Source organism: Calonectris borealis, chromosome 2 (assembly GCF_964195595.1).
Source record: "Calonectris borealis chromosome 2, bCalBor7.hap1.2, whole genome shotgun sequence".
In the NCBI taxonomy this organism is placed as follows: domain Eukaryota; kingdom Metazoa; phylum Chordata; class Aves; order Procellariiformes; family Procellariidae; genus Calonectris; species Calonectris borealis.
In genome coordinates, this window is record NC_134313.1 from 60027040 (window position 1) to 60085448 (window position 58409).

At 41.5% G+C, this 58409-nt stretch overlaps 2 protein-coding genes across 11 annotated transcripts; one reads left to right on the plus strand and one right to left on the minus strand.

The window, feature by feature from the left end:
* Positions 1–5139: 5139 nt before the first annotated feature.
* On the minus strand, positions 5140–24320 carry FAM210A (family with sequence similarity 210 member A). 3 transcript variants are annotated; one of them, XM_075142155.1, is made up of 5 exons: positions 24176–24320; positions 12250–12370; positions 10553–11025; positions 8313–8424; positions 5140–7002 (listed from the first exon to the last, which is right to left on the minus strand). In XM_075142155.1, exons 3-5 carry the CDS (start codon positions 10999–11001, stop codon positions 6769–6771), a joined length of 795 nt encoding a protein of 264 aa, XP_074998256.1. In that variant the 5' UTR covers positions 11002–11025; positions 12250–12370; positions 24176–24320; the 3' UTR covers positions 5140–6768. The 3 variants fall into 3 exon arrangements, with proteins under 3 accessions (XP_074998256.1, XP_074998254.1, XP_074998255.1); XM_075142153.1 differs by having other exon boundaries at positions 24007–24216; XM_075142154.1 differs by having other exon boundaries at positions 12250–12367; positions 24007–24195.
* On the plus strand, positions 24321–48638 carry RNMT (RNA guanine-7 methyltransferase). Of its 8 annotated transcripts, none has more exons than XR_012672388.1 (12): positions 24322–24418; positions 25922–26198; positions 28461–28593; positions 30089–30211; positions 31485–31600; positions 33561–33742; positions 34353–34517; positions 35669–35786; positions 40568–40748; positions 42360–42461; positions 44892–44925; positions 46817–47062. XR_012672388.1 is itself a non-coding variant. In XM_075142143.1 (12 exons), the coding sequence occupies exons 2-12, from the start codon at positions 25938–25940 to the stop codon at positions 46852–46854; spliced, it is 1470 nt and encodes a 489-aa protein (XP_074998244.1). In that variant the 5' UTR covers positions 24322–24418; positions 25922–25937; the 3' UTR covers positions 46855–48638. The 8 variants fall into 8 exon arrangements, 6 of the variants coding, with proteins under 6 accessions (XP_074998243.1, XP_074998244.1, XP_074998245.1 ...); XM_075142143.1 differs by lacking the exon at positions 40568–40748 and adding an exon at positions 41295–41492 and having other exon boundaries at positions 46817–48638; XM_075142142.1 differs by lacking the exons at positions 40568–40748; positions 44892–44925 and adding an exon at positions 41295–41492 and having other exon boundaries at positions 24321–24418; positions 46817–48638.
* Positions 48639–58409: the final 9771 nt, after the last annotated feature.

Here is a 58409-nt window from a genome sequence, read left to right on the forward strand (position 1 = left end):
AAGCTGGCACCCTGAAGGGGACACAACCAGAAAATGTGTTTTGAGTTTGGCTCCAGCCCCATCTTGGGCCACTATTTTGGCTCTGGCCTGTTACCGGGTCACAGCTTTGGCTCCAGCCCTGTTTGGGAGACGAGTGGGGCTCCAGCCCCTAGCTGGGCTGCGCCTTCAGCTCTGGCACTAACTGCAACCGCGACTGGCTCTGGTCCCTGTTTAGGCCATTATTTTGACTGGCCCCATTTTCGGCCATTGCCTCAGCTCCAGCCATCGCTGAGGCCATGATTTCAGCTCCGGCCTCGTCTTGGGCTGAGGCTTTGGATCCAGCCTGATGCCAGGCCATGACTTTGGCTCCAGCCCTGTGTCAGGCTATAACTTGGGTTCTTGCCCCATTTTGGGCCATGATTTTGACTCTGGCCCCTGCTCAGGCCATAACTTCAGCTGCAGCCCAATGCTGGGCTGCAATTTTGGCTTGGCCCCATCTTGGTCTGCAACTTTTGCTCCAGCCCTAACTTGGGCTGATACTTGGGCTCTGGCCCGATGTTGGTCACAGCTTTGGCCCTGGCTGTGTATCGTGCTGTGAGTTCAGCTCTGGCCCTATCTTGGGCCACAACTTCAGCTCCAGGCTGATATCAGGCCCTGACTGCAGCTCTGGCTCCCGACTGGGCTGTGACTTCAGCTCTGGGCCCATCTCGGGCTGCGACTTCAGCTCTGACCTCTGTTCAGGCTGTGAGTGAAGATCTGGAGCCATTTTGGGCCACTACATGGCTCCAGCCCCATCTTTGGCAATGATTTCAGCTCCAGGCCCTATTTGAGCCACAACTTTGATCCCAGCCCCATCTCAGGTCACAACTTTGTCTCCAGCCTGATATTGGGCTGTGACTTCAGCTCCTGCCTCATCTTGAGCTGTGACTTAGGCTCTGGCCCCTGCTCAGGCCGTAACTTCAGCTGCAGCCCAATACTGGGCCACAATTTTGTCTCTGGCCCTGTCTTTGGCTACAACTTTGGCTTCAACCCCCACGTCAATTTGCAACTTCAGCTCCAGCCCAGTATCGGGCTGTGAATTAGGTTCTGGCCCCATCTTGGCCTGCAGTTTTGGCTCTGATCCCTGCTTCGATCGTGGCGTCTGCTCCAGCCCCATCTCAGACTGCAACTTTGGCTCTAGCCCCTGTTTCAGCTCTGGTTTCAGTTCCATCCTCTATCTGTCCCGCTGCTTTGGCTGCAGACCCATCTCAGGCTGTGATTTTGGCTCTAGCCCAATCTTGGGTTATGGTCTCTGCTCCAGCCCTTGCATGGGCTGCCACTTCAGCTCTTTTCCAATCTCAGGTCACAACTTCATTTGTGGCCCTTCTTGGGTCACAAATTTGCTTCCAGCCCATGCTCAGGGCATGACTTCAGCTCCAGCCCTGTATGGGGCTGTGACTTCAGCTTCTGCCCTACCTTGGGCTGCTACTTGCCTCCAACCCATGGCCCCATCTCTAGCCATGGCTTTGGCTCCAGCCCATCTTGGGTCATGACTTTGGCTCCAGTACTAACTCAGGTGGCAACTGCTGCTCTGGCTTGATATTGGGCTGTGATTTTTGCTCCAGCCTGTTTTGGCCGTGACTTTGACTCTGGCCCCATCTTCAGCTGCAGTCTTGGACATTGCTCGGGCTGTGATTTTGGCTCTGGCCCCCATCTCAAGCCACAACTTCAGCTCCAGCTGCATATTGGGTTGTGATGTCGGCGCTGGCCCCTGCTTGAGCAGTGACTTTGGCTCCAGTCTCATGTTGGTTTGCAACTTCAACTCTGGACCCATCTTGGGCCGTGATTTCAACTGCAGCCTCTGCTCACATCATGACTCCAGCCCCATCTTGGCGCCACAGTTTTGGCGCTGATCCCTGCTGTGATCACAAATGTACTATGGACCCATCTTGGTCTATGACTTCATCTCTGACTTCATCTCAGTCTGTGACTTTGGCTTTGGACCCGTATTGGGCTGTGACTTCAGCCTCTGCCCTATACTAGGCTGCTACTCGCCTCCAACCCAAATTCAGCTCTCGTCCATGCTCAGGTGGCTACTGCAGCTCTGGCCACTATTTGGGCTGCGACTTTGCCTGTGGTTCCTGTTCAGGCTATTACTTTGGCTCCAGCCCCATCTCAGGCTGCTACGTGGGCTCCAGACCTATCTCGAGTCACAACCTAATATTGGGCTGTGATTTTTGACTCCAGCCCCATCTTGGGCAGTGATTTCAGCTCTGGACTGAGCTTGGACTGCGCCTTGGCTCTGGCCCAATCGTGGGCCCTGCTTTTGGCTCCAGCCCTGCTTGGACTTCCACTTCAGTGCTGTTGCGATTTCAGGACCAGCCCATCTCAGATGATTGCCGCTTCGGCTCCATCCCCGTCGGGGGCTGCAACTTCAGCTCTAGTGCCATCTTGGGCTGCTACTTTGGCTGCAGTCAGGTATCGGACTGTTACTTTGGCTCCAGACTTCTGCTCAGGCGGCTGCTGCAGCTCTGGCCCCTAATCTGGGCAGCGACTTTGGCTCCAGCCCCATCTTGAGCCATGACTTTTGCTCTGGCCTGGTATTGGGTCGCCACTTAGGCTCCAGCCCAATATTGGGCTGTGACATAAACTCCGGCCACATCCATGTCTGCAATGTTGTCTCCAGCCTGATATCAGACTGTGACTTCAGCTCCAGCCTTTGCTTGGGCTCCCATGACTACCCTGGCTCCTGCTTGGCCCTTGACTTCTGCTCTGGTGCTATCTTGGGCTGTGACTTTGGGTCCTGCCCAATATCAGGTAGCAACTTTGGCTCTGGCCCATGCTTGGGCTGCAGCTTTGGCACTGGTGCCAAATCAAGCTTTGACTTTGTCAAGCTATTGGGATGAGACTTCAGCTCCTGCCCCATCTTGGGGAGCAATTTCAGCTCTGGTCCCACCTCAGGTTGCTGTTTGGGCTCCAGCCCCATCTTCAGCTGTGACTTTGGCTCTGAACAGTCCTTGGGCTGAAACTTCAGCTCCTGCCTCTGATTGGGTCATATGTTTGACTCCTGAAACTTCAGCTCCTGCCTCTGATTGGGTCATATGTTTGACTCCGGTCCTCATTTGGGCATTATTTTGCCTCCAGCCCCATCTCAGGCTCTTAATTTGGCTTCAGCCAGATTTTGCCTCCAGCTCTTTCTCAGGCTGCTACTTCAGCTTTGGTGTCACCTTGGGCCATGACTTAGGCTTGAACTCCTGCTTGAGCAGTCACTTGGCTTGAGCCCTTACACAGGCCGCATCTTCAGCCCCATCTTGGACCACTACTTCTGCTCTGGCTCCTTTTCAGGCTGCTACTTTGGCTCTGGCTCCATCCTGGGATGCAACTCTGGCTCTAGCCCCATTTCAGGCTGTAACTTTGGCTCCAGGTCCTGCTTGGGCGCTACTTCAGCTTCTGCTTGGGCTCCAACTTCGTTTCCAGCTTCTGCTCTGGCAGGCGCTCGGTGCCTTCATGTACGTACCTATACCAGAGGCAGACAATGTGATGCCCTGCAGTGGTGTTATGTGCGAGTCAGGCAGCAGGCAGAAGCGGGCAAGGCACCAAAGCAGCAATTTCTCTGCTGCCTGTGTGGTGGCAGATGCCTTAGTCCTGGTCTCACCAGATTTCTGAAGGTTTTGCAAAGAGGTGGAGGGACCCATGCCCTCGAGGGCCTAAAGGGCAGGGAAAGGGACAGCCCTTTCCCATGAGGATGCTGAGCTGCCACGGGAGGAAGGCAGCCCGTGCTAGCATTGACTGGGTGGTCCTGCAGGCAGCGGAAGGCACTCCTAGGCTTCTGCCTGGGCTTTTCACCTCACCAAGGACTCTTGGCACTCTGCTGGGGAGAGTTCAGGGAGCCCTGCTGGGCACTCCCTTCTCAGGTCACTTGTTGGCTGCCTCAATGCCAGCTCCATGTGCTGCGGCCAAACTGTTTGCCTTCCCAGGCCATGGCACCTGCTCCTCTGTCCCTCCTGTGCTGCCAAAGGCACCCACTGACGCTGCTCCCCCTTGAGGGATACCGCTGCCACGTGGGAGCGTGCCAACTGCGCTGGCTTGGGCACCAGTAAGAGGAGACCCTGGGTGCCCCTAGCCTGTGGGCACAGTCCCGGTGCACTGCCTCACTGAAGGGGGATGGACGCTGGCTTCCAGCCACACGGACCCACACCATGTCTTACTGTCAATAATGGGAACTGCACCCTGGTGTTGTGGCAAGAGCTATGGAAATTAAGTTGTAAGTAAGCGAGATACAAGGATGAAAGTCAACTTTATCCTATAGTTAAAATTGCAGTGTAGCTGGGTACTTGCTAGGCACCCTGTGGGTGGCCCAGGAGCTCCTCAGCTGGTCTCCAACACTAATGAGACAATGCATTCATTCCAGATGAGGCTGACTTGAGACAGGATCACCGGTACAACCAAGCATTTGACTAATTGTCAGAAAAACTCTCCAGGTCAGATTTTCAAAGTCTTGAAGATTCCCCCCCCTGCTTTGTGTAGATTGATCCACATAATTGTGTGCTTTGTTAATTGACATCCTGGGTGGAAGATGCGGCTGTCCCAGAAACTCCTCGAGGTTCTCCATGCTGCAAAATTGACCAAAGAGTACACTGATGAGACACTTGCCAATGCAGAAATAGTCAGATAGGACAGGCTGCTGCACATAGTTAAGACAGGCGATCTTTTGTGCTTAGCATTGGTAGAGATGGACCACGTAAGCGCTGGAGTGGTCACAGGCCAGCTGGACATAGGGAAGGCAAGAGGATGGGGGGTGCAGGTACCAAAAGGGTATGTCTGTGTAACGAACAAGTTCTAACATGCCTGGGGGGCCACACACCCATCCTAGGACACCAAGGTGCCCCTGGGCAATCCCTGCCACGTGTAAAGAAGAGGTGAATCCTGTGAGCTGCACCGAGAGGTTCCCACATCTGGTCCCAGACTGGGAGGATGACCATACAGTATTACTAGGGCAGACTTTGGGTTTTGCAGGGTGCTGCAGGCAACACTGCCCACAAAAATGGAGAACTGGAACAAATGCCAACATCAGAAGAATGTGTGCATGGAGACAGTAAGGAAAAGTACACTAAAACAGAAAGAAGGAAGAAAAGCATCTATTAACTCCAATCCTACAGTAGAGCTCATTTCAGCAGCGTAAAAATTCACAGAATTATTTTTAATAATATTTATCAGAAACATGGCACTTTACATCTTCAGGGCACTGAATATACAATGATTATTCCTCACAACATCCCTGTGAGGCAGGCATTAGATTGCAGTTACTATCTGACATGTGGACAGAGGCAGAGAAGTATGTAATCAATCCTGCTCAATTAAGTTAATGAAGTTCAACTCACTTAAACATGGAGGCCCTCAGTGACTTGACTGAAAATGTAAGAGTGGGGCAGAGCTGACACCTTATCAGCTATATTCTTTTACTCAAGTCAATTACAATGCTCAGGGTCCAACTCTGTGGCTTCCCCACAGTCCCCTGCAAAAAACCACCTTTGTTAAACAAGATATACATGCAGAGAGTTGCTACAAAGTGAGATCTGTAATAGAAATAGGAAAAAACTACTTCAATTTAGCCTGTACTTGAATAAAACCATGAGAGAAGTTTGCCTGCCCAGTCAAATAGAACAGTTTCAACTTTAGTCCTTTATGACATTTGAGACAGCATTTCAGCCTTCAGCTATAAGTATTTGCTCGACCTAAGAAAATCTAGGGGAAAAAAGTTTGGTATACTGTAATCACTGTCTCAGAAATTATGTTTATTTCAGTTAAATTGTTCTACTGAAGTCTGAGGGATTCCTGAATAGGAGGAGGAACTTTTGGGCTTAACTCTAACTTTGCATGTATTTAAAAAGCCCCTTAGTATACAAATTTCTCAAGTAAACTTCTCTTTCAGAATTTTTTTGTTCTGAAAATGAAAGAGAACAGTTCTGTAAACTTTAACATAATAAAAAAATCCTAGTTTTTAATATACAATTGTTGATTAATTTCATTTAATAACTTTCTTTCTACTGTAAATCAACTTTAGGAAACAAACTACTTGACAGTATGGCTACTGTGATTAACTCATCTTCCTATAGCTTTCAGTTGACATTTCTGAAAAGATACACTGTTCAAGAAAGATTCATAGTCTCAGCCTGTAAACTATCACAGCTCAGCTGAAGTCAACGTAGCCTTTATAATTCATTCAAACTGAGCAGCTAATTCATTGATTCCTTCATGTGCAGTATCAGCGATAATGGTCTGTCTCCAAGTTGAGAGACGATCATGATTAAAGAGGTCTGGGTCCACATACTCTGAAAACCAAAATATGTTGCCTTTCCCAGTAGAGAAATCTTCATTCTCATTCAATGGAAGATTCAGTCTAATGGAATAATGGCTGTGCACTATGATGGAAGAAGAATAAAGTCATGGCTTTTGGAAGAAACCATCTTCATTTGGGGGGGGGAGGGACGGGAGGAAGAGAAAAAAAAAGAGGGAAGAATAACTGTTAACACTATTACCACTGGACACATGAACTTCTAATCTGAGATCTGCTTTTCCTTCTGTAAATTGAAATTTTGTCACAACCTCTCCCCCAAGGAACTTTAACTTTGGTGAATATACAGAATTTTTAAAACCACAGAACAATTGTAGTCTCCAGACATGGGGTGGACAAAAAAAAAAGAAAGAAAAAAAAAGGGAGGAAAAAAGCTCAGAAGTGCACTTTTTATATCCTGCCTCACAAAGGGTTAAAGTGCTGAGTTTGATATATCCAAAAATTAAGTATCTCTCCTAGTCCTTTATTTTTTTAAATGAAACTTTATCTTTGGTTTCTTGTATCTTCTCCGTAATCTTATCCTTTGTTTCCTCCATCTTCTCTGTAATTTTATCCTTTGTTTCCTCCATCCTATCTTGTAGATATTCCTTTACTGGTGGTGGTGTGGACATGTAGCCACTCTTACGTAGATATTTAACAGTGATGGATGTTCCTCCCAAAGTCACAGTGTATCTGGCAGGAGTTGCAATCTTAAAGAAACCAAAGAACACATCATATCAATAAAACAGGACAATAATATCTAGTAAAAGGTATTTTTAATATTGAGAATTTATTTTGGCCGGTTTCAGATACTAAAAAGATCTATTTATAAGAAAATAAGCCAATTTACAACTCATCCCCCAGAAATGCATACCTTTTACTTAAAGTATCCTTTTGAGAAAACCAGCAAAGGCATTAGACTTCCATTTTAAAGAAAACTCCCTGTGCAGCTTGTGGGACGAGCATTAGGCATCTCAGAATGCAATTCAGAACAGACAGTTTGAACACTGAGCTATATAAGCAAAGAGGAAATACTGACAAGAAGATATGCTTTAAATTCGAAAATTCACAAGAGTATAGGCATCTTTCAGTCCAAAACTAGGACCCACACATAGAAAACTAGAGATAAAAGAGACCTTAAGAGGTTAGCTAATCCGAGACGCAACAAATCAGGTTTGTTATGCTAGATAGACTAACCTGTTCTTTCAGAACTTCAAAGATAAAGCCTGCACAATCTTCCCTTTGTAACCTATTCTAGTGCTTCCACATCTTGAAAGTTTCTTCCAACACTGCCAGATCTCCCAGCTATAATAAAATCTTTATATTTAACCACATTTATTTATTGGTCTCTTTTAGGCACAGGAATAATTGGCAGGAGTAGTACTTTCACGTTTTATTTAAAGGCGTTATTTTCCCAAACAACAGCTAAGAAGCACATCACATTTGGAAACAAAACAGGTAAGTGGCATTCGAAGCAAATACAGTACTTTGTTTTTGCATGATCTGACATGTTTCAAGTTTCCCAAATACGGATTGTGCACATATAAAGCAATAAAAAGAGACCCAAACCTGAATGTAAGTAATTGATTCAAATAGACAATGAAAGTACTTGACAATGATGGAGAACTAAGGTAGGAAGACAAACTAGCAAATCCTCTAGGATAAAAATAACTACTTTTATCTGGAAATCATGAGGTGTTTAGACTTCACCTCTTTATCCTTGTTAATTTTGTCAGGGATACAGAGGAATAACTTAATTGTAATTAAATCTCTAAGGGCAGACAATAGTTCTGCAGCAAACAAAGAAGTTATTTTAGAAATGCAGATAGACTCCTTAAAGGAACACAGAGCCCATATCAACTTGCATGTGACTATTTTTACTACAAAAACGAATGCTCAAGTATGTTTAACTATCGAAGAGAGAAAACAGCATTAATTCTTTCTGCTGTAAACAAATAAACCCCGTTTAGTTCAACCAGGCAAGATTTAGAGCTTATTTACAAACTATAATTATACTTACTTTATACAACGCATATGCGGTTAGTGCATTTCCACTCTGGGAATTTTTCAGGATGTTTACTATGCTGTCTGGTAAGCCAATCAACTCTAGGAATGGAACAACATTCACTCCTCTATAAAAGAGAAAAAAAATTGACAACCTGAATTGGAATTTGAAACTTGAACAGTGATTTGCCATTTCCATTCTTTTGACTCGATTATACAAACTTTGTAATTTGATAGCAAAGTATTTTTTCATTTAAGCAATATAGTTACAGCATTTATATTTCTGTACATCTAGGCAAATTAATGTTCTTTTCAGCATTCCACCAAGAGGTGACCCATTTATAGTAACCCTGTTGGGCTGTTACCAGCTACTAACTTACCTGTGTCCCAGTTTATTATGTTTGGATGTAAGTAGATACAATGGTGGTAAGATAGCTACTCAGGCTCCAGTTGTGCAGGTTCAACTTCATGTTCTGTGTTGCCTAAAATTACTATTTTTTCTTTTTAAAATTTCAGACTAATCTGCAGCATGCCCAGAAGCACAGAATCCAGACTTCAGTGTCCTCCTTTCACTTTTAAATATATCAAACAAATGGAATGTGGCAAAAGAAAAGGAAGCAACATGTTGTACAGACAAAACTTCAGGGGTTTTGTGCCCAGTTGTTCTACGTTCTCAATACAAGGTGGCAAGATGAGTGGAGGGAGCTCTTATCACAATTTCTTTCTATTCGAAAACCAGGGAAGCTAACATCAGCATCAAAGAAAAAAAGACAGCCTGTCTTTACATTACAGTAGAAAGCTGCATGTAGTTATAGAAGACCTGACTTTCCAATATTTAGAGATGATGTATTATTAGTATCATTATCCATTTCTACCTAGTATTTTAAGCATTCTTCTGTGCATGTGATCACTTTAGCATCAGGAACAATAACAGTAACTAGAACCTACAATCTGACGGCCTATCCCCAGAGTAGAAAATGGAGACCTAGTAAGATCTGAAAAAGAGTATTAACCGTATTATTTAATAAACCACCATTATTTAGTCTCGTGTCATGAGCAGTCATTCTTAAAGTTACTTTTCCACTTCAAGAGGCTGCTGCTCCTGTGGCATGACAAAGCAAAGCTTTGTTATAATTAGTTTCTAGTTAAATATTTCAATTGTTTTCATCTGTCAAATACCTATTTTAGCAGCTAACTTAAGTGTTTCAAGATAAGTAATCTTCACTCAATCTGAAATGTGAGCATAAACCTGAATTCATCCAAAGCAAAATATTTTTATAGCTCAAGACCTTTATTCCTCTGACATGAGCTAAATTTAGAATGACATTTGGATCTATAGCTCCTAGAAAGGGCAATTATGCCAGCTGGTTAGAGTAACTAAAACAAACACTTGTGCGGTACGGCATTCTGATGTCAAAGCCCCATCCTCGCCGCCATGAACTGTCGTTTCATGCTTTCTATTATTAAATATACAACACTAGCAATCCAGAGATAAACATTTACTCATCTTTCTCAAACCATTTGCAGATAGATAAAACCTCTTTCAACTGAACTAGCAGCTCATAGCTGATATAATAGTTTTTTTCTAATAAATGCCATTTTCCAGTATCTGGCCCGCACTATAGCTGAAAGAAATTAAGATTAGAATACATAATTTATCTTTTTTTTAGCCACACAAATATTTAATTTCCAATTCAAACGTCAGTAGCAATTTTTTCAGTGGAAGGCAGGAAAGAGAGGAAACTAAAAAAGGAAAAGATACATATAGCTTGTGAGGAGCTCAGAGTGAGGTGAACGACATGAAAGTCCAATGATGAGGGAGGACTGGGGATGAAGGGGGGAGGTAGTGGTGAAATACTCCTCAAGTCCAATGGCAAAAAAAAGAACAGGTCTATAAAGATTTCACCTAGCAATTCGTCATCAGGATTCCAAATCCCTATCTTTACCTTGTGAGAGGTTACTAATAATTGCAATGCTGTTTACATCCATGCATATTTTGTGGAGATGAGCATTCCTTAAAATGTTAGCAATGTATCTGGTATAGAGCAGTAACTGCATAATAATAGTACGTACACGACACTCTCATGAGTCCTATATACTTCTGATATTTAATCTTGTGCTTCAGTTAAAAATGTAGCCTCATTTCCCTATTACATATACAGGCACTTTTTAACATAATTTATATGTCCTTTCACCTGTGAAAGTCAGTCTCAATTCAACAGCAGTATTGGGCACTGCAACACAATATCAACTTACTTCATGGCTGCATAGTAAAAAGATCCAAACCATACAGTGGAAGTCAGAAGATGCACTGGAATCATGACTTTTCCATACTGTTTAAAAGTTTTTTTGAATCTTTGAACAAGACTAATTGATTTGTCTTGTAATGGATCAGGATCTGAAGAATCTGATTCTACAGGGCTCTGCTTGGGCGTATCGGTGGCCGAAGTCAAAGGATTTCTGTCTTCTGGTACTTTGTGAGGAGCATCGGCTGGCTGTGATGAAAAAGCACTTTTCTTTGAGGCAAACTGTGCTGCACCTGCATGAAGACATCGTTTAGGAGGGTCCAGTGCCAGAATCACTTTGCATCCAACATTAGACAACACTGGTTGTCCTTTTAAGCACTGAAAGATACCAGTGCGAGGAAAAACCAAACATGTCCCACGCATCAGCTGAGATATAGTATGTAATAGACTCCGTTGCATTTTGTCGAAGCGTGGCTGAGGTTTCTATAGAGGAAACGAGAAGAAAAGAGTAAACAAATTGCATTTCAATAATCTGATTTCTAATTGCTCCAATGCCACTTGAAATTCTCAAATTTTAAATTGCTTTCTATTCTTCTACTTTAAAAGGTTTTCCTTATCCTGCTTTGCAGGAATTGTTACCTTCTACAATTAAGCAAATAATTTTAGATATCAGTTCTTCAGCATTCTGAACTAAAAATGGCCCCGTCACTTAACACACTCTGCTCCTCACAGCTAAAATGTTCATTCTAATCTCTAAAACCATTTTTAGATGTTTAGTGCTAACTACTGCTTTTATCTGCATAAGCTTGAAGCTTCACTTCTAGTAGCAACTGATAGTTTGAGTGATACTTCCAGCCTACATAAATGTAGTATGAACTCACTGAAGTGCAATTAAAATTAATTTTTGGTGTCTACATAGTCTTAGTTTTGGTATAATTTTTCATGTTCTATACTATTTTGAACTAAGAATAAAAGTTCATACAGTAAAAAAAATCAGTTATAATTATTAATAATCAATAATCTTAATAGTAACAAACCTAACCACAGCAGCCTGCCAGTATACCTCTGTTAGGAAGGGGGACGGTACTGTTGAATGTCATGTATTAACAGGAGCAAAACTGAACTGCAATTTCAGAAATATTACAATGCAAAAAATATTTTAAAACTGTGGATAACCCAGTTAACCTTATGATTTTGAATACTTAACAGTTACTCCTGAAAGTTCAAAAGAACCATTGAGAGATTCTCCACAAAAGAAGAGAGGAATTTTGTTTGGCATGTATAGACATCAAGAAGTCATTCTTTTTCCCCTCAAAAATGCATGCTTTGAACTAGTGAATGAAACACTAACTCTCTCCCTTCCTTTACACAATGACTGTAAGTTACAGAACTAATTTTCCTTCCCTCCAAAAAAGTGCCACTAATTGAGTTTATGTAACAAATGCCAGTTAAGTCAGTTATATTACAACTTTCTAATCTTTCTGATGCTTTTACATTTTTCATTATCATAACAATTCTTGATCCAAACTAAAAATCTTTCAAGTTTAATCGAAACTCCACTGTCGTCTTCATGTCAGCTTCCCCTTCACCTATAGCCTTAGATATATTTCAGTCAGGTGTTTCGATAGTGAATTTGTCTAGGCTGCTGAAAATGATCAATACCTCATAACATAAGCAGAAGTTTTAAAAAACTGAAGCCATACATACCCTTTATTACTTTCCAGATATACAACAGAAGTATGATAAGGTTTGTATCTTCAAAAAGTTGTAACTCTTCCACTAGTTCCCCACCTTTCAAATATATGTCTTGAACATATTGATGACTCTGCTAAAATAGGAAAAAAGGTGCATTTAGAGAAATAGCAACAACAGCAAACTAATATTATGAAGATTTTTGGTCAGCCTGAAACCTTGGTTACTGAAGAAGTTATTGGTATAAACTCCCCTTTGGATACTGACATGCTAATGGGAGATTTTTTCCTGGGTAACTTAGAAGTTCCTCAACTGTGAACTACTGTCTCCTTCCAATAGAGAAAAGTTTAATAATCCAAATGCATCTGTTGGAACATTCCTGCCTATATGTTTTCTAGATATTTTTATGTTATTGTTGTGCTTGAATTAATTGCAATTACTAGAATTACAATGTTGGATATGGGGAAAAGATTGGAGGAATGGTTTCAAACTCCCTGGAAGCTTCTACCTTGCCTGTGAAGCACAGACAGCCACTTTTGTTGAACTCATACTAACAGGAGGTATTGCATCAATATGGGAAAAGGGAACTCTTGTCTCTATGTAAGCAAGCAGTTACTCACTCCTGTTGAGTTATGAACTCAGTGGGAGCCAAGAAGTACTGCTGCTTATAGAGCAGTAAATCAGCTACAGGTACTGCCTCTCAATGAGTCAGCCTTCTGTAAGAATTCACTGGAAATAGCAACTGCTTGTGGTATCTCTGGTTTTACGAGAAGCAGAGATTCTTGCTGACTTTGTAGATCCAAATGCAATTGCTTCCAAAGAATTAGTGAAAACACTCAGCAAAACTCAAGAGTTAAGATGTCACTCTGTCATATGCCCACTACCTTACTGATTTATAAAAATTATAACCACAAACTGGAAGAAGACAACTACATTGCTTGACTATTGCCACTTACACTCCTTTCCTGAGGGGTAACACTCTCCACAGAGGACTGTTTTCCCCTCTCACTAATAGTACACAACAACATCTGCCCTAAGGAGATTTTCAGATTTTCACAATATCACACCCAGTGGACTCAGCAAAGCATATCTATCCACCTATGGGAATCTGGGAGCTCTTGAGTCAGACTTCTGCCATTCATCTATTTTCAGTGGATGGTACCCTACTGAAAAATACCTGCTCCAAACAAGCTTTGAAAATTGCCACCATGCAGCATGGGGGAAACCATGGTCAGCACTCTGATTTTGGTTTATTAACATTATTAACAGGACTCTGCATTCCAACAGCCTTGGAAGAAGATCATTCTTCTGTACAGAAGCAAGAAGAAACTGAACAAGTATTTCTGAATTTTCCCATTATATATAGTGTATACATAGCAGCATTTCTCAGAACACCGCTTCTAGGTCTTACTGTCCAGCACCTACTAACGGCACAAAAGTAACACCGTACCACACCTCTGATTCATTGCAATGGCTGCAGAACATTGGGATATGAAATAGCTTTCAGAGAGTAAGAATTCTCCTGAAGAAGCAATGGGTCACTACTATGTGTTCAGTACTCGTCAGTCAGTAGCTAACATAGTTGTGATTGGCAAATGAGTTTCAAGGCCTCTGCTCACAGAGTTAAGTGCACCGTATAAGACTTAAAAATAGAATGTCACTGATGGCTTTAAAGAGGGGGAACTACCAGGGCCACTGACACAGCTGGACATGCCATTTTTTTGTTCCTATATCCTCAGATGGACTTAGAACTCATTAACTAAAAGGTTTTTCTCCATGATGCAAGACCTGGCTGGTCAAAGGGAAGGTTCTCTAACTGTCTAGGGCAGATGCTGAAAAGGTCCTGAACCTTGTAAGCACAGATGGTAGTATGGTTCTAGCTAATATTCTGTGAAACAGCTTACTTTTGCTTCTCCACTTTAAAAAAGCTTTTTGCTAGATACTTGATATATAAGAAAAGGCTTAGATATGATAGTGCTTATATTTGAGAATAGAAGAAAACAGGTTTTTCAAAACAAGGTTGGAATTTTCCTAACAATCCTACTGTGTTTTATAGGTACGTGCTTTATTTTACTTATCTAAATGAACAAAGAAGAGACCTTTGAAATGTCAGTAAGTTGAGGATGATGCTACTATCCAGCAGCACTACAAGACTAAAGCAGGGAAGTATTATATTTATAATGGTTACAGCAGGATGTAGGAAAGACAAATAACAGATTAATAGAGCATACGCTTTATAATTGATTTTAAAGAAATAAATATTGTTAGGGGGTGATGAGTGCAGCTGCTCAATTGTAATATTTTAATTACTTGGCTCAACATTGCAAACAAATCTTAAACAGGACAGACAACTCAAAGTGCACAATAAATGTGGTTGGAGTTCCAAAGAAATACGAAACTGTAGTTGTTTCATCCTTCTAAAACATGAGATGAATAGAGAGAAATCTGCCCTTTAAGATGCGATTAGTGAAAGGAAGTTCCTAGTACCTTGTGCACTCAACACACAGCAGGAGAAAGCGTGTCAGCCTACAGATTTGAGGCACAACTTTATTCTCTAAGTATAATATTTCCTTAAAGAAATTACAGGAGCTATAAAAGTTATACAATTGCCCCTGTAACTTTAGGTTGTTAAAACCCTTCAGATTCTAAGGAAGTCAGGACAGTAACCTAAACGTTATCCACAATTACACCTAATGACTTTTCAAAAGTTTTTTCTTCATTTTAGTGTATTTCATTTTTTTCATGCTGTTGCTCGACGATGCAAAGGCACAGAAAAGGACAGAAGCTAGAAGCTTCAAATACCAAGGTGGAAAAGCAGCTGGTCTGTGGCATGAGAATTTTTTTGGGGGGCAGAAGGTATTTAAAAGATCTTAGATTTCTACATTAGCTGTCTCTTAAAAACGCCAGAAGAAAAAAAAAAAAACCCACACCCCAACAACATGGAGATGTCTAAGGACAAATACAGCTGTTCTCTGCTGTAAGAAACTCATCTGGTCAGTGGCTAAATGCTAGTAGGACAAACTACAAAATGAAATACAAACGCTTCTGGGATAAGGTCTCCTCTTCAGTGCTGTCATATTCTGGCTAACTATTTAGTAGTATCTCCAGCTGGCTGTAAACTGAGCTGAAGAGATCAGTTCAAGACAAACTCCTGGTTGGGATTCTTGGACATCCATTTAGTTCCTGAAGGCACGTTTGTCTCATGGCAAGCTATTAACAAGCTCTCTGACATAAAGGGAGAGTTCTAGTGGCCTCTTGAGTAAAAGTATAGATCAGCTTCTCATTGGAGTGCCAGAGGTTTTGTTTAGGAAACTTTGGTACTTCCATTACAATTTACATCAGCTTTGGCATAAAACCGATGTACTGCAGGAGTATCCTGTCTCTTGCATTTGCTCTGCTAAATCTTTGCCTTCCAGTGATTATTTTGTTCCCAAGGACAACAAAAGTTCAGGATCTTTTAATGTCACAGATTTGGTCTGCATGACTACCACAAATTCACAGGTTTGGATGCGTACTAACATTTTAAGCCAAAAAGAAACAAGGCATCATTGGAAAAAAAAGAGACGTAACAAGCAAGGCTGACATAGGTACAGCAAAGGCTGCTGTGGATATCTGCTGTTGGAAAGAGAAATCATGCCAGAGGTGCTGTCAGATGAAACCTTCATCAGGATAATTTGTATGAAAGCAGTTACCCTGTTACAATTAACATTTTTTGAGCTACCAGAGAAATTAAAATACGAGAATGGGGGTGGATGTAAGATGGCAAAAACTTTAGTTTAAGTTCTTTTGTAAAAGAGGTCAGAAAGCATCTGAGGGATTTGAGGGTATAGTATGTTAGAGTACACTAGATTATCTTCTCAGTTCTACCAGAAACACCCTGGACACAATATGTAAATACGGATGAATTTAAAGCATTTTTACTTGTTCTTTTGCTGTTTAGAAAAAGAACATTAATTATACCACAGGGGAGTTCCCAATGAAAATCCGTGAGTTTTTTCCACTCCCAAGGCACCTTTCTATGAAACCAGAGAATTAATTTACATTCTTGTCATTTTTAGTGTAAAATCAAGCAACTTTGAGGGTTGTGTGTTGTATGTACAGAAGAATTTTGAAAGGACACAAACCAAGTTTTCAGAAATCCTTTCCAGCTACCTTTCAGATTGCATAAAAAGCAAATGTACAGATATCTCATCCAAACAGCTCAGTTTAATACCCCCCCCCGTATTACTTACATTTTTACTAAATATAATAAAAAAAATTGTTTTCAGATTTAAGTTGTTCTTTTCAAGAACTTAGTGACAGTATATTTAAAAAAAACCCCATCTTGCCTAGCTAATAAACCAAAATAAGAAAAACACAACTGAACAGAAAACATATATGGGTTGCCTAAAAAGCTGGGAACACATTTTAAAATCATTGTAATAATAGTGCAATGCATGCAAAGCAGCATTGTTTTTTCTAAACTCAATGTAAAATATAACTATAAGCCTCTTGGTAACTGCAATGGTTCAGCATAGCATGCAGTCACTATCCATGGACAGGAAAATGGCAGTGTATAGGGACTTTTTTTCCTTTGTATTAGTACTTTAAGAGTGTATGAATGAGTATTTAGAATTTGTATTTCAACCTTTACTACTTTTGCAGTGTCCCTGATACAATCTGTTATTCATTCTAAACTAAGAAACTTGGTTATAATTTGAAGTTTGGGCATCACTAGCTGTCTAATCCTGTCTACTATTCAGAGATGTCTAAAAAAAAATAACACCACATTTCAGGTTAAAGGGAGTAATGCAAAATAAGTCATGGTGAAATTTATTAAAATCTTGGTAAAAAACCATCACGTTAAAACAAAGGAAAGAGTCAACTCTTGTAGACAAATTATGCTAAAACATTAGCCCCATCCCACCTCCATCATGTCTAATCTCCAATATCTTCACTTAGTAAACGCTATGCTATAATTTTTAAATTGATCATATTGCTACGGTTCAATACTGATATAAGTGGAGACAAGCCAACAACTTTTTTACCCTTATTTTATCTAAACTACTCTTGTTCTTACTAAAACAAACTTAGTGAAGTCAGGAAAGTAGAATGAACCCTCGTAGGGTCCTTATACACAGAGCAATCTTCACTACTACAATCTTCTGATACTTAAGTATTAGAAAGCACAACAAAAAGAAGCTTTAGGAAAAAGAAAAGTTCCTGTAGACATTTATACATTGGATTCAGAAGGCGAATAAAGCAGGAGAACCTAATGCAATGCCTGTGTGTGAGTTATAGATCTGGAATGCTTAACAGTTGATCTGCATCCAGTCAATATGACGGTGGTATCCCCATTTTCCTCTATATTGGAAGGCATTAGATTTTAAGCTTGCACGCAGCTAAGCATTATATAAAAGTGCAAATGTCCTCTCCCTAATTCCTCTAAAAGAAAGTATCACAGTCATCGGTAGTGCTTTCTGCTCTTCAGAACTATGTTTTTAATAACTGGGGCTATTCCACCTTTTAACTCCGTTTTCCTGCTTTGCAGTGCTGAACAGCTATGCTGGGTTCTTTCATTCAGAAGTTTCATTCTGCCCTCTACTGAATTTTTACATAATTACACCTCTTATACTAATACTACAAAAGGTCTCTTCTCTCCATGATTCCTTCCAACAAGTGTAAATTCGCTGGATCATGTTCTATGTTGGTTCCAGAGCCCCCCAAAATAACAGGCACATATCAAGGGGAGGGGAAAAAACCTGCCTTTTAAAGTGCTATCTGATTTGACTTTTTGTCCATTTGTCACTCTATAGACACGTCTGCAATAAGCAAGTTAGAAAAGTTATGCTTTTAGAGGTTAATTAAGCTTAAAAATAGGCATATACATCTATGCAAAAAAGGTTAAAAAAGCCCTTTGTTAGTTCAAAGCTGGCGTTGTACTAGTCCGCTTATTATTTTGCCCTTCTGCACATTACCTTTCACGTTAAGCTAATGATCAAAAATAAGACCTAATTCTGTCTCCTTTCTATTCCACTCTTATGTAATAACTTTCCCAAGCAACCCCTAAGAGCCTTTTTCGTCCTTGTATCTCCCAACGTATCATTAGCTCACTCCCCTCAAACACTTGGGTTTTTCTGTCAGAGGGCCATTAACACGGAGGTGTGGGGGCGTGTGTGTGGTGGTACATTTTGCAAAGCATTGGGAAGTTTCTACTAGCTAACTAAAAGGGTCTGCAAAAGGTAATTCACATAAGCAAGCCCCATGCCAGCAGTTTCCTGCATATGAACTCCCTCAGAAAAAAACCCACAACTGAACTGGTGAGGGGTTAGATGCTAAAACACAAACAAATAAATAAATACACAGATCAGTTTTCTACACTTCACTGAAACATTGTTTGAGAATCTCTTAGGATCTCCCCTCTTGATAGTTCATTGAACTTTTAATTGGCAGATTCCTCGCCTCTTTCAACTTTCACTGAGCATCTCAAGAGTTCTGACTCTACATTTTAACACACACTGGAAGACATTAGAAACATTACTATTAGTTCTATGTTCAGGGTTCAGCTATTTTTTTTATGAAGTTATGCTACCTCTCTTTAGAGTCCAGAGCTACTGTGCATATCTCTTTCCTCTAACAGAGCCATCAATAACAGTCAAAAGGTTGCAGACAAAACTGAACTCCAGCTTGCTCAAGACTTCCTGCTATTCATAATTTGGATTCTAGTAGCCATGATCATTTAATAATCATCTTTCTCGTCACTCAGGATTTCGCTGACATATAAAATTCAGATTATAATATGTAATGTAAACAGCCCTTGGAGTTATAATCAAATATTTATTCCTGAAATGTCTCATGAAACAACTGGAGACACAACGCCGATACTGTGACTTCCACTAAAACATACGGTGCTAACGCAAATAAAGTTCAGCCTTTTTGACCAGGTCATAGAGTAAGAACTTAGGTATTCAAATACTTTCTCTTGACTAATTATAAAAGGCATTTATTAGGAATACGCTTAAACTTAGATCTTAGCATCAACTTTGTACAGCCTTCTGCCTCATCTTGCATTGTGACTCCCAAAACTGTCTTTTCTAGCCTTGAAAAATGCCATTTTTGCCACCTTGGATCTTTGCAGGTCTTGTCTAATTCTTCTGTGTCCCTTCCCTCCATAACCCAATCGTAATCAACAGTATTAGCTCTAATAAAATTGTTACATAATATAATTTGCATTTAAAATATTACAAAACACTTAAAATAACAACCCCCACCAAGTAACAAGTCTTTTACCCATCAAATTTACCCAAAGTGCTTCCAAGACTTTCAAAAAACGTGCTCAAGGGAAAACTCGGAAGCCTTACAATTAGAAACAAAGTAGGAATAAATGTAAACCAGCCCCAAACCACAGAAACCCCCCAGCTTCAATAAGAACAGAATTCACAGTGGAAGCATTAGGTTCAAGATTTTCTTCTTTTATTCTCTCACCACATTTATGTCACATTTTCCAACACTGAAAAGCTGTCATTTTTCCCAGTGAGAAATACAGAACGTTCATCTTTCAGCTGAATTACTGTTGGCAGACATTCACTTCCAGTATAAATCTTTTCTAAATATTCAAAGTAAGTGTTGAATTCTCTGTTGTGAATTCAAACTTGTCCATATGGGGAAATATGTGTAGTATCAATCAGAGTATCTTGAAAAATTATGTGTGAAGAGGCTGATCATAACATTTACAGAACACACACATGCTCAAAACCACACTCTTTATCTAATTTTTAGTAAATGCTATTCCCCCAATCTCTACAAATGAATGTGAACTGTTCTTATGAAAGAAGTATTATTTTTATTAAAGTCTTGACACCTGAGTGGATAAACTTTCAGTTTAATGCCTTACACAGCATCTTTTGCATAGAAGACATGATTGCTCATGTTCCCAGCTACACAAACAACAAAATGACACCATCTACAAGTGGCCAAAAGAGCAGCACTCACAGAGCTGTGTCTTTACACCAGAAGGAACTCTGATGGGACTTCAGTAATAGGACCCTAATAACGTTCCTGCTCACAGTCTGAAGTAGCAGATTTATTACATTTCAGTATTCAGATTGAGAAAGGAATCCTGTGACTGCGACGCTGCAACCTTTGAAAGCACACTGCATTCTACGAGATGTGATCAACAAAGCCCAAGGCTTGTGTTTCAGCACAGAAACATCCCTCCGACAGAAAGTACTATCATATGGCCTGAGACAGCAGGAAGCAAAAGATGCTATTTAATTTTAACATCAGCAAAATCAGCTTTTAAATCCACAAAATATTAAGTGCAAATAGTTAACTGACTGGCACACGTTGGGGCTAAGCACTACCATTACAGTTAAAAGACAAGCGCTTTCACGTTCTACTCAACTCTTCTGTCAGCCACTTTTGGAAGAGACTTGCAGAACTGCTGTAAAGCCACTCATATATTTTTATTTAGAATCAACAAAATCCATCCATCTGAAAAAACTACTGCTGTGTTTTATAATTTGTTCATGAGCAACTGACTGTATTAACCTCTATTCCCTTCCCTCATCCCACTCTGCAAGGACAGTCTACTCAAGTTCTGGAGAGCTACAGGGGATCATCTGCTACAACGCCCTACAAAGCCACAGTGGCAGCCATGCAACTTCTTGTTTTGTTTATATAAGAACTGTTACACATGGTCAAGGTCAGTTTTTGGACAAGATCAAATAGCAGCAGATCCATGGAATTAAAATTTACAGCCCAGCTAAGCGGTACTTTCATTTTCTGATGTGCACAGCCTAAGACCTAGTTTTACCATTCAGATGTCTTTGTTTAGAAGGAGCAGTATCATGTCTGGAAACATAACAAAAAAATTTCATTTTTTTGTTGAATCATACAATGGGTAGCTAGTTTGAAGATGATGCGGGGCGAACTGAGTGAAGGAAGGCACTGGGGTAGAAAGGATTGGAGCTGTTCAGAAGAAACATTGAGTTCATGAGAACACAGATCATTACCATTTGTGCTGCAGAAAAGTCTAGACACCAACCAGGGTAAAGCCCTACTGTATAATCCCAGTGTGTTAAAGGAGAAATGACTTCTATCCTTAACTGCCTGCTTACGAATACAGACAAAAGGTGGGAGGACTGATATAATTAGACACACCAGTCTGGCCTAATAACACCTGGTTAAACCATAATTTTCCTGACAGTTTGAAGCAATACATTCTTGACTTAATATGAACAAAGTATGCTGGACTTAACACACCTGTACTGGTATCTTCACAATCAACTGAATTTAGGAAATTAGGAATCAACTGAAATTATCATCTATTGATGATAAGGATTTTTTAACTGAATAATAACTTTCTACTCTTACTGTAATTTTATTATAAGGACATGGACATGAAAAATAATCTGTGGTTTTTAGAGGAGGCATCATGATCCAAGACTTACAAATTAAGAAAAAATGCTCTAACTTGAGCAGTATCTTTTTTTTGTTGTTGTTGTTACCATACTGCAGAATCCATTCGTCTCAAGTCAAAGAATCTACTAGAGGTACTTTATAGTCATTACGAATCTCTGACCCTGAGGTTGACCCTTGATCTAAAGTGATGGAACTAGGTAGTTACCTATCAGAATATCAAGATAAAAACCTTATCATCTGTTGTGATGATATTTTACTGTCCAGGAAGACTTCAATCATGTTTTGGGCCCAGGCTTCTGTTCTTCTAGCGGTTTTTATTCTATTCTTAACATTGAAGTATTGCTGATTGATGTTTAAATTGCTTCAGCATCTGATTTTCAAAGTAAGTTCAGCTTCAACTATCTGGGTTCACAGTGTATCAACACCAACAAGAACTATGTTGGATCTGCTTCCCAATCTGCAAAACTAACTGATTGCAAGGAATGTTATGGATTCAACTAGCAGTTTTACATTTTAAAAATCAGTACTCTTTCTGCTTTTGTCATTGAATTTGTTGTGGCCTTATCTTCAAGACTAGTCAGAACTCCCTACAGATCCAGAAATGTGTCAAGATGCAAACTGAGGGCTGTTATCTGGGATAAGGGGACATCAAGAACTCCCTGTCTTGCAAGTCAGACTTCAGTTTCTTAGTGATGCCTATAAGCATTCACACAGAGCTAGGTCAGTTTATCTGGAGAAAAGATCATCTACAGGAGGAGAATTACACAGATCCTGTTAAAAACCAAAACCAGATTAAGCCTTTTCTTATCAGCTGCTATAGTCTGTGAAGTAGATCTGTAGACAGTCATGCTAGACAATCTTTAACTTGTTACATTCCTTACATACTCTTTAACAGTCTAAATTTGCCTACTCAGTTTTTGCCACACGCAAGCCACCCGGTATCTACCTACCCAAATCATCAAATTATTTTTTTTTCCTCCCTGATGGAGGTGCTTCTCAAGCAGTGAGTGCAATTCAGTAATGCTGCCACAGAGGCCAGTCATACCCCTTTTACCTCAAACAGCCCTTGAGCAGAAAAGGAGATAAGACCTGCTGTCAGCTCCATAGGAGGAGATGGATGGTGGGAACACATTATCCTCTGTGAATGCATTTCCCACACAGAAGCAGCTGCAAGTCATATAAGCTAGCGGCACAGGCGACAAGATACATTCCAAATGAGGAGCCTGTTCCCTATCTCTCCCTAAAGTAGCAAAACTTTGGCAAATCATATTACTGTTTATACTTGTAACAGCAATGACATCTTGGGGTTTAGGTAAATTGAGGAACACTTTCAGTTGAAGCCTGCTTAAGAATTAGCTTTGGTAAGGAATTCTAGGACGCTTCATGTACTACTGTCCAAATTAATGTTTTCTCTTTTGGGCGAGCTTGTAGAAGGCATTTCAGAAATGGACATAAATGAGGCTAAACATGTAGTTTGTAATATCTGACATAAATCCATGTTTGACTTAACAGCCCTAATAAAAATTCTTACGACTTCTCAATCTGACTCCCTGGATAACTCCCATAGTTAATTACCAGAAGCAGATTGCTAATGAGGACCATAACTCTACACAACTTTGCCAAAAGGGTTGTGTCTCGTTCAGCCAGCCACTGCCTCCTATGGATTCAGAGACCTCCAAAGCCAATCCATACAAAATGTAAGAGCAAAAAGTACCGAAAGCTCAAGATGAGGAAGAAAACATAATTTTACCAGTGAACAGGCAAGAGGAGCAAAAATCAGATTTCTCAGTTTTGAGATTCTTCTACCGGGGGGAGCCAGCCCTTTGCACGTATTTGTCACGTGCCACAAGCGAGTCACCAGAAACCGCTCAAAGCATTTATCAGACAAGAAAATATTTGTACAGCCACTTTAAGTAGTGTAAAAAGCCAAGACACGCGCAGAATCAGTCGTCTCGGGAGAGAAACACCTTAAGGAGCGTAACCTAACGACGGCCCTTTACCGGTACAACCGCCAGAGACTCGCGGCCGACATTTCTCACGCCAGACAAAACGGCCCCGGCGTTTGCAGAAGAGAGCGCAGCCAGGGGGAAGGCACGGAGCTCCGAGCAGGCATTCGGCCCCGGCGCCTCTGAGCGGACCGTCCCGCCCAGCCACCGGCGGCCGCACGTCAGTCAGCCCGATCCCCCGGGGCTGCGACAGCCGGGGATGGGGGCACCCCTGCGCCGCGGGGGAACCTGCCCGCCGCCCGCAGGTCCCGCCGCTCCCCGCCCGCCGCCACCGCCCGCCCAGGGGGGCTCCGGGAGGCGCCCACACCCTCCTTCTCCCGCTCCCGGGCGGCACCCCCTCCCCCGGGCCCCACCAAGCGGGTACCTTGTGGCCAAGCCACCGCTCCTCCTCATGGGCCCCTCCGAGCCATGGGGACGCACTGGGCGGCGGTTGACCGACGGCCGCTGCCGCGCGCGCCGCTCCCGTCACCTCCCCCTCCCCGCCCCGCGCGCGCGGCAGGGCAACGTGCAGCAACGCCCGTCCCCACCATCACCTTGAAGCCCAGCGGGGCCCGACTGCGCAGGCGCGCGCTCCGCCCCGCCCCGCCGCCTTCTGGGGCTCGTAGTCCTCTCCTTCAGGGGGCCGAGCCCGGCCGCGGAGCCACGTCACGCCTTACGCGTGCGCAGCGCCGCGTTTCCCCCCCGCCCCCTCCTCACCCGGACGTGACGCCGCCTCTCTTGCCGCCGCGCGGCGGGGGCGTCACTTCCGCAAACAGGATGGCGGAGCGCTGGGCTGGGTGAGCGCCGCGCGCCCTCCCGGGCGGCCCGGCGGCGGGGACGTGAGGCGCGCGGCCGGGCGGGCGACGCGGGGCGCGCGAGGAGGCGGCGCGGCGCGGGGCGAGGCGAGACGAGGTGGGCGGCGCGGGGCGCGGACCCCAGGCCGGCCCTCGGCCTCGCCGGCAGCCGAGGTGGGCGGCGCGCGCGGGAGGCTGCGCTGCGCCACGCCACCGGCCGTCGCCAATCGGGTGGCGGCGCGGCGGCGCGCGCTTTGTGCGTTGTTGCGGTGGGCCGGGCCTCGACGGGCTCCGGCGTCCCTCGGAAAGCGGCGGGGCGGCGGCCCGCCCGCGGGAGCGCCCCGCCGGAGGGTCCGTGCCTGCCTGCCGGCGTCGGGACGCGCTCCCTCTCCTCCTTCTTCCCCCCCTCCCTCTGCGCAGCCCCCCGTGACGCAGTTAACAGTCGTCAGGGCGCAGGCCGGTAGCGGGGGGGCGCTGCAGCGTCGGTCGCTTCTTTGCGCTTCCAGGGCGGCGAGCGCGGTCCCGTCCCGCCCGCCGTTCCCCGGGCGGTTGGAGCTCTCCGGCTTTTCTTCCGAAGGAGCTGCCCCCCGGGCACCTGGTTGCCGTCGGTGGTTCTGAAACTCTGATCGTTCCTGGATTTAGGCCTCAGAAGCATCAAGTCGTACTTGGAGGCCATCTGTTTTGAGGAAAGCTGAGGGGTCTCTGTGTAGTAATGAACGTGTTTTGACCCTCCTTAGGAGACAGTGGAATGTGCCTGTTTTTTGTTAGACTGATATAGGCCACTGTTTTAGAAAAGGAGTTGCCCAATTATCCTCTCCTATGGTTTATTGAAAAGTAGGTGCCCTGCTTCCCTGGGATGTGCTGGAGACTAAATGAGCTTTGTAGCAGTGATCCCGCAGTCCTACCGACTGCATAGATATTTATGAAGTGGAGATAGAGAAATGCAGTTACAGCTGAAGAATCCTAGTATTAGTGAAGCTTGAGGCATGGTGGATATTCTTGGTAAACTTGAAAATCCACAACTGCTATGAAAATTTGCTCTTTAAATCACCTTGATTTTTTGTTTGAGGGCATCCATTTGAAAGCATATCAGATTAAATAATGAATTTATAATTTGAGGGACTCAGACAGCTTGTGTTTCTAAACATAAAGTGATTTGTAGGTTACTTTGTATGGGGAGGGGAAAAGGGAGGTTACAGGCTCAAAAACAGTAACACTTTGCAGTTAAATCAATAAGGATAGCTAAGAAAGACTCAAACACGAAGAGTAAAGATTTATCTTAATTTGATCTTATTATAATGAGAGTACTTAGAAATTCCACATACTTTATTGTGTTGTCTTTATTAAATAACTAGTCAAATTTGAAGTCTATATGTTGTCTAGTGCAAAGGCGTGTTATTTTTTTATAATGCCGGTATTATGATTGAAAGTCATGACCTTAACTATGAGTAAGTGAAACTCAACACTGGAAATAGTTGGTGTTTTTTTTTCTTTTTCCCTTTATAGATTTCCATTCTGATCAATGGACAAGGGGACTAACCTGTCAAAAATGGCTGATATAACCAAGATAGAAGAACAGGAAGTGGAGAAGAGTTTGGATGAAGAAGTGGAGAAAACACCTCGTACTTTAGAGGCAGATTCAGGTATTGGTTGGGAAGGTGATAGTTCAACTTCAGGTACAGTGCACGCCACTGAAAATGAAAAAGAAGTTGATAGTGTTAATCAGGACGGCAGAGCAAAAAGGAAGAATTTAGATCCTGAAGATGAACCTCCTAAGAAAGTAGTGAGTATCATTTATTTTGAGCTATGTTCAAATCCTTGTTTCAAAGCCTTAGCTCAAGAGAAGATTGAAAATATTTATGCTAAACATATGTGAACCAGCATGAAACACGAAATGTCAAAGTTTGTGGGTAGCTTCCTAGCAAAATAACAGGTGCAGAAGTTATCTGGGATTTAACGGAAGAGAAAGAGGGCTAGTAATCAGAATGTTAGGAAAACTGATCTCAGCACATGCTTAGTCTAATTCTAAGATTATCATTCCATTGTCTATGTGGTAGCAATCTGGTAGTGTAGTGTAGGGTTTACTGGCATTAGTCCAAGTCCCATATCTTGAATTGATATGTTTTGTATATTGTTATCCTGTGCGTTAGTGTAGTTATCTGTGCATGGCAGGTTCTTCCATAGGATAGTTTTGTCCTTTAATTTCCTCAATAATCATTCCTCAATCATTTAGAAAACTCTACAAACTGCATCCTCTGTGATGTAATTTCAGTATGATTTGTTAGCAATGTGAAGTACTGAAAGGTTTACAGTGGCTTTTTTTTTTTTTTTAAGACTGCAAGAGTAGCAGAAAATATTTGTCCTTTTAACTGGGAGGGTGAAAAGGGTAATGTTTTATATGATGCTGTCCTTTGTTATATATGAGCTTGTAGAAACTGATACTGTAATATCCAGTCTAATTTTGACCTTTTGGGATATTTGAGTATATTTTGAAAACATCTTTGACCTAATCTTTTGTTTCTCTGTTCAGAATTTTTCCAGGATGTTAATTTATGGCTAAGCAATCTAGTAAAATAAAGGGTGCCCTTTGTTGTGGTAGAAACGTTAGTAACCCTTTCGTCTTTTTAAAAAGGTAGTTCTGGGAAAAGGTTTAGGTGGACAAGAAATATGTTGGTTTTGCATAGCTTAAGGGTGTAGAGAGGTGATTGCATTGGACGCAGCTGCCAGCATCTAGATGTTATTGCTGCTGGCTGTTTGCAACTGTGCTTGCAGCAGCTGGGATGCGTTAATGGATTGTATGAATACGTCCCCCACACTTGTCAAAGTCAGCTATTCTAGCTTATGTCACCTTCAGTGGCCATTCAGGGAGCTATCTGTGCTTACCCTACAAAAGACTAGAAATGGACAAAATATTTGTTAGTATCAGTCAGCTGAGTGTGGTAATAAACAGATGATGGGGTCATAGAGATTCCAGACAAGTATGTCTGTGTTCATTCTGAAGGTTACTGAAATTATATGAAACAGAAGAATTCATGTAGTATATTAAAGTCAGTCAAGCCTTCTTTTCCCTTGAGGAACTGCTATTTGAATAATAAGATATTGGGATGTTGATTTTTGTGGCCAACTGTTGGGAATGCTTTTAATTGCTCTGTGAATTCATACTGGCTGGGGCTTTGTGGCACGTTTGTGGGTTTTAAGTGAGAATCCTTCATTCTCGTTTATACTGTTATTTCAAACACTTTTGTGCCTCACAGAATTTATGTTGGTTTTCCATGTTCTGTTACTTTGTATTTTATTTATAATTTATTTTAATTTCATGTATATAATTGAAGATTATTTTCAAGGTGAAGAAATGGTAGGAGCATAATATTTGGATGTAGACTGCTTCTCTGTCTCACATGAGACAGAAATCTCTTGGAATATTTACAGTTAAGGCTAAACCAGAGACAGCTAACTGTTAAGCATTAAATGGGATATGTTGTCAAGTCGTTACTCTCATTCCATTACCATGGTCTGTTTAAAGCTCTGGCAGTGGGATCATCCACTCAGGGCTTTATGCGACATGAGCTAGTTGGCATTTTGGTTAAATTGGCAGTTTATACACTTCTGTTAGATGTAAACACTGAATTTCTGAAACAGGATTTTTGAAGAAGCTTAAAGTTCCTCGAGAAAGAACATCCTCTTCTTCAATCCCAGGCTTAAGGGGAGTGAAACTGATTCTTTGGGGGTGGTGAGAGTATTAGAGAACTGAAAGATAAGTGTTTCTGTGAAGGGAAGATGCTGGGCATCACCCATCAGAAATTACTTGGACCAACTGAAAAGGGGATTAAATTTTTAAGGGAGTTGTCTCTGTGATAATTAAAGTACTGACGTCAGTACCAGGACAGATACGGGAAATGTTTTTATATATATAATAATGGTGCTCTTCATAGTATTACTTGTTTACTTTCTTAAATACTCAAAGTGAACACAGGTCTTTTGATTAAATGAAAAAGTAATAAAAAGAATTCATTGCTTGAGTCTATTCCTTCCCTCGTTTCTACAGCATGAGATAGGCCATGGGCAAGCTGTAGCTGCGCATTATAATGAACTTCAAGAAGTTGGATTGGAAAAACGTAGCCAGTCTCGCATATTCTACCTCCGAAACTTTAATAATTGGACAAAGAGTGTCCTCATTGGTAAGCTTCCTTAATTGATTGCATAGACTTTAATAAAATGTAACTATTTTTTTGTACCAAAATATAACTTTTTTCTGCTTTCTGATGTTGGCACTTTGTCTCTTAATACATAGTAAGATTTTCAAGTGCAATAAAATATCTATATTTATTTTTATTTTGAATCTTTGTGATAGTGTTTTATATTGTTGGAGTGCCAAATATATGCTAAAGTTTTAAAGATTAACTGATCTGAAAAATAGAAAAAGTTCATACTGGAAACTGTTCTTCTTCGTGACATTTTCAAAGAGAAAGGTACAGCTGTAAATCATAAAGAACCTATCTGTTTTTGTTAGATTGGGCTGTTCTTGTTATTTAAATCTATCTCAAATAATTTCATAGCCATTTTCCCAAAGCAGTCTGTCCTTAGGTCTAGATTTAGCAGTTCTATAGGAAACTTGAACATGTAAATATTTTCTGTATTACCCATAGTCAACGGTTTAAAAAGGTGAAAAACTAGAGGATGTAGTTCTTTAAGAATCAGCAGCTTTTTATAAAAGGCAAAGTCTGCTATCCCACAAATTAATTCCAAAGCGAAGAAACAAAACCATCAGATATCTCCAAACAAAGAAAAGAATTACCGTCAGAGCACCACAGATTCATGAAGAGGGATCCATGCCAGGTGATGTTGGCACCATTTGTCTTAGCATGCTGCTTTTTGTTGTGTTGTATCAGAGCAATTAGAAACTATATTTCAGTTTATATAGAGACTTTCCTGGAGCCTGTGTTGAAGCCTTTCAGTCAAGATGAATTTCAGTAGTGTGGTGTTACAGTGATTGTATCCAAACATATTTCATGTCTCTTACTGTGAAGAAAAGTTGCTAGCATGCTGATGTGTTTTGCATAATATGCCGGCTTCAGTCAGAGCAGAGGTAATCTAGACAGAGTGGAGATAGAAGAGAAAATGAAATTGGTATATGTAGGGTAAGAAGACAGCAAACAAGTAGCTAGTGTTATTGCAAGGCCTGGGAGAGCGAGTGGAGAACATTAGGCATTTTTGTAATGTGACCGCAAGGAAAAGTTGTGGCTGATGCATTTAATTGGCTTTTACTCTTCTGCAAAAGGCTTTCCCATACTTTCAAATAACATCTGCCTTCATTATAATGGCAATGAAAGGGAACCCTGTTTCCCCACGCACGCACGGGGTAGTTGTTTAGCGATGTGCAGTTTTGCCTTTGTCTGCCAGGGGAACAGTCAGAGCTCCAGTCACATTGCATGCAAAGCACATTAAGCACAGAAAATATTCATTATCTTCTCCATAGTTTTAAAAGTTTGTGGTTGCTTTCATCATTAGTGGTTTCTAGAAAAAAAGATTTAAGTCTGTAATGTTAAGAAGACTTACAGGCAAAGTTTTAAATGTTTTAAAATTCTCAAACCCTTTTGGTCCTTTAGGGGTCTCTGTACAATACAAGTGAATTAGAGACACCTGTATATGCATTCTTCCTTTTTATTTTTCTAGGTGAATTTATAGATCGGGTACGACGGAAGAAGAATGATATAACTGTTTTGGATCTAGGATGTGGCAAAGGTGGAGACTTACTGAAATGGAAAAAAGGCAGAATTAAAAAACTTGTCTGTACTGGTAAGAAGACACAATAACTTTCCAGGGAAAGTACACCAGTGTTTTATGGAGAAAAACAAGCCCATCTCCAGTCTTTTATTATTTCCTTTTTTAGTAAGCCCAAGAATGCAATGATAAACCTTCTGTCTTTTGTCTTTTAACCTGAAGACGTCAGCTTGATTGCCACTGTAAATATAAGAACCTTTGATTTTCTGTGTAATGAGTTTTCAGTTAAACTCATAAATAAAAACTACTATCAGTAAAGAAACGCACAGTTATCACAGATTGTCTTAGGCGAAGTGTAACACTGGGGGAAAGATTGACATTTTGTATTTTATGTCTTTTTCCTCAATCTAATCTTTTGTAGTGTTTTTAACTGTTCTGAAAATATGCACATTAAGAGTTACATTTAAAAAACTAAAACAAACCCCACAGGGGTTTGACAGAAAATAGTCTGATTAAATCATTTTTCATTTAAATAGTTTGCTTAGATGTTGGGAAGGAGATACCTTCTTCCCTTCTCCCAAAAAGCATGCCAAGAATAATCAGAGGAAGCATTACTTAACTTCAAATTTATCAGATACTAAAATTTCATAAAATTCCTTTAGTGGGAATTATTCTAGGTATTTTACATTTTACAGTTCTTTCTTGCCTTTCTTTTTCAGTTGGCAGTCTTCAAATACAGTTAATGAATTTGCTTACAAAGTTCTTATGTAAATTTATTGCATGTTGTTAGTTTCAGTGTAATTCAGTGAAACTATGTCTGAGAGAGGAACCGTCTTAAAAACAAAAAAATTCCCATGATGCAATATATCAGCATATATCATAAATAATTGCATTTTAACATCTTATATATTTGTAAGAAGATGAAGAGCTTTCAGTACTCTTGGAGAAGCTCTGGTAGCTGAACTGTTTTAGCTAATGCATACCAGACACTTAATGCTACCAGCATTTAGTATCAATCACCTAGTATCCATCACTTGAAATTTTGGAGGCTTGCTTTGCACTTTTGAGGATGGGAGCTTTCTAAAATTTTCAGATTACAGCTTTTGTCTGACGTAAAGGCTGAAAATGACAAAGAGTTATAATCCCAAACACCTCCTGCAAATTAAGTTCCTTCTCTACAAATTGGAAATAAAAACATTTGTTCCCATCAAAGTAACTGAAGATCAACTTTTATCCCTGCTGTAATGGATCTGCGGTGTTCCAGTAATCATTCCAGTTTTCTTGTCTGGGGAGCAGTTTACACACTCTTTTTTTTTTTTTAAATTTCTCTCTCTCTCTCTCTCTCTAGATATTGCTGACATTTCTGTGCAACAGTGCAAGCAGCGATATGAAGACATGAAAGCCCGATGTCGTTATAATGAACATATTTTTGATGCAGAATTTATACAAGCAGATAGTACCAAGGTACAGTTCCTTTGCTTTATAATATTTTGGAGATTTAATGTTCTTGTGTTAAGCAAGTATAGAAAGTGATGCTAGTGCTGTAATATTTAGGGCATGTATTTTTTTAAAATCAGATTGTTGTACTATCAGGAGAATCAACCATACTGGTTACTGAGACGTAGTTAAATGCATTTTGTTACTGTTTTACATGGTAACATTCTTGAAGCCTGAATGTCTTTTTCAGGTGATAAATCTGGTGCTTTCAGTTTCTTTCACTTGACAAGGGGAAGGGAATGATGACTGACTTCTGCAGTTCTGGGAGCCAGCATGGGATGTTGGAAACTATCTTGGTGAATGTGTTTTTTATGCTGGAATGAATAAGGGACGTTTTTTGATTTGACTTGTACATTTTGCTTCTCCCAGTACTTTTTTTTCTAGCAGCATTTTAATTAATATAATAGATATCTTCAAAACTTGTGTGATAGAGCAGATTTCTTAGGCTGTCTGGAAGCGATACTGAATACATCGCTGAGACTTAGGAGACAGTCTTGTAACCATCGCTGCTTTTGCTTCCTAGAAATGCAGGCTGAGAGTGCCCTGCTGATGCAGGCTGAGGGTCAGAGACTACCTGGTTCCAACATATCTGTGGAAAGCATGAAACTGTTCTTCCCAGCCTTGCAGGAAGGGTTATTGGCTTGAGTTCTTGGTTGTCTCTCCTTCATTCAAGGAATGGTTGCAGGTTCCAGGTCATCTGTCTCGGCTTAAAATTAGTCAGAAAAGAGAGGAGAGGGCCTTGGCCAGGAGAGGAAGGGATATTTTCACGTTGCTATTACAGCTCAGTCTTATATGCACGTGTATTTTCTGTTGCACGCTCTGTTCTGTCTGTCCATGGACACAAAAGTTCATCTCCTTGACTTTGTATCTCTGTCATCTATGTTGCATATAATGCAAAATCTCCTTCTCACAGCTTGTCCAATTCTACCTACCTTTGTTTCTCAGTTTCCTGTATTTATCCCTCTCAAAATGCAGAGAGAGAGTAAATGAACAGATAAAATTGCTATGGGTATATGAAGTATCCATTTTTGTCTTGCCACATACAGAACGTTGACAGTATGTGGCATGAACTGATAGAGACTGAGAGTGAGTGGGTAGATGGGAAGTCTGGGATAGGAGAGAAACTCGGGTAGAACTGTTAAGTATGAAATATGTTAAGTACAGAATGCATATCATGGGCCTTGGGGAGAACCTGTATGCACCTGTGTTATTTATGGTGGCTTCCTAGTATTGTATGAAAGAAGCTTGATCAAGAAGAGTTAGAGAACTGTTGAGTACAGGGTCAAACTGTGGCTAACTTTAACCTGACAAATTTCAAGGGCTCCAGGTTCTTCAGAGATACTGGTTACTTGGTCTGGGGTGGGGAGGAGTACGTTGGTACACATGTATGTGTGTGTGTGAGAATACAGACAAATAAATTTGGTGGGCAGGCAATTTGCTGTATTTAAAACAACCCCTCCTCCTCTCAATTATATGTTTAATGGATCAGTTCTCATTACAGAGACTTAGTAAACTGAAAATTCATTTTATTATAATAATTGTTTCCAGCTAATCGGTGGCCGGTTATAAACCCTTAGCAGTAAAATATCTCTGGAAACTATTAGGTAACTAACCTTGGGTTTTGGCCTTTAAGGTGTAGTGGTGTAACTTGACAACATGAAAAGAATTTGAGGACATGATAACTTTGAAATGTGTATGTGTATTCTTGTTGTTCCTAAATGTTATGTATGGTTTTCTGCGTAGCAGAGGACTTTATCTTACTCTTACCTTTTTCATCTTGTTCTTGTTGAACTTGTGAAGGAGTGGGGGCTGAAGGGAAAAACTTCAAAGAATTATGGAAGTAGCGTATTTCGTTGGAAGATATAAGTGAGTCATGCTTGTTTCTGTAGCTTTTGTTACAATTTTTTTTCTCCTTAATTTATTTCAGGATCTCTTGTCTTCCAAATACAATGATCCAGATATGCGCTTTGACATTTGCAGCTGTCAATTTGTTTACCATTACTCATTTGAGACATACGAGCAGGCTGACATGATGCTTAAAAATGCTTGTGGGAACCTCTCTCCTGGAGGGTATTTCATTGGCACAACTCCAAATAGCTTTGAACTTGTGTAAGTACTTTTATATTCTATTAGTCTTTCAAAAGTCTGTGAAGCATTGTTAAGTGATAGTCGTTCTTACCGAGCTCTGATATGTTTGTGCAAACAAAAGCAAGTTTTTTGCAACAGTTTTGGATTCTAGTCAGGAAAACCTAACTCATGAACTTGACTCAAACAGGTAAACCTGTACTAATCCTTGTCTCTTGCACCCATGGCTCTTCTGGTATAGAGTATATAGATCTTCATAAATAAACCCTCTGTAGCGACTTGAATAGTGGCAAGGTAGCCACAGCCTGGGGAATAACTGTCAAGGTTATGCAGTGGTTGTTCCGAGAAGCCTGACTTGTCCATGGAGACCGTCTCTGGACTAAAGGTTAATATTTTAGGTCCATTTAGTCCTCGGTATGTTATATAGGAGTGATGAATTGTTAAAACCAGGTATGCTGCTTCTCTTCATTTCACTGTTTCATTGCCTTATTAGATAAGGGAGGCGGGAAACTACAGAGATCAGAGATCACTGGATGTACTGGGAAAAACACTTTCAGGCCTCTTAAGCATAGTTTTTTCTGCCGGTTAAATTAATAACTGGTCAATTAATGTTTGTTTATATCTCATTTTATAGAAAGCGACTTGAAGCTTCAGAAACAAATTCATTTGGGAATGAGGTGTACAGTGTAAAATTTGAAAAGAAGGGAGAATATCCCTTGTTTGGCTGCAAGTATGATTTCCACTTGGAAGAAGTGGTTGATGTCCCTGAGTTCTTGGTTTACTTTCCATTACTGGAAGAGTAAGTTAAGTTTTGAATTCATTACACAATGAAAGCTGTGAAACATAATAAGCATTTGTTTAGTTGTGTGTCATTGCATAATACTTGCAGAAAATTATATTTTGGCTTTCTTATTATATTTTTCAGTTCTTCATTTTTGTTCTTGTTCCAAATTAAGGAGGTTTCTGCATTTCCATCCACAACTGTAATCTGTCCATTGCACTCAGTTGAAGGTGCTCTGGTCAGAAGCTATGAAGACTTAAACTAGGTCTCACACAAGAATGTCTGTATCTGATATGTTGGATCTGTCAGCAAACCTTCAGTGCTGTCAACTTTTTCTTCTTTAATCTTAACTTTTTGGGGGGATTCATTCTACCTTTCTTTAGTTCTTCAGCAAGCCTTCTTGTATATCCTCTTCATCATGGTGCCTCTTTCTTGTCTTCTCCAACTTTCTTTGGATGTTCGTAGCATTTTTCCTATGACTTATTTTTTCTTCCTCTAAATCTTCTTCATCTTCTTCATCTGTGAGCATACATTTTGCTGTTACCTCTATGTGAATTCAGATTTGCCTTTCCCAACCTGTCTCCTGAGGTACAGACAAATGTTTCCATGCTGGGGTTTTTCCTGCCATTCAGGCTCAGTATAGTTGTTAAACAATATTAAGCTTTCCCTTCAAACCTGTATATTTTCACAGACTTCATTTGTAATTCTCTGTGAAAAATACCAGCATCTGTCACTGACACCTGTAACTTCAGTGTTGTATGACCACAATGTCTACATATAATTGAGATATGTAAGGCACTAAATCTAGTAGAAAGAGGTTCTCTAAATATATCCATAATACCTGATGTGGCAGGGTGATGATACTGCAGGGAAAGTAGCGTAGTCTATCTGCAAGTTCAAATGGACCTTACTTCTGTGTGTTGAGAGAAGAGACGTTTTTCTATTAAAATGTTTGTAAATGACTTCTGTGTACATTTTTATTGTCTTAATTTAAAAAGTACAGTTTGTGGCGGTAAGACTCCTAAATGTCTTTACTAAAAAACCAAATTCTAGAAAGGGTGTAATCCTAGTGAATACCATAAGATGTCACTGTGGCTTAAAATTGTAACTTTGAAAATAAAACGACAGTAATTTTGTGGTTTCCCTAATTAAGCTTATTATTTTGACAGAATGGCGAAGAAGCATGGTATGAAATTAGTCTACAAAATGACATTTCGGGAATTCTATGAAGAAAAAATCAAGAACGAGGAGCATAAAATGCTGTTAAGAAGAATGCAGGCCTTGGAGGTAAATATGGAATTAACTTGTTTCATTTAAATAGCATTTTACATCTTGTTAATTAATTATTTGTGCAATAATTGAAATTCCTGTTGTGAACATTGAGCAATTAATTAACGGCTACCAATAGAAGAACTAAACTCCTGTGGCTGAAGGTGTTACTATGGTAGGTTGACCTTGACTGGCTGCCAGACATCCACCAACCTGCTCTCTTGTTCCCTCTTCCCAACAGGATCAGGGGAGAAAATAAGAAAAAAAACTTGTGGTCAAGATAAAGACAGGGAGATTGCTTAGCAATTACTGTCATGGGCAAAACAAACTAAACTTGGAGAAGATTAATTTAATTTATTACCAAAAAAAAGGGTAGGATGGAGAGAAACAAAAACAAACCTAAAAACACCTTCGCCCCACCCACTGCTTGTTCCCAGGCTCAACTTCACTCCTGACCTGTCTACCTCCTCTCCCCGCCCAGCAGCGCAGGGGGATGGGAGTTGCGGTCAGTCCGTAACACTTTGTCTCTGCCACTCCTTCCTCCTCACACTTTTCCCCTGCTTCAGCATGGGTCCCTCCCATGGGATACAGTCCTTCACAAAGTGCTCTAGCGTGCATTCTCTCCATGGGGTACAGTCCTTCAGGTACAGACTGCTCCAGCATGGGTTGGTTCCTCAGAGGGTTGCAGCTCCTGCCAGAAAACCTGTTCCTGCTTGGGCTCCTCTCCATGGGCCACAGCTCCTGCCAGGAGCTTGCTCCTGTGTGGGCTCTCCACAGGCTGCAGCTTCCTTCAGGGCATGTCTACCTGCTACAGCGTGGGGTCCTCCAGGGGCTGCAGAGGGACAACCTGCATCACCATAGTCTTCTCCAGGGGCTGCAGGGGGGTCTCTTCTCCAGTGCCTGGAGCACTTCATCCCCCTCCTTCTTCTCTGGTCTTGGTGTCTGCAGGGTGGTTTCACATTTTTCCTCACTCCTCTCTCATAGCTGTTGCACAGTTTTCTTTCGCTTTCTTAAATATGCTTTCCCAGAGGCGCCCCACTCGTGGCTGAGGGGCTCAGCTGTGCCCTGCGGTGGCTCCCTTGGAGCTGGTGGAACCGTCTGTGTCTGGGACAGCCCTGGCCTCTCCTCACAGAGGCCACCTCTGCAGCCCACCACTGCCATCACCTGGGCACCAGCACCCAATAAAGTGATTCAGTTTTGTAGATAAAATTTCAATTTTGAGACAAGTTTTCGTTTTTATTAAGTAGTAAACAGAAGCACAAGAATCATGCTGGTGTCAGATAGCGGTAACGGTAATCCATTTCTTCCTCGGCAGAGGGAGACTGGAAGCTGGATCTTTGTGCAAGGAATATCGATTGAAAAGACAGAAAGTAATCTTTGTAGGAATAGAAGGACAGGCTGTGTTTATCGAAGAAAATGGTACTTAACTGTAACTGAGCTTATGTTTTTGCCCAATGTTTTTGCTTTTTTATCCTTAAGCTCTTATCCTGGATGACTTTAGCAGCTTCAGAGAAGCCATCTCTGAGGCTTTGGTTTTATTCACAGTTCTCTGTGCTTCCCTCCTCCCTCAAACAGTAGAATTTTTCAGCATAAAACTATCAAGTCAAGTATCTGGTGACTTATTAAACTGAGTCACATGGGCTGCAAGTGGTCTTGACTGTCCTTGTTGACTCTGAAAGGGACGGTGCTTTGCATGGGCTCATATTGCCAGTAGCATGGTGACACAGCCTTTGACATATCAGCTTCGTTCTCAGTCGTTGAGGTGAGCAGCTCTGGTGCCGGCAGGATCCGCAGCAGCGTACCCTAGCGCGGTGCACAGGGGGGGTCTCCTGAACCAGGGGAACCTCAGGGGGAGCCGAGAGACCTGCCAGGAGCCCGCAGCTTGCACGACAGTGGCTGACGAGACCTGGGTGGGTCTAGGGGTGGCCAAGGCCCACCCCCCCATATAAAAGAAGCCCTTAGGGAGCACTAGCGACCAGGAGTGCCACGAACAGGGTGTGCAAACAGGGTGTGGCACGTCCGCAAGGGCATGGCACGGCATTTTGCGCGGCAGTATGCGCAGCAGGGTGTGCAGGAAGGGTGCTGAAGCTCTGCCAGCTCAACCAGTGAGCAATGGTATCCATCCGGCAGAAAGCCACGGTCTCTCTAAGCTCTGCACCCACCATGACTGACGCAGCTTCCCAGGCAGAGCTCTGCTGGGAGCACGCTGCCGCCCAGGTGCCAGGCTGCGGGCTGTGCCCTGCTCTTACACCAGTGTCGGACGGCAGCAGTGAGCACATCTGTGGGAGCTGCGCCCAGGTAGAGGAACTCCTCCGCTTAGTGACAGAGCTCCGGGAGGAGATGACTAGGTTGAGAAACATCATGGAATGCGAGAGAAAGAGAGACTACAGGAATTGCACCCTACCTTCCCTGGGACAGGCCTGTCAGGCAGACAGGACGCATGATACAGAGGATTCCCTATCCTCTCTCCACCTGGCTGAACACAGTGACTTAAAGGATAGGGGGCAATGGTGACAAGATCCTGCCCAGTGCAGCAGGCACGTTTTCTCTGTGAGTACCCCACCTTCCCAGGTGCCCTTGCATAATAGGTGCAAGGCTCTGCAAGTGGAACCAGATGATAACGAGGACGATGGTTCATCTAGCTTGGAGGTGTCGCTGAGGTTAAGTCGGCCTACACCCTGCGTCAAAACCGTTTCCATAAAGAAAAGAAGACGGGTCATTGTCGCAGGAGACTCCCTTGTGAAGGGAACAGAAGGCCCGATACACAGATCAGACTTCTTAGGGAAGTCTGCTGCCTCCCTGGGGCCCAGGTTAAAGATGTGAAGAGAAAGTTTCCTACCCTGGTACAGCCCTTGGATTGTTATCTATTATTGATTTTTCAGGTAGGCAGCAATGAAGTTGCAACAAGAAGTCTGAGGGCAATCAAGAGAGACTTCAGGGCCTTGGGACGACTTGGTAGAGGGCACAAGTAGTGTTCTCTATCCTTCCAGTTGCAGGGAATGATGAAGGAAGAAACAGGAAGAGCCAGCAGATCAATACCTGACTCTGAGCCTGGTGTCACCAGCAGAATTTTAGGTTTTTTGATCATGACACCAGGCCTGCTGGTGACAGATGGGGTACACCTGTCTCAAAGGGGGGAAAGGATCTTTGCAGAGGAGTTAGCAGGGCTAAGCTTTAAACTAGATTTGAAGGGAGAAGGAGATAAAACCAGGCTCGCTAGAGATAAACCTGGCGGCAGCATGCCAATGTTTGAGGGATGGTGTGCTAGCGAGGTCCTTTGGTCTGCTGCCTCGGTGGAGGTAGGGGATGAAGATCCATGTGGCAACAAAGACGCAGGGTTATTGATGTGTTAGAAACCATGGAAGAACCTGAGAATGGTCACGTAGGAATTAGGGCTTCTCCCCCAAGAACGGTGGTGGGATCAACAGCCCAACTGAAGTGCATCTACACCAATGCACGCAGCATGGGCAACAAACAGGAGGAGCTGGAAGCCATTGTGCAGCAGGAAAACTATGATATAGTTGCCATCACAGAAACATGGTAGGATGACTCGCACAACTGGAGTGCTGCAATGGATGCCTATAAACTCTTCAGAAGGGATAGGCAAAGAAGGAGAAGCGGTGGGGTAGCCCTGTATGTTAGGGAGTGTTTTGATTGTCTAGAGCTTGATGATGGTTACGATACGGTTGAGTGTTTATGGGTAAGAATCAGGGGAAAGGCCAACAAGGCAGATGTCATGGTGAGAGTCTGTTATAGACCACCCAACCAGATGAAGAGGCAGACGAAATATTCTATAAGCAGCTGGGAGAAGTCTCACAATCGCTAGCCCTTGTTCTCATGGGGGACTTCAATTTAACAGATGTCTGCTGGAAGTACAATACAGCGGAGAGGAAAGAGTCTAGGAGGTTCCTGCAGTGGGTGGAAGAGAACTTCCTGACACACCTGGTGAGTGAGCCAACTAGGGAAGGCGCCCCACTGGACCTGTTCTTTGTCAACAGAGAAGGACTTGTGGGTGATGTGATGGTTGGAGACTGTCTTGGGCATAGCGATCACGAAATGATAGTTTTTGATTTTTGGAGAAGTAAGGAGCGGGGTCAGCAGAACTGCTACCTTGGACTTCCGGAGGGCAGACTGTGTAGGAGCCTGGTTGACAGAGTCCCTTGGGAGCCAGTCCTGAAGGACAAAGGAGTCTAGGAAGGCTGGACATTCTTCAAGAAGGAAATCTTAAAGGCACAGGAGCTGGCCGTCCCCATGTGCCAAAAGACAAGCCAGCAGGGACCATCTTGGCTGAACAGAGAGCTTTGGCTGGAACTCAGGGAAAAAAGAGAGTTTATGACCTTTGGAAGAAAGGGCAGGCAACTCAGGAGGACTACAAGGATGTTGTGAGGTTGGGAGAATATTAGAAGGGCCAAAGCCCAACTAGAACTTAACCTGGCTACTGCCGTAAAAGGCAATAAAAAATGTTTCTTTAAATACATTAGCAACAAAAGGAGGGCTAAGGAGAATCTCCATCCTTTATTGGATGCGGGGGGAAACATAGTGGCAAAGGCTGAGGTACTTAATGCCTTCTTTGCCTCAGTCTTTCTAGTAAGACCAGTTGTTCTTGGGATACCCAGCCCCCTGAACTGGAAGACAGGGATGAGGAGCAGAATGAAGCCCCCATAATCCAAGGGGAAATGGTTAGTGACCTGCTACCCCACTTAGACACACACAAGTCTATGTGGCCGGATGGGATCCACCCAAGGGTCCTGAGGGAGCTGGCAGAAGTGCTCACCAAGCCACTTTCAATCCTTTATCAGCAGTCCTGGCTAACCGGGGAGGTCCCAGTTGACTGGAGGTTAGCAAATGTGACGCCCATCTACAAGAAGGGCCGTAAGGAGGATGCAGGGAACTACAGGCCGGTCAGTCTGACCTTGGTGCCGGGGAAGGTTATGGAGCAGATCGTCTTGAGTACCACACGTGGCACGTACAGGACAACAGGTAATCAGGCCCAGTCAGCATGCGTTTATGAAAGGCAGGTTCTGCTTGACCTGGCCGGTCACAAGTGGTGTTCCTCAGGGCTCAGTTTTGGGGCCAGTTCTTTTTAATATCTTTATTAATGGTCTAGACAAGGGGATTGAGTGCACTCTCACTCAGATTGCAAGTGACATCAATTTGGGCGGGAGTGTTGATCTGCTCGAGGGTAGGAAGACTCTACAGAGGGATCTGGACAGGCTGGATCGATGGGCTGAGGCCAACTGTATGAGGTTCCACAAGGCCAAGTGCTGGATCCTGCACTTGGGTCACAACAACCCCATGCAACGCTACAGGCTTGGGGAAGAGTGGCTGGAAAGCTGCCCAGTGGAAAAGGACCTGGGGGTGCTGGTCAACAGCCAGCTGAATATGAGCCGGCAGTGTGCTGAGGTGGCCAAGAAGGCCAATAGCCTCCTGGCCTGTATCAGAAATAGTGCGGCCAGCAGGACTGGGGAAGCGATCGTCCCCCTGTACTCGGCACTGATGATGCCGTATGTCAAATACTGTGTTCAGTTTTGGGCCCCTCACTACAAGAAAGACATTGAGTTGCTGGAACATGTCCAAAGAAGGGCAACGAAGCTGGTGAAGGATCTAGAGCGCAAGTCCTGTGAGGAGCGGCTGAGGGAACTGGGACTGTTTAGTCTGGAGAAGAGGAGGCTGAGGGGAGACCTCATCGCGCTCTACAACTACCTGAAAGGAGGTTGTAGCGAGGTGGGTGTCGGTCTCTTTTCCCAAGCAACAAGTGATAGGACAAGAGGAAATGGCCTCAACTCATGCCAAGGGAGGTTTAGATTGGACATTAGGAAAAATTTCTTCACCGAAAGGTTTGTCAAGCATTGGAACAGGCTGGCCAGGGAAGCAGTTGAGTCACCATCCCTGGAGGTATTTAAAAGATGTGCAGATGTGGCACTTAGGGACATGGTTTAGTGGTGGACTTGGCAGTGCTAGGTTAACGGTTGGACTTGATAATCTTAGAGGTCTTTTCCAACCTAAATGATTCTATGATTCTGTAATTCCAGAAGTGAGAGTTGTCTTAAATTAGTGGCCACTTACAACTGAGGACTGCATTGTTAAGTACAGACCATTATGCAGGAACTGGGATCCTTAATAAGTGTATATTAGTTTCGAAGAATCAGTTGTATAGTTCTGTTACAGCTCCTGTGTGTTATTAAAGCATTTTAAGCATTCTGCTTGAAATCTTACAGTTGCTCATTTTTTAGTACTCTGCTTAAGAGATGCTAGTTTGTTCAATTGCTGTTCTAAAAGAGGGTATATCTCAGTAATACTCATAATGAGCTGTACACAGGCAATAATTTTTAAAGTTATTCTGTTTCCCCTGTTTTGGACACATAAGGATATAAGTTATTTTATAAATCCTGGCTGTCAGATTTTCTGGGAAGTAGGGAATATCAGTCCTGATCTTATAGGTGCTATAAAGGAGAGATCTAAATTTAAGAACCTTTTAATAATTACTGACATTTGTTCTGGACTATGTTGTGACAAAACTTTGACTGATGTGAGTAATGTATCTCACTATGCAATTAATATTTTTTCTTTTTTTTTTCCTATGTTGTCCAGCCGTATTCTACATTTGGTGATTCCAGGCTTGTTTCTGATAAACCTGATGATTATGAGCATGCGAAAGAGTTCATCAAAGATGGCAAGGCAAAGTTACCATTGGTAAGTTATTTATTACTTCACTAGAGCAAATGGTGTCTAAAATTGAGGTCCTGATCTTTCAGACACGTGGTGCCTTCTTCATTTCAACGGCAATGAAATTGGTATGAATGTCTCTGTGCATGTGAAAAATCGTAGAGCTGCAGGGCTGAGGAGTTCATCTAATCTATAGCCCATACTCAAAGAATCAAATTCACTTAGTTTGGTAGCTATTAAGAAATTTGTAACATGCAAAAGGGAAAGGATATTTTGCCATCTTCCTTGGCAGCTCTTCTAACATAACTCTTCTTAATTTGAAGAATTTTCTTGTGTTTCTGGATCTTCTCATTACCAATTTAAAACTTTAGTTTTTTTTCTTTTAATCCTCTGACAGGAGAGTTGAAAACTTTCTTCGTAATACTGTATGTATTTGAAATCTTAAACATTGTCTTTCTATTGTCTTCTTTGAAGAAGATCCAGCTCACTTCTCAGCCGATTTTATTAAAGTTCTGTGAATGTTTTTTTAAAATCTGCTGTGCTTTCATTTTTTTTTTAAGAGACCTCCTAGAATTAGACTATTCCTGCATGCATAAAACTAAATCCATATATTTCCGCCCTTGATTTTATTAAATATGATATTCTGTTCACATTCTGGAATGAAAAGAAACTTTCTTTGTGATGATCGTAATCTTACCTTGTACAAAACTTAGTCTGCTATCCTGTCATATATTTTTCTGCATTTCTTCTGTTTTGGCAGCTTGGTTTATGACTTCAGAAATAAAAGAATACTGAACCATATTTAATGGAGGTCATATTAGATTTTAGATCAGTGGTCCAATTAAATACGTTTTTTCTGCTTCTAGTCCTGTCTTCTAATGCACATGCTACCTTTCTGAGCTTGCTGTCTTTCTCGTGTTTTTATAAAGGGTTTTTCTTTCTTCCATTGTCCTAGCAGTACATGACCATGTTGGAGTTGTCTGCAGCTGGTCCCCTCCCAGCCTTTCATTCTTCTGTATTGGTCTCAGAGTTGGGTGCATGATGGACAGGAGCCCGCACAGCTGTTGTTACTGGGAAGCAAGCAGGAGGACAGGCAATGTCTGCTGTCATTTTTCCCCAGGAACTGCTGCCATTTGGCTATTCCCTCTCCATCCGTAGCCAGGCTAGCTCTTCAGGGTAGTATATAGCTTTGTGTTTGCTTCTGTCTGTGCATTTGGGGAGTCAGGCTGAATGGAAACCTTGCAAAGGCTTGGTTTAACCTAACTATTCATGCTGAATGGTTCCTGATAAGCATTGTTGGCTCTTTCAGTCTGAACTTTAGGTCTTTTTTTATGTGTTGACAAGAGAGAACCAAAATTGGAGACTAGTTTGAGTAAAGATTGTAGTTTTACTAAAATCATATGCAGTTACTGATAGATGGCATCCTATTTCATTGTCACAGATATAGCATGAGGTCAGCTTGAAGTTTTTCTGCTTGGATTTTTCTTTTTTAGTCATTAGTTTATCTACCGTTCGTGTTCTGAATTCTTGAAGATGTATTCCTTTTATGGTATATATAAAAATCCTACATCAAGAGGGAAAAGAAACTGCTCTCTGTATTTGAAATCTAAAAAAAAGAAAAATGGTTCTTTTAAGAAATAAGCTTAAGAACATCAGAATGGTCAAGTCAGACCAAAGACCTCTTTTGCCAGGTGCTGTGTCACCTGGCAAAGAAGAAATCTGCTTGAACAAGCCTTTTTTCACTAGCGTTTTAAAAGACGAATCATTTCGTCAGGATTGGTCAGTGGGTAGCATATAGGCTAAATCATGCCCCCAGAGAGGACTCACTGGAAGGGAATGGAGTGGGCAGAGCAGAAAACCAGCTTGTTGTTACCTCATGCTTCTTAATTGGTAGGGTAAATGGCAGCAGCTTTTTAGTTGTGCACTCGCCCTGCTTTCATCTGAAAGGAGTAGGTTTCCTAGGCTGCAAGGCAGGCTGTTTTTTCACAATGTGTGAGCTGAGTTGGGAGTTAGTCTCTTGCAAATAGAGTTTTTGTGGGCTGCAGGGAGGTGGAGGCAGACAGTATTCCCGGGGAAGGTGGGAGCACCTCTTCTTGACTTCTGCACAAGTGTTGGGCATCTCGGGCTGGAGAGCAGCTTGAGCTGGGTCAAGTGTGACTGATGTGTGGTAATAGACCGAGCGTGCTCTGCATTGCAGAGACATCCAGCCCATCCAGAACCCTGTGTAGTTCAGGTGTGTTCTGTTATCTGAGGTGTTCCAATTCCCTACTGTCCTAGTTATTGGAGTTGTAAGTATCTGTGGTCTACAGTAATGCTCTTCTAGTCCCTAAAAAGCCAGCCAGTGTGGTGGTTAGAAGTTGGTCTGTGAAAGATTGATTATCCTGAGTTAAATTGGTGTTTTATTGTTTCCTCATTGTTTGTTGAAACTGTGTTTTTGGGTTTTTTGTCCCCTTCTAGGGAACCTTGAGTAAATCTGAATGGGAAGCAACAAGTAAGTATTGTTTTGAAAACCCAGTATTGACTGAACGATTGCTATGGAAAGTGTGTAAAATAGCCTGTTGGTTATGGAAGAAAACCCAGATTTTAAATATAAAAAGATTTTATTATTCATGTTATTCAAATGCCTGTGTATAGGTTATGTAGTGCACTCATCTCAAGAAATTGGGAGGGAAATGCATAAAATAGTTCGGAATTTTGTTTTATTTAAGTAGCTTCTAGCACGCAAACTTTCAGGCTAACATGGTTTGGGGAAGCCTTACTTAGGATGTATGAAAAGAGGATGCCAGTGTTATTTTGCTACTGTTAGAGGATTAAATACTATACTTCTGTTTGGTACACTTGGGATATTATACTGTTATAAGTCAGCTAGAAAACAAACTCTAGTAGGGACATAGATTCATCAAAAATAATACAAATCTGTTTTGGGAAGACAGGGACTGAAGCTTTACTCTTTGCCTGTAGTCATATACGTTTCAGGAAGAAGCAATTAAAGCATGGATGGTGAAGAGGTATTTGAATGTTTTATAAAGGGAGGAGGAAAACGTCAGTGCCTGAGACACCGAAAAGGATACACTATTGTTAAATATGTTATGAAATTTTGTGAGCATGTGCCATGGAAAACTTTTATTATCATTTTTTTCCAATGTTGAGTCTAATAAAACTCTCATATAAGAGACTGAGAATTCAAGGATAAAAATTGACTCCCAGAGAGATTATTACTAACTTCTGTGTAACTGCAGCCAACCAGCATTTGCATTTTTGCAGACCATTATACTGGTTGTGTTAGTGGTTTAAAAACAAGCAAAAAATGCTGTTCAATTCATGAATGAAAAAATCTTTAGTTAAGGTGTTTACTTTCTTAAATTATTGTCTATTTTTAAAGGTATGAATCATAAGATAGACACTAATTCCAGCAATGTAAAAGTATTATGTAAACTATTAATCTAATTGAGAGGGACTTTTTATACCTTTAAAAGTTCAGTGATGACTGTATTTTCTAAGTCGTCTCTTTTTTCAGAGAGATTTGGAGTACAGAGCTTCTGATAGTTAGGGTATAAGCACAGCTTGCTCGTTACATGGAACTTCACTTTGCTTTATTGCTGAGGCTTGTCTTGAAAGATTTGCAATGTAGCTATGGCATCTCATCCATTAAAACAAAAGCTGAGTTCAAGTGAAAATCCATACATGTTTAATTAGAGTCATGGTCTCAAGAAACTGGTTTAACTTATCTGTCTGGTATGAGACATAAGAATTTCTGACATAGCTGGCATTGATTATATGCCAAATAAGTTCCCAAGGGTGCTGGTGTGGATTGTATGAGTATCCATTTCTAGAATCATACTGTTCTGGAGTTGAGAAAATGCTGTCTAGCGCTTGTAAATATTTCTTCTTTGTCCGTGATATTTTAAAAGAGCAAAATTAATAATTTTGTACCGTGAGTTTATTCACTTTTTAATTAAAAATTAAGTTGATCATTTCACCTCTAATTGTCCATTAGTGTGTGTATGAAGGAGTCTTTAAACTTAGTTGCATATGACTTTTTATGTACCTGTGAATGTTAATTATGTGTAGAATGGCATAGTAATTTATGAATTACATTCACATTTCAGTAATACCGTTAATTAAGTTAGAGTCACATTAACCATATCAACAGTATTTAAAATATTTTGCTTTTGTGCATTCTTAGCTCTATTGTGAAAACATGTCTAAACCATGCTGGAATTGAATGCTAGAGTTACTCATTGGGAAACCATAGCAGTTTTTATAATTTCAGTAACCTGCTAACAGCTTGTTTGGACAGAGTATCAACCTGTTTACGTTTTGAAAACTTAATCGAGTGGCAGAGGAAGCTGAAACTTTAAATACTCCATTTTCTTTTTTAGGTATTTACTTGGTATTTGCATTTGAGAAGCAACTGTGAAAAACTTCACGTATTGGATGCAGCAAGAAGAGATCATATCCATGTGCAAGTTGGAATGGTCAGAAATCCATTGTGGCAACTATTTTTTTATTTTTTATTTTTTAATTATCGGAAGTGTGCAGGACACTACGACAAACTAGAGCAAGCTCATGATTCTGAGTTACATTGCCTGTCTGTGACAGATGGACTTGTGTGTGTATATATAAGAAAGATTCTGAACCAGTCTTTTTAAGCATTTGTAAGCAATCTGCACGCTCTCAAAACTCATGTTTGAACTTGACACGACTTCATGTTAGAAACAAATGTTTTATTAGTAGAAGTATGTTTGTGATTACAAGCCTGACCCTGCACTTTCTGAAGTTGATGGAAGAATGACTGTTGACTTCAGTGGTGCAGAATGAGGGCCTAAATATCGTACTGCAGAGCTCAGTTAGTTCATAATGAGATATATTCAGACATGTAGGGTATGTCTACATTGCATGCAGAGCTAAGTGGCAAATAATATCTGAGTCAGTTTCAGTATCTCTGTGCTGTGCTCAAGCCTGCAGTGTAAATCTACCATAGTAGTATTCAAGGTGTAGTTTACATGGTAAAGTCCCACGATGTTCTTGTTTTTTGTGCTTGCTGATATGTAGTGTCACTTCATGGTGCTTTCAAGATTAAATTAGTTTGTTCTGTACAAAACTGCTCTGAAAGAACTGAAGTTCTAAAGTTTTAAATCTTTATGTTGTTTTTCCAAATATGACTATGCGGTGATCAATAATAGCTGCTGAACTTAGATTACATTTTCTATTGTATTAAAGACTCTCCTGACTTTTTGGTAGTTTTAATGTCTCCCAAAACTTATTAGACAGATCTTGGATGTGTTTCTTACTTGTTTCATAAAATTCCAAATGGGCTCGGCAGAAGGATGAGCTGTTGGTGGTGATGGGGACCTCACTGCAGTCCTAAGGCATTAGGAACATGGTCACGTACTGGATCATGAACTAGAAGAGGAGCCTGTATAACATTTAAGGATACTAGAAGTTCGCTCTGGGAGGGAGGGCTGTATATATGTGTACACACCCTGGTACATGTGGATAACAATCCCCAAATTAGAGCCAAATATTTTGCTTGGGAATGTAATCTAATGATATCAGTAGGCAGAACTGTGCCTAACTACCACCTTAACTGCCCGTCAGTCTCTTAGAGCTGGCTTGGGGATTTCTGACGTGGTGTTTGCTCTGCTTTCTACGTGCTTGTAGCCACTGACTACTGAGAGGGCGTGGTTACTTCACGGTTTTTCTCTCCCTTCTTGGGCTAACAGTAGCTGTTTGCTGCTGTTGGCTAGTATAGTTTATATAGAGATGAAATGTTGATGGTACATGAATATTTTGAAAAATTATAATAAACCTAGGAAGGAACATTTCTGTTACAAAGTTAAGCGTTCAGATTATTTGAGTTTGTAGTTGTATTGCCTTCCCCCTGTAATTAGGTCATACTCCTCCCTCCATGACTCCTGATTTATTTTTTTTTATTGTATAGAACACCTTCACCAAAGCAATAGAATCACAGTCAGTTCTGCTGCTGAAGTTAAGAAAACAAGACTCTTCCTTGTCTGCTAGAATTAGTACTCATGAAACTAGCTGAAGAATGCCGACACTTTAGAAGTGCTGAAATGTTTCATTGAAATTTGTGTGTGTCAAAGCTAGTTTTGTTAAATTTCTTGTACCAGATTTGATTTGCAAGTACATTGTTATGCTATTTTTGGAAGAAATCAGAATAATAAAAAGAGGGGAAATACAGTGGAGTGTCTTTCCTCTTTTAAGCAAATTTCAACATATTACAGAATCACACAATGGTTGATGTTGGAAGGGACCTCTGGAGGTCATGTGGTCCAACCACCCTTCTCAAGCAGGTTCGCCCAGAGCTGGTTGCTCAGGACCATGTCCAGAGACCTTTTGAGTATCTCCAAGGACAGAGACTCCACAACCTCCCTGGGGCAACCTGTGCCAGTCCTCGGTCACCCTTACAGTGTTTCCTGATGTTCAGAGGGAACCTCCTGTGTTTAAGTTTAGGCCCATTGCCTCTGGTCCTGTCGCTGGGCAACACTGAAGAGAGTCTGGCTCCATCTTAACACCCTCCCTTCAGGTGTTTGTACACATTGGTAAGATTACCACCCTGAGCCTTCTCTTCTCCAGGCTGAACAGCCCCAGCTCTCTCAGCCTTTCCTCATAGGAGAGATACTCCAAGATTTTGAACATGATTGGACCCAGTATTGACCCCTGGGGTACACTGTTAGTGGCCTCCAACTAGACTTCGTTTCACTGATCACCACTCTCTGGCGCCAGCTGCTAAGCCAGTTTGCAATCCACCTCACTGTCTGCTCATTGAAGATGGTGTTAAAAGCCTTCCTGAAGTCAAGGTAGACTATATCCACTGCTCTCCCCTCATTTACCAAGCCAGTCATTTATTTCATCATAGAAGTTTATCCGGTTGGTCAAGCATGACTTCCCCTCGATGGATCCATGCTGACTACTCCTGATGATTTTCTTGTCCTTCATGTGCCTGGAAATCGTTTCCAGTATCTGTTGCTCCATCTGTTCCTCCTCCTTGCCCTTCTTGAATATAGGTGGCATTTGCTTTCCTCCAGTCTTTCGGCACTTCTCCCAGTTGCCATGAGTATTCAAAGATTATTGAGAGTGGCCTTGTAATGATATCTGCCAACTCCCTCTGCACTTGTGGGTGCACCCCATCAGGGTCCATGGACTTATGCATGTCTAGTTTGCTTAAGTATTCCCTGACCTGATCCTCTTCAACCAAGGGCACATCTTCCTTGTTCCAGCCTTTCCACCTGGTCTCTGGGCCTGGGATCCCTGAAGGCCTGTCTTGCTTCTTCACAGAGGTGAAGAAGGCATTTGGGACCTCAGCCTTTTCCATGTCCTCCATGTCCTTTTCCATGTTCCAAGCACTGGGCTCATGTTTTTCCTAGCCTTCCTTTTTTCACCTATGTACTTATAGAAGCCCTTCTTGTTGCCTTTGAAATCTCTGGCCTGATTCAATTCCAGGTGGGCTTTTGGCTTTTCTAACTGCATCTCTGCATGCTTGCACAGTGTCTCTATATTCTCTATATTTCTAACTGCATCTCTGTGCGTGCACCCTCTGAGTTTCCTGTGCTTCCTTCTTGTGTTTGAGTTTTGCTAGGAGCTGCTTGTTCATCTACGCAGGCCTCCTGGCATTTTTGCCTGACTTCCTATTCATTTGGATGGGCCACTCTTGAGCTTGGAGGAGGTGATCCCTTGAATATTAACCAGCTTTGTTGGGCCCCCCTTCCCTCCAGGGCCTTATCCCATCAGATTCTACCAAGCAGATCTTTGCAGAAGCCAACTTCTGCTCTCCTGAAGTCCAGCGTTATGCTTGCTTTTTGCCCTGCTCCCTCATCTCAGGATCCTGAACTCCAGCATCTCATGGTCACTGCAGCCAAGGTTGCCTTTGACCTTCACATCGCCAGTGAGCCCCTTGGTGGTGGTGAGTATGAGGTCCATTAGAGCACCTCTCCTTGTTGGTTCCTCTATCACTTGGGTCAGGAAGTTGCCATTGATGCTCTTCAGGAACCTCCTGAATTGCTTACGTCCTGCTGTGTTGTCGCTCCAGTAGATATTGAGGACCAGGGCCTGTGAACGTGAAGCTGCTTCTAGCTGTCTGTAGAGGGCCTCATCCACTTCTTCTTTCTGGTCAGGAGGCTTATAGCCGACACCCACTATAATGTCACCCATACCTGTCATCTCTTTAGTCCTTACCCGTAAGCTCTCAGTTGGCTCATTGTCCATCCCAAGGCAGACCTTTATGCATTCCAGCTATGTTCTTACGCAAATGGCAACTCCACCACTTCACCTTGTCTTCCTGGCCTGTCTTTGCTAAAGAGCCTGTATCCCTTCATTGCAGGACTCCAGTCATGCAAGTCATCCCACCATGTCTCTGTGATCTCAGCAAGATCATAGCACTTCAGCAGCAACTGGATAGCCCTGCAACATTTCCTGATACAAGATGTATCTTCCCAGTAGAACTGGATGGCCTCAGAGAAGCAAAGGAGTGTAGAGCATCAAGGCCCTCAGGATTGCTGATGAAAAAGTGAAGACAGGGGAGTGCCAAGGTCATCTGAGCTGCATGATTTTTTGCAACAGAAGGAGTTTTGGCAATCCCTTGAATTAAGAAAGAATGGAGGAGTGACACATGAAGGGTGCTACACCAATTAAGTGGTTCAATTTTCAAATTCACTTTACATAATCAAGGAATTCAGATTAGAAATGGCAACTTAACTTTGTAGTTCAGTTTATCCTCTCTCACCTAGGTGTTGAGACATTTGAGTTGGGAACAGGAGCTAGAAGAGGTGCAACCTTTTCCTCTACTTCCTTCTGTGATGGCAGCAGTTGAGAACTGTGGTAAAACCCAGTTGCTCAGCATGTAGTTGCTGTGGAGAGCCAGCACAGCTGAAAAAACTGTTTTGCACTTACGTTAAATAGATTCCTTGCCTCAGGAAACACTCAGTTCACCATGAAGGTGGATGTATGAAAATCCCGTTTTAACTAATTGGTTAATGTGTTCAAAAGTACAATGATTTATATGTATAATTTTGTGTTGATAAAGAGTCAAGCCAAAAACCAGCCCTTTCATTTGAGATGAATTCAGTGCTCATGAAAGATGCATTTGCCGAGGTAAGGATGGAAGACTTGTTCAAAATAAAGGTACTTGGCTGCCAGTGGCAATTTGTCCTAACTTTTTTTCTCCCATCTTTTTTCACTTTTGAAAGAAGCAGCTATGTATTTTGTTTCCTTGTCATGTAGCTGAGGTTATGAGGCAACGAAGTTGCCCAAGCACTGTTAGTATAGGTAATTGTTCCTTGTGGGGTTTAGGATATTCTGCAACCTTACAGCAAAAATAATGAAATGAAATACTGTATTTGTGCAGGAAACGTGTCGTGCTTCAGTAGGTTACCGTGGTATCAGTGCTATACTGTATGAGTTTCCTTTTGTGAATTACACACCAGCGTGGTAGAAATTCCTGCAAAGCACTTAAGCATGTGCTGTGTTTTGTGCTTAAGTTTTAAGCAAATGCTTAAGGAGGCATGTTGCCTGGTAGAACGTATTTGATTGACTTAGGAAGCTAGACTTGCTGCAAATCTTACACGTACTCCTGTTACAACATTTGAATAGTTTAATTTACATAATGAACATCTCAGTCCTTTGACTAAAAGTGTTTTCCTTTTGAGTCATAGTCTATTTAATAAAGCACTCTCTCTTCTAATATCTATTTTTATTAAAAAGAGTAATTATATGCTGTATTCTAATTGCTAAACTGTGTGTAAAGACTTTGAAAACAGTTAATTTAGGGAACATTAAGCTGGGTAGCAATAAATTTAAAACATCTGCAGAGTAATCAAGGGGTTGATAATAAATCCACTTTTGCAATGCACTTACTGCTGATGTAATAATGCTTCTGGGGGGAGAAATGGCTTGTCTAATATCAAGCAGGATTAACATTAGTCTTGTAATCTCAGCCCCCAGTGTTCCTTGTATGCTACAAATGAGAGCCTCTGTCTGTACGGAAGTGAGGGAACAGACGTCTGTATTGTTACTCATGAATGCAAATAAGTGTCCTGATTTTTCAGAAGTGTGAAGCGCAAAAATCAGGTCATTTAAGTGCCAAAAGACATGGAGACAAGTGTTTGAGTGGTTTTTGAACAGGAAACCTCATTTGAGATTTAAAGAAGAAAGTCTGAAATATAAATCGTTGTGCTGATGACGTTATGAATACTGTGTACTGAACTAAAACCTGCTAATATAGTTTAGTTTTTTGCAGCTTCAGTGTGTAGCATTTTACATAGATGTGCTGGTGCTGGTGAAATGGCTTTCCTTTAACCTCCCTTATAGCATTCCTCTTTAATACATCACCATCATAGATTTATGTACTGCCTTGAATGTTTCTGCTACTTAGAGAACAGATGTAAGGCAGAACAAAGCTAACTTGATAAATTAAGTTTTGATAAGTTAACGGTTTTCTGATGGTGCATAAATGTCATTTTGATGGAAGCTGTCATCTTTTCTTCATTTTATTGAAGCTGGTTCTCAACATGGTCGTCTTTTTATTCGCTTTAATGTGTCTCCCAGCAACTGAAATTCACTTTCAGGGTAAGATGTTCGAACATTCAAGGTCTGACTGATCAGTGCTGTACACAGTTGAAACCCAAGGAAAGGATATTCTTTTAGTTCATAGGCCATATTGTTTCAATAGACAGCTTCGTAAGAGTTGCGCTCTCTCTGAGTCTTACAGTCTTGTCTGAATTCACACAATGTTTCTGGAACAGTCTGATAGAAGGGTGTGCTTCTGCTCACCCTTAATTAATCACTAATTGTGGTTAAACTGGAAATTTATTGCACTTAGTCGTGGAGTGAACATCACCGTGGGGTTCAGTGTAACATTTTCTGGAGTCACACTTTCTCACTCCCGCCTAGGTGCTTGGCTCTTTGTCTTATCTTTTCAGGTTTTTCACAGTCTTGGAATAAGACTACTCAGCTGATGACTTACTAGCTCCCAACCAGTAACAGCTTCCTTCTCAGTTTGTACTCACTTCTTCTAACTTGACAGTGATGGAATTGTTCTGAATTTAGGCACAAAAATAGTCTTTGTTTGTTCGTTTAAAACTACAAAAAAACTACATGAAATAATGAACACAAAGACAGCCTTGGTTTATATATAAAATACAGCTTTTAAATCTCTAATATTTATAGTCCAGGAAACTGCTCTGTAGAGTAGTAATTTTCTGGTAGCAGAGTTATTCTGAATTCTTTGGTCCAGGTAGTTCTTTTCTTTCTTCAGTTCCCTTGCTTTTGACGCCTGCCAGTGTACATCTGTACAACAGACACCTGGAACCGAAGCCTGCTTCTTTAGAAAAGAGCTGTGAGCGAGCTGAACAAATAACAATAATTACAGGGTTGGAAATTGTTGTGTTCCCTTCATAATTCATAAAAGGTTCTATTAAATGTTTCTTCAGCTAGAAGCAGATCACTGCTTCCTCTTAACAACAGCCTCGAGGAAAAATTGGGCTGCCTTAAGGGTGTGTAGGGGCCCCCTGCACCTTGAGTATAATGGTCTGGGGTGCAGGACCTGTTAGAAACTGGGGGATCCGGGCTGATTACTGTCAATCTGAGCCCACAGGAGGCTTCTGGGCAAAAACATGGAACCCCAACTGTGAAAACCAAGGGGCTGATTGCATAGTGTGCAGTTTGTCTAACGCCTGTTTAAGGTGAAATTTATATAAAATGGAACGCAATCTGAAGGGAAGACGTAGTCCTGGCTGCCCTAAAGACATACCTGTCAGTGGTTAGGTTGAATTTGTCCTTTTGCTTGTGGGTTGTATCGCTTGTTTGTGGTGTGATAGCACTTGCATGCTAGATGCTGTCCAGGTAAGTGAAAGAACAGTTTTTCCTCTAAAGAACAGTTTTAAATCAGAAGACAATGATTTTCCAAGTTGCCCACCTGGGTGGACCTTTGCCTTCAATAGTACTATGGATTTGTGCCTGAATAGAGATGAATTGATGTTTTATTGTAATTTTGTACGAATATTTTGGCAATTTCATAGAATCATAGAATGGTTTGTGTTGGAAGGGACCTTTAAAGATCACCTCATCCAACCTCCTGCTGTGGGCAGGGACATCTCCAACTAGATCAGTTTGCTCAAAGCCCTGACCAACCTGACCTTGAACACTTCCAAGGAGCGGGCATCCACAACTTCTCTGGGCAACCTGTCCCGGTGTCTCACTACCCACATAGTAAAAAATGTCGTCCTTATATCTAATCTAAATCTACCCTCTCTTAGTTTAAAACTGTTACCCCTTGTCCTGTCACTACAGGCCCTGGTAAAAAGTCTGTCCCCATCTTTCTTATAAGCCCTTTTTAAAGTATTGAAACACCACAACAAGGTCTCCTTGGAGCCTTCTCTTCTCCAGGCTAAAGAATTTCAAGCAAAGCAGCAATATTTTATAGTGTGTTGGTATTTAAGAACATCCAAAATTAGTGTACCAAAACCTGGCACTTTATCATAGTTCTTGCCACCAGATGACTACATCATTGCCCAACAATAAATAAATATGTGCATTAGCCCTTGAGACCAGGATTTTAAAAACCTGTGCCACAGCTGTTAGCCCAACATCTGAGGCAGGAGGATGCACAGAAGGCAAAGAGACCCTACCAAATGGTTTAAGACTACCTAGGACACTTAATGGATACAATAACCCATTTATTTCTGGTATATAATTTTTTATATAAAGTGCATGTTACTTATATCCGCTTTGACATCTTTGAAATATTTTTCTTGTTCTTGCCATACTTTCATCCCTGCCAGAATATAAATTACAAAATCACTGCTGTTTTATGAAATTAATCTGCTGATGGAGATGGGGTTACTGTTTTACTAATCACTAGCAAAATAATAGAAAAAAAGAGGCAAAAAAGTAAGTTTTATGTTTTTTCTTTTCAGAGGTTTCTGTTGACTCCTGAAGTAAATGGAAACTAAATGTGCAATTTGGCTGCTGTCTTCAGTGTTTCCATATGCCAAGCAAAATTGGCATATTCTTTCCTGAGAAAAGAGGGAAGATGTCCTGCTGGTAGAAGTCCATTAATTCTGCAGCATTGTAACCTGTCATTCTCACAGCATTATTTAGGAATCTCAGGATGAAACAATGGAGTTTTGTAGAGAAACCACTTTCAAAAGACTGGCTGAAATGTTCTGTTAGCTGACTTTCACCTACAGCTGGCCTGGCAGAAGAGGTCAGTGTATTAAACTACTTTCTTCTATTCTGACATTACTTTTGTAGTACAATTTTAAATTTTAGTCATCATTCCTGTTGTCAATTTGTGCTAACTCCAAAGATGACTTAGGTGCATTAACCAAAAGCATCTGCAGTGTTTGTGCATCTGTGCATGAGTCACCGCTGGTGCCTGCTGTAGAATTTTTTGGCTCAGCAACAAATTTCATTGTTTTTTGCTTTAAAAATGGTCTGTACAGAGTAGTGTAGCACACCTTACAATAAACAAAAGAACAGATAAAAGGATTTTTTTTTTTTTTAGTTTCCTGTATTTTCTTTTCCCCCTTGTTCTCTATTCTGTCAAATGCTGTGCTGAAAGGGTGTTTTTCAAGTTTCCTGTGGGAGTTGATCAGTTCAATTATCGTAACTGAGACTTTTATAGTGAGAATATTTTGGGGAGAAGAACACTTATTAGTAAAATGCATTATTCAGCTTTGCAGGATTTCCTTCAAACCGTAGTGTAGAATAATCACTGCCCATTTCTTTGTTTTACTTGAAAGGAATCTCAGTAAGTGGCGGTCACTGCTTTAAATAATCGGTTCCTATTGGCTGTATGGAATACTTCCATTTCATGTGTGAAAAGGCCATGGTTCTCCAGTGCAAATAAGATTTTGATGGAAATATGCAGCAGTGTAAATATTCTGGGTCTAGCAGGTGAGGAGTTTTCCATAAATTGTCCACAGTGGGGAAAATACAACATTCTGCTTGTGGATTTGAGGCCAGAAGCGGTTCATGGAACAGAGAACATTCTCTCGTTGTGCTTTGCTTAGCAATTTCTACTTTAAATTAACGGCTTAAATCAGGTGAATATTTTCTTTCATCCTTTCTTGAAGATATGCTTGTCTCCAGACAGTATCTGTGGTTTTGCTTATCACGTTTTCTTCTCTCACAGCTGCTCTTTCTAGCAGCAATCTAGCAGTTACACACTGAAGCATGTCTTGTAAAAAGAAAAGCGAATTTTTTCACAGATGTGGTACCTTTCAGTCATGTGGTGTGCTGAACCTCCTATGTGGGCATGAAACTAAATCCTGATTGATTTAGGGTGTTAATATTGCCCATTTTGCCCAGTATAAAGATGACTGTGTTCAGTGTGGTGGAGAAAAACTAATTCGTAGTCAGTATTTCTGTGTTCAACTACTGGGGCTAACTGCATTTCCCCTCAGCCTAAATGGAAAATGGCGTATACTCCCTACAGAACGTAGTACTTTTTCTTTCTTTCAGTAATAAACCAACACGGGTTATCTTGACTTTGCACTTACACAGTAAAGTATTTGTTTTACTTCTGTCACCTTGAAACTCTTTTTGGATTTAAGCAGATTAGATCTAAAAACACAACCCAATTTGATCAACTTAAAGTGATGACTTATGTAGAGAGTAATGACAGGATTCCTTGTAGATCATTCACAGACTCATTCACTCACCCTTGTGCTGTGAGGCAAAACTTTATTCTGTTGTCTGGCTTGCTTGGCATAGGATTATACAAAGGGCTAGTAATATAAAAGGTCTCAGATCTCTAAAACCGGACTGAGGAGGAATTTTAAGTATTTGGATTTGAAATAATGATTCCCCCACACGTGCTTACCAGGTTCCAAATTCCTGTAGAAACCTCTTTCTCTTTTTTCTCCTCCTGTTTTTCTTGCTTTCCCCAAGTTTAAGTGCAGTTTTGCCTCTTCTGTGGCAGAGTCCTTGAAACCCTGATCCAGGCGGTTTGCTCAGACTATGTTGAGTAGAGTAAGTATTGCCTAGAAGAGTCTTTTTTCAGATGGACTTCATTGCCATCACGTTGCAAAGAGAAGGGACAGCAAGAGAGCTAGGGTAGAGGGGCCAGTATGGAGGCAGAGCGTGTTAGTTTGTACTACAAAACTTACATAAGTCCAGCTGAAATGTAATTTTTCTTTTAGTCACCGGAAACAGCAAGTAGGAGCTAAGAGGCAGAATAGCTCAAATTAGTGTGAACGTTTGCTAACAAGTCAAATAAGCAACAAAAGAATTTCCCAGGCTCTTGTTTACCTATGCTTAATAAAGTGTGAGAGAATGAATTACGGTAGATTGCTTATTAACAGGCAGCAGCTTAGTCAAGGGGATCTGTTGTCATGAACTACCAGAATGAAGTATAGATGTCTGTAAAAATGTCAGGTCCAAGCTGAAGACAAAGCTTAGAGATTAGTTTATAATCACTTTTGTAATATACAGTGAATAGTTTTTACAAATGACATGCCATTTAGTCCTGCTGTAATTAAAGAATGCTAATGGGACATGCCAGACAGTGCTCTGCTGGGCAATTATACCAATTCACATAACGACGTAAAGCAGGCAGCAGAATGAATGCAGGGTAGACCTGCAGACTACCAGCAAAAGCTCAGGAGTCTGGGAAATGCTGAGCTAATACAACTACATGAATAAGTAATTGAATTCTGATATCTATTAATATGCTGATAGACACAGAAAAATGCAAAGTGACTCAGCAAAGGCTCTGGACGATGTTGCACACAAAAATATTTCTGGTCTCCTGGCTAGATGACTGATTTGTCCAGAAAGTTTGGTTTGTAGCAAGCAACAGGGGTACTCTGTAGTGTTTTAGCACTGTCAGAGAATCACTTAAAAGCCGTTTGGTTCACTTTCAGCTGCTGGTTATCTGCTTCTACATATATAACATAACGTTTTTTCTGCCTGTACCAAACACCAGTAGTTGGTAGATCCAGGTTGGCCCTC

What these genes read in the sequence shown, in the direction of transcription:
- RNMT (XM_075142142.1), top strand. Translation starts at nt 25,938, where the DNA reads ATGGACAAGGGGACTAACCTGTCAAAAATGGCTGATATAACCAAGATA. An exon ending in ATGAACCTCCTAAGAAAGTA is followed by an intron (nt 26,199 to 28,460) that starts GTGAGTATCATT and finishes TCGTTTCTACAG; the next exon opens with CATGAGATAGGCCATGGGCA. An exon ending in GAAGAATGCAGGCCTTGGAG is followed by an intron (nt 35,787 to 41,294) that starts GTAAATATGGAA and finishes TACTGTGTTCAG; the next exon opens with TTTTGGGCCCCTCACTACAA.
- FAM210A (XM_075142155.1), bottom strand. Translation starts at nt 11,001, where the DNA reads ATGCAACGGAGTCTATTACATACTATATCTCAGCTGATGCGTGGGACA. An exon ending in TTTTACTATGCAGCCATGAA is followed by an intron (nt 8,425 to 10,552) that starts GTAAGTTGATAT and finishes TCTCTTTTATAG; the next exon opens with AGGAGTGAATGTTGTTCCAT. An exon ending in CCGCATATGCGTTGTATAAA is followed by an intron (nt 7,003 to 8,312) that starts GTAAGTATAATT and finishes GGTTTCTTTAAG; the next exon opens with ATTGCAACTCCTGCCAGATA.